This window comes from Epinephelus fuscoguttatus, linkage group LG14, assembly GCF_011397635.1.
Source record: "Epinephelus fuscoguttatus linkage group LG14, E.fuscoguttatus.final_Chr_v1".
Lineage (NCBI taxonomy): Eukaryota > Metazoa > Chordata > Actinopteri > Perciformes > Serranidae > Epinephelus > Epinephelus fuscoguttatus.
Window position 1 is genome coordinate 6,508,603 of NC_064765.1, and position 71,829 is coordinate 6,580,431.

General features: G+C 40.8%; 4 protein-coding genes across 11 annotated transcripts; all 4 read left to right on the top strand.

Moving 5' to 3' along the window:
* Nucleotides 1-6,651: 6,651 nt before the first annotated feature.
* LOC125901191 (E3 ubiquitin-protein ligase TRIM21-like) lies at nt 6,652-54,571 on the top strand. 5 transcript variants are annotated; one of them, XM_049596728.1, is made up of 3 exons: nt 6,652-6,786; nt 7,058-8,022; nt 53,715-54,571. In XM_049596728.1, exons 2-3 carry the CDS (start codon nt 7,060-7,062, stop codon nt 54,387-54,389), a joined length of 1,638 nt encoding a protein of 545 aa, XP_049452685.1. In that variant the 5' UTR covers nt 6,652-6,786; nt 7,058-7,059; the 3' UTR covers nt 54,390-54,571. The 5 variants fall into 5 exon arrangements, with proteins under 5 accessions (XP_049452685.1, XP_049452681.1, XP_049452684.1 ...); XM_049596724.1 differs by lacking the exon at nt 53,715-54,571 and adding an exon at nt 26,594-26,894 and having other exon boundaries at nt 7,058-8,511; XM_049596727.1 differs by lacking the exons at nt 6,652-6,786; nt 7,058-8,022; nt 53,715-54,571 and adding exons at nt 17,243-17,256; nt 25,140-26,894.
* LOC125901190 (E3 ubiquitin-protein ligase TRIM39-like) lies at nt 11,535-16,295 on the top strand. Of its 2 annotated transcripts, none has more exons than XM_049596722.1 (2): nt 11,535-11,798; nt 12,044-16,295. In XM_049596722.1, the coding sequence occupies exon 2, from the start codon at nt 12,046-12,048 to the stop codon at nt 13,681-13,683; it is 1,638 nt and encodes a 545-aa protein (XP_049452679.1). In that variant the 5' UTR covers nt 11,535-11,798; nt 12,044-12,045; the 3' UTR covers nt 13,684-16,295. The 2 variants fall into 2 exon arrangements, with proteins under 2 accessions (XP_049452679.1, XP_049452680.1); XM_049596723.1 differs by having other exon boundaries at nt 11,535-11,697.
* LOC125901188 (E3 ubiquitin-protein ligase TRIM11-like) lies at nt 29,597-41,980 on the top strand. 3 transcript variants are annotated; one of them, XR_007450948.1, is made up of 3 exons: nt 35,947-36,708; nt 36,972-38,717; nt 41,775-41,980. XR_007450948.1 is itself a non-coding variant. In XM_049596720.1 (2 exons), exon 2 carries the CDS (start codon nt 36,974-36,976, stop codon nt 38,609-38,611), a length of 1,638 nt encoding a protein of 545 aa, XP_049452677.1. In that variant the 5' UTR covers nt 29,597-29,828; nt 36,972-36,973; the 3' UTR covers nt 38,612-39,525. The 3 variants fall into 3 exon arrangements, 2 of the variants coding, with proteins under 2 accessions (XP_049452677.1, XP_049452675.1); XM_049596720.1 differs by lacking the exons at nt 35,947-36,708; nt 41,775-41,980 and adding an exon at nt 29,597-29,828 and having other exon boundaries at nt 36,972-39,525; XM_049596718.1 differs by lacking the exon at nt 41,775-41,980 and having other exon boundaries at nt 36,972-39,525.
* Nucleotides 46,255-49,562, top strand: LOC125901189 (E3 ubiquitin-protein ligase TRIM39-like). The gene is made up of 2 exons (XM_049596721.1): nt 46,255-46,604; nt 46,865-49,562. Exon 2 carries the CDS (start codon nt 46,867-46,869, stop codon nt 48,502-48,504), a length of 1,638 nt encoding a protein of 545 aa, XP_049452678.1. The 5' UTR covers nt 46,255-46,604; nt 46,865-46,866; the 3' UTR covers nt 48,505-49,562.
* Nucleotides 54,572-71,829: the final 17,258 nt, after the last annotated feature.

Below are 71,829 nucleotides of genomic sequence, written 5' to 3' on the forward strand. Positions count from 1 at the left end.
AGTCAGTCAATCCCCACAGACTCCCATAAATATGTTTACGGCCTGGTATAAAACAATTTTTTGGTCTCTATATCTAATTTCCCCATTAACGACATAACTATAACTTAGCTGTTTGCATTTTATGAGGCTTACAGTTACGCATAATTAAGGGCGGGCTGCTTGGCTGACAGGGTGTCTGCAAAGTGTTGCTACCATCTATGAGTCAGATCCATCCTTTGCTCCATCACAGCACTCTCATGTCCAAATGTGGTCACTGACTGTTATTTACTGTAAGATTAGGATTTTTTCTTTCAATGATCACATATTTCACATGGAGAACAGCTGCCTGCTGTGACTGGGAACTATGTTGGTGAGAGTGGTGGGACAGAACCAAAAAAAAGTTTTATAGAATTAAACCAAAACTATGAACCACAAGATGTTAAATCCCTCCATAGAGCCGATGGGAACCTTAAAGTCTGTGACATTAAAAACAATAAAACAGCTATTGTCTGATACAGAGCCATTAGACTGAAATTATTCATCAGATGTGACAGTATCTTTACATTGCAGCCTATTTTTAGAAACTCTGCTTGTTCTTTTGTTAGCACTGGTCACTGTAATACTCCCCCTGTCCTGTCAAGACTTGGATTCAAACACCTCCTCGGCGTGTCCTCGCTTTCCACTCCACTGCTCCTGCTGACACAAACCGAGAGAAATCTGCACTGTGGGAGACGATTAATGGGGTTCAGGTGCTGTTCTCTGTCTCTCTTTGTCTCCCCTTTGACTCGTGACCAGAACTCCACCCTGCGTGTTCGCCACAAGGGTACAATATGGACACGAGCCGCTTTATCAGAATCACTCTGTATTTCAAGGTCAGGAAATGTAAAACAATTCACCTTTGAAAATTTCTCTGCTGAAGAGGGAAACTGCAGAGTGAATGTGTGCTGTCTTGAGTTCAGCACTGACACAAGGATGAGCAGGTTATCTTCTGTGAATCTAAAGGTGAGGTTTAAATCTCTAGCACATATGTTTTTAAAGGTTTTTGGTATTTTGGCATGACTTAATTAATTCAGTAGTTGCTACAGAAAATCATCCAACAGCCGCCTTAGGATATAAATCATAGACATTTTTTGACAGCTAACGTTATATCAGCCCATTGCATCTTTATATCCGTCGCAGTTCTTGACAAAGCTTTGACTGTATCAATATTTTCTCCCTTTTCTGGTCCCCTTGTGACGGACACTACCAAGTTTTTGTTTACTGGTTTTTGATAATGGGATGTAAATATCTGTGTTATGGAAACCTACAAAAGTTTTGCTAACCTCTCTAACTCCGCCAGGACGCCAACGTTATCAGTTTCTTTTATTTATTATATATTTCGCACCAGAGCAGCCTAAACACACAAAGTCCAAAATCGCGATGAGTGGTGACAAGCCTTGTCTTTTTTTGTGTGTGTTTTTTATTGTCTCTCCTGGATGACATTCACTTATAGTAATGAGTGGATCTTCAAACGTTTAAAAATATATATATTCATTTCCACCAGATTATGTGAACTACATATATTCTAATCCTCACTCTGAGAAAGAAAAGCTCTGGCGATTTGCACTTGGCTGAGAAGGAGTAAAAGCACAAACCCACTATTTTTAAACATAATGGTGAGGGTCTCAGTCCAGTCTTGCCTTTTTTGTTATGAAAATGTTGACACGCACCCTCGCTCTGCGGACAATAAATGAGGTGCAGAAGTGTCTATACTCCTACCATATAGCTCTGATCCAAAAATTATAGTTAATTTGTACTGAAAAATCTCCAACTAATTGTACTGGCACATTTTGTGACATGTTTTATGAAAAGGAGATACGATTTTGGCAGCTAAGAACAGTAAGGAGACAAAGGAGAACAGTGCCCTCCTTTCCTTGTGCTCCCCCTCTTTCTTCAACTCTTCCTCCTTCACCTCTACCTCTCTCCTGATGTCTTGGTTTAATATCTCAATTCACCAGCCAATTTCTCTTCCTCTCTCTCTCGCTCTCGCTCCCCCCACCCACTGTCCTCCATCATAAATTCCAGAAGATTAATATTTCATCTGCCACTTCACAGTGGAAGCTTTGGAGGAAGAGGAGGAAGTGGGGGTACCTTGTTGGTAACATGGTCTTTAGCAGATCCAGTCATCACATCTCAACATAAGAGACATTCTGCTCTCTTGATATGCTCATGGTGATTGTAGAGAGTACACAATGTGTGGAGATGATTAAGATGATTAAATGGAGGCAAAAAGGGAGAGCAAATGTAGGTGAAGAGCTTAGGCATCTGGAGGGAGCTCGGAGTAGAGCCGCTGCTCCTTCGCTCTTTGATTTTGACTTTTGATGTCTGTGTATACACTATGGTATTACAAGTTTAATTCAAGTAAAACACCTGAATACTTATTCAGTTACTGGGCTTAACTCTAAGGGTGCTTTCACACCTGTCCTGTTTGGTTCGGTTCAATCAAACTCAAGTTCGTTTGTCCCCTAAATGCAGTTCGTTTGGGCAGGTGTGAACACAGCAATCGCACTCAGGTGAGCACCAAAACAACCAAACCGAGACCTTCTTGAAGAGGTGGTCTCAGTCCGGTTACAAACAAACTCTGGTGCGGTTCGTTTGTGGTGAGAAGGTATTCCAACCTGGATGTGAAGCAACTGCAGTCACATGACACATTGTTTGGGTTAAACATGAGCATGTTACAGTCCTGGAGGATTATTAATGTGCACCTCCTCCTGGAAGTGTACTCTTCTTCAACGTTTGCTTTACTTCCTGGATTTTTCCCACATGGAAATTCTGACCAATCAAGAGCAGCTTTCTCACACAAGGCATTTGATCTGGTCCTCTTGTAAATGCTGCCGTGAGAACACGAACCAACTCTAGGCAATTATACAACTTTGTAATAAAATGAGTCCCTGATTCAGACCAAAGCAAGACAACTCTAGGTCTGAAAGCACTGTAACAGACTTAAAAGCTCCGTAGAGCTGCAGAGTTGCCTATGATTCTTTGTGCTGCTGTGGTGATTTGATTCAAAATAATGATTAGTGGAGCGTTAGGGACCACTACAACCTTCAGCTCATGTAAAAACACAACCAGTTACAGAGTGGACTTCCAGTATCAGGTTATTTTTCTAATGGCAGTGATTCCAGAAATGGCCTCGGCTGCTCACACGTGAGGAGCCAGAGAGGAGCGGATTATTCTGTGTAATTGAGTTAACCTGGAACATGAGAGTGAGGTGTTGTGTTGAAGATGGAGAGAAGAGGAGGAAGAGGGAGGGAGAGTGAAAGGCTACATTAGTTTTTTTGTATCCCAGCGAATGAATCAGAGAATCAATCTCTTTTCTTTGAGACGACAATAAAGGAGGAAAGAGTCACTCATTACATCATTATGAAGCCGGCGTGTTTCTGACTGAGTGCCCTCGAGGGGCCAAGAGTTAACTCCACACTGATATTATTTCATAATAATGTTGGCCTGTAATTAAATTTTCCCAATACTAACACACATTATGTTTTGTTACCATGGAAACGTAGATTCCAGGAGGCACATTAACCGTTAAATCACTGTATTCGTATTTTTATTTTTCAAATGATAGCACATAATTAGCAAGCAATAACCAACAGCTCACTTCACAGAGTTATGTTTTATTATTTCAGAGGGAAAAAATATTTTTTTTAATAAAAAGAATCTAATAATAATAATAACCTTTATTTATACAGCAACTTTCAAACAAGATGTGCAGCATAAACTGGTTTGCAGCAAGGGCTGTATAAGCACTGAATGCTTCACATGAAAATAAACATAATGAACGGAAACAGACAAACAGGGCAGTTAAATATAAAAGGACATTTAAAAACAGTTTAAAACTTAAAAGAAGTGGTGATTTGAGATCCTATTAATCAAAGTCTCATATAGTATTTCTTCTTGTGTCACCTTCTAGGCCTTCAGACATCATTAACAATCAGAGCCTATAATTCATTCTGTTCATAAAACATTCACGACGCCACAGTTTATTCCACACTTCTGAAGCTGCTCCTCTTTTTGGAACCACCGCAGAGTTAGTAATAATTTAGCTTTAAGCCATGTTTGTTCTTGCCGGGGATAACAGTATGACATCAATATGTCAACAGGTCAAAATATTGCGAGTATCATATTAAAAATTATACCGGTATTTCTGTGAACGAGATGATATGGCACAGCCCTAATGAGTAGGGCTGGCAGTGGTGGTTATGTTGCAGTAGAGAAAAGTACAAGGCTGCTCAGCCACCAGGGGTCCTCGCAAACAAAAATTGAACTTAAATTTGACCTCTTTTGGACTTTCTCTGTTAATTGTTTTATCATAAGTTTGAAGTATCTGCTCTTACTGGAATCAGCCTGTACAACACTCATGTTTTAACTAAATGGAAAGCGTCTAAATTAGTTTGTTTTAAATTGATGCATCATCAGTTTTGATGATTTCAATTTCCAGAAACTGAAGTTAGCTTGTTATTGGACACATTTGTACATTTAGGGGGCAGGTTGCAGTTGTCAGATCCTGCTAAGGGCCCTAAAGAGGCTTGGACAGGCTCTGCAGTAAACAACAGGAGTAGTAATTGTTGTGTAGTTTTGGCAGTAGCACCTATAGCAGATGTAGCAGTCTAAGCGCAGAGGTTTGTCCTTGTTAATTTCTGTCCATGATGCCCTGTTTCATATTCATGAGCCTTTCCAGAATCCAGTTTACGATTTAAAAAAAAAAAAAAAAAAAAACGCTGAAGATGTAGTTTGTCTTCAGGGTTCTATCCCGTCACAACATCACAGTCATCATGCTGAGCCACATGACGCAGCACAGGAACCTTTTTTTTAACCACTTTGTCCTTAAATACCTGAAAAACTGACAAACTTCACTGACAAACCACTGTGACATCAGCAAAGTTGAAATATGAGCAATAATTAATAAACGATAAGCCCTCTGTGCCTCTCTGCATGTGCATAAATGTGAGGAGAAGCAGGGAGACAGCCGACCTGGACGAACCTGCAGTGAAAGAAAAGTGATGGTCAGTCAGCGCCATCCAGTGGTGGAAAGACAACACTGCATTTTTGACTTTAGATCATCTTTTTCTTTGCTTCACTCCCACTTTATATTATTCAACTTAAAGTTAGGTTTATTTCACATGAATGAGTAACAGCCATTGTTACAAAGGAAAGACATGATGCTGTGTGAGAAAGATAATTACATGATGATGATGGATTTTAATCTGTCTCGTGTCCCCCATTCTCCCTCCACCTTTTTTAAACACCCCCTTGTTTCCCTCTCTTAATGTGAAATCAACAACTGATCAGTCATCATGTGTCTCATATATGTTTATCTATAAACACATGTTCTGTGTGTGTGTGTGTGTGTGTGTGTGTGTGTGTGTGTGTTCTGCTGTACAAGCATATTTTGTTCAGCATATTAATTCCTTCCTTCCTCCCTTTTCTCCTTCCCATTGCTGTTGTTATATTTCTGAGTTTTGAAATGGTTGTTTTATGCTTATTTGTGTCTGATTTTGATTGACGCACACCCGACTCTCTCTTCTCTTCTCTTCTCTTTTCTTCTCAACCTTCCCAGCCCCCTCCTCCTCCTCCTCATCCTCATCTCTCTCTGCGTGTGTATATATATATATATATATATATATCAGGAGCAGTGGAGCACCTCCTCAGGCTGCAGAAAGACCAATTAATTAAAAACACTAATAACCCTTTTTCAGAGCATTTTCCTCCTCATACATTATTAATGTGGCTCTGTATGATCATTTGCAGGTAGTGTGTGTGTGTGTGTGTGTGTGTGTGTGTGTGTGTGTGTGTGCAGTTTCTTGTTTAACCAGTGCCACTTTGAACAGATGTGTGTGTGATGGTGATTTTCACTTGGCGGTGCTCATTAAGAGCCAACCAGCTGAGAGTGAGTGAGTGAGACGACCTGGGTGTATATGGTAGTTCATGTCATTTGCATGGTAAGCACTGGCCAGTGAGTGTGTTTGTGTGTGCGTGTGTTATCTCATTTGCAACCCTTGTTACAGTAAGTGGCAGCTGAGAGGACCCCGGGGCCACTCAGATGCGAAGAGGAGGAAATATCAAGTTAAGAGGTTAATGAAAAGGTTTTGCGATCTTGATCTGCTCCCTGTAGTGTTTCTCTGTCGTTTGATGCATAGTCTGGAAAAACAGGTGACACCAAAACCAAAATGCAAAAATCTGAAATACACCCATCAAATCACATACTTGTGTCCTAAAAAGTTCAAGTATCTTTGGGGCCTTGTTGATGAGTGAGGGCAGAATGGAGCGTGAGATGGATTGGTGGTTTGGTGCGGCTTCTGCACTGATGCGGGTACTGCACCGGACCGGAGCTGAGCCAGAAGACAAAGCTTTCGATTTACTGGTCCATCTATGTTCCAACCCTCACCTATGGTCATGAGCTCTGGGTCGTGACTGAAAGAAAGAGGTTGCAGGAGATGTGACCGGGAACTCATTTTTCAGATTGGCACGAACTATAACAGTGTCACAGAGTAAGTGACATCATATTCTGCAAATGTATCAGCTCAAAGGAACTGATACTGTGAAAAGTATCGGTCTGCCCACTACTATGACGGAGCTGAAACGAGGCGGAGCAACAACTGGACAGGTGACACTCAACATCAGACTCCTGGAGTGAGACTGAAAGTTAGTGAACTCGACAGGAGCGCTGCAGTCAAGACACATCTTGCCGTGTCTCATTAAAGAAAGAATAGGTAAACTAAGCTACCAGCGTCTTTCTAAGCTACACGACAGAGTTTCTGCACACTGGTGAGTACAGCTGATCATATCTACTGTGTTTAAACAACCAGCATTACCACATACCTGCACTGTGCTCACACAGGGTGTGTCACCTTTTCATTTAAGAACAAGACTTGTTAAATAAAACTTTTACTTATGTGCACTGTAGCTAGATGTTATACAGAAGACTCTGTAGTAATCATTGTAGTAATCCTACTTTGATATTTTCAAACAGATGATCAAGATTTCTGTCATTCTAGTTTTGCTTTTTCACACTTTCATTGTTGTTGTTATTGTTTAGATATGGCTGCTGCCGGCAGTTCACTGTCTGAAGATCAGTTTCTGTGCTCCATCTGTCTGGATGTGTTCACTGATCCAGTCAGCACACCATGTGGACACAACTTCTGCAAGAACTGCATCACTGAACACTGGAATATTAATGCCCACTATCAGTGTCCCAACTGTAATAAGGTTTTCTACACAAGACCTGAGCTGCAGGTCAATACTTTTGTCTCTGAGATGGTTTCTCACTTCAGACGGTCAGTTCAACAGAGATCCAGCAGCTCAGAGCAACAAGCTGCTGAACCAGGAGACGTTCCCTGTGACATCTGCACTGGACCCAAAGTGAAGGCCCTGAAGTCCTGCCTGGTGTGTCTGGTCTCTTACTGTGAGACTCACCTGGAGCCTCATCTGACAGCATCAGGTCTGAAAAGACATCAGCTGATCGACCCTGTGGAGAACCTGGAAGGCAGGATGTGTAGGAAGCACGATAAACTGCTGGAGCTGTTCTGTAAGACCGACCAGAGGTGCGTCTGCATGCTCTGCTCTGTTTTGGATGACAAGTCACATGATGTTGTGCCTCTAAAAGAAGAATATGAAAGAAAAAAGTTCAAGCTTGGAAAGACAGAGGCTGAAATTCAGCAGATGATCAAGGAGAGACGACTCAAGATTCAAGAGTTCAAAGATTCAGTCAGCATCAGCAGACAAACTGCAGACAGAGAGATAGCAAACAGCAATCATGTCTTCACCGAGCTGAAGGAGGCTATTGAGAGAAACCAGGCCAAAGTTATTGAGTCAACTGAAGAAAAGCACAGAATGACAGAGAAACAGGCTGAAGGCTTCATCAAAGAGCTGGAACAGGAAATCTCTGAGCTGAAGAAGAGAAACTCTGAGCTGGAGCAGCTCTCACGCTCAGAAGACCACCTTAACCTCGTCCAGAAGTTTCCATCTCTGGATGCTGCTCCACCCACCAAGAACTGGACACAGGTCAAAGTCTGTCCACCTTCATATGAGGGGACTGTGAGGACAGCTGTTGATCAGTTGGTGGAGATGTTCAAAAATGAGATGAAGAAGCTTCTCACAAACATTGAGTTAAAGATGGTCCAGCAGTATGCAGTGGATGTCACACTTGATCCTGATACAGCACATTCCCGACTCATCCTGTCTGAAGATGGGAAACAAGTACATGATGGTACTGTGTGGAAGAATCTCTCAGAAAACCCAAAGAGATTTTCTCTTGGTCTCTGTGTCTTGGGGAAGCAGTTTGTTTCTTCAGGAAAATTTTACTTTGAGGTTCAGGTGAAAGGGAAAACTAAATGGGCTTTAGGAGTTGCCAGAGAGTCAGTCAACAGAAAGGGGCCAATCACTGCAAGCCCAAACAATGGTTACTGGACAATAGGTTTGATGAATGGAATTATCTACCATACTGTTACTGAGTCCTTGGTCCGTCTCTCTCAGAAGTCGAAGCCAGAGAAGGTGGGGGTGTTTGTAGATTATGACGAGGGTCTGGTCTCCTTTTATGATGTTGATGCTGCAGCTCTCATCTACACCTATAGTGGCTGCTCCTTCACTGGAAAACTCCACCCATTCTTCTCTCCCTGTGCAAATCAGGATGGTGAAAACTCTGCCCCTCTGATCATCTGTCCTGTCAACTATACTTAGTGGAATGATGTCGTTTTGTGCAGACAGACTCACTTTGAGATGAGATGAGATGAGATGAGATGAGATAAGATGAACTTTCTTAATGGGAAAGGTCATTTTTGGAGTTCATATTCACTGAAAAAAAAAAAATATATATATAGGCCTTTATGTTAAAAAATATAAAAATGATAATGTGATTTTTTTGGGTGTCTGTACCAAACAAGCATGTTTCCTTATGTCTTGAATATGATTTGTAGGCTCGGGGATCTCTGTAAACATGACTTCGTTATTAGTGGTACGTTGTGACACATTTTACCTTTATCCAAACATTGCAGCTCCTGTGGTTTGAATATTGCACTTGGCAATAATGAGATTTTGGTAATATTTTGATGAATAGTGGAGACCTTTATTACACATCCCATTGCTGCTTTCTACTGCAGCACTATGATTTTATAACAAGTGGTTTTATTGATCTTGTATCATGTCGTGTAATCTAAGTGTTAAAGTGGTTCTGAAATTTCAGATTATCACATCAGGCCCAGCTTGGGTGTGTTTTGCTGTGATTTTTAAGAACTGATTAAAATTGAAATCAAACAGCAGGTGACCTTCATGCCTTTAGCCTACGTGTTTTATCAGTTGTCCAGTTTTAATCAGTTTTTATTTAAAAAAAGAACATAGATAATTTTTCAAATACAACTTTTTTTGGGTGACATGTATTAAATGGTGGATGTCTGTGGATGAAAAAAGAACTTCTCATGTCATTATTTTAAAAAGTTTGTAAAATTTCAAACATGACCTCCTTGTGTCAGAGCAGCAGCCATATTATCTGTCTGTCCGTATGTCTGCATATGCTGTATAATGAATCATTAGCAATAATAAATAACAAGTGTATTGTAGGCCTCGTAGGTTTTTATTAAGCCAAGCATCTAGATAGGACTTTGTTAGTCATGATTTTAATACATCCAATGATCCTTTTTGATGTAAACATAAAGGTCAAGGACATGGGTCAAAATGTGTATTTTAAAAGGATTCAAATTAACTTGCACTTCTAAAACCTTAATATGATATAGTTAAGACTCATAAATAAAAACAACATCCTTATGAAGAACAGAGACAAAGATATTTATACATTCATATCAGTTATCTCCCTCCCTGCCACTGCATGGCACACTGAGTGCTGGGCGGCCCTGTGAGCACCTTTATATCCAGGTGGGTGGCCACGCCTCCACCTCTCTCTTTCCTCTCCATCTGATCTCCCTGTGGTGGTGGCTGCAGCCTGGCACGGTGGAGCCTTTGTTTGGCGTGGGCGACAGCGTGACTGATATGGTGGCACACTTTTGACACCCTCCTCATCCATACAGGTAGTTGTGTTGTCTGCCTTTTCTCCATCTTGTCTGTCACACGGCTCCCAGCTGATTATCGCAGCTGATTATTGTTATGCTTTATTGCTGCAGTGTGATGGAGCCACAGACCTTTGCTGCTCACACCCTCCTGTCTTCTGTGAGGCTGTGCCTTGGCTCATTGGTATCTATGTGTTAAATCAACCAACGAAATAGACCAACCCTAAAAAAAAAAAAAAAATGATTACGGAAACTATTGATGGCATCATTTGGTTGTATTTTTAGGCTGCAGTTCAGTGTGTGGCGTGTCACCGGACCACCACACCCTAATATCTGCAGCTGTTGTGGCATTCAGTGTTTCTGGCTCTTTTGGCTCACAGCTTTATCTCCTGTGTCATGGCTGCTTTGGTGTTTTGGCTGTTCAGGTCTTTGACAGGCTCCTCAGCCACAAGTGTCGGCTCTCCGTCCCCCGAAGGCTGGGCTTGCTGCCCTATCCCTTTTATTGTAATGAATCTATACTGCTTTACTGTATATGTATAATGTTAATTTTCCATTACGCTGCTTTTGGCCTTAGTTGGAATTAAATGTAAAATTCATTGTAATTTTGTATATTTATGTTAAGGTTTGGGGTTTTGTAGCACTGGTCAATTGAGTGTGAGTGAATGTGTGAATAAATGTGGGTGAGTTTTATACATATTGACCTTTGTGTTTTTCTTGTGTTTGTTCACCAGGATGATCCATAGCACCTCATGGCAGGGTTTCAGTCACCCTCCTTTGCTGTGGGCGTAGGGTGGCAGTCCAGTCACCTGGTGGTGGTGGTGTTTCTCATGATTTGTTTTTTGCATTGGTGTGCAGAGTCACAGGTGGTTAGTTCGCGGACCCCTTCCCCCTTTTTTGGATTCCCAGCCGCCTGTGGTCAGCCCCAGCTCTGACCTCACTTCCATAAATTCTCCTGCCTAAGTGCTTGTTATTATCAGTTATTATCAGTTATTAGTTTATTGCTAAATCTTAGTGTTCATGACATTTTAGCTTTAAGTTTGCATATTGTTGGGTAATTTTTGTCAAAAAAATCCTTCTTTTTCATGGTAGCACATCTCTGACCCTGTGGATTCATTCAAACCTGTGTGACCTCATTATTTTAAAGCAGTGGTTCCCAACTGGTCCAGCCACTGGTCCAGGTTTCTCCTTCGTGATTAGTTCAAGGTCCACACAGTTTAATATATTCAGCATCATACTTGCTTTAGGCCATGTCGTCAGGCTAGTTTGCTGTCTCTGTCAAGTAGCTCTCTGTTAGTCACTCACCCTACAACAGGAAACAGCACTTCCTGCACATGGCTTACTGAGACACGTGAATAAACTGAGCTGTCTTTGTTGTTAATGATGACATCAGTGCTTTGCTTTTCGTGCTATAACAAGTCAAAATGTGTAAAAAAGAATACAATATGCTCCTGTATTTCATAGACTGACCTCATTTGTTGTCTGTTTGTCAAAGTATGCTCTATTAGCTGCTACAGCATCGTGTTTCAAAACAAAGATGACTCAAAAAAAGTCTGCAATAATTACAGGGTGGCTGTATACAGCTTCCTGCACTTGGCTCCAGTAGAGCTGAAACGAGGTGGAGCTACAACAAGACAGGAAAACAACAAGACTTCAACATCCGACTCCTGAAAGAAAACTAAAAGTTAGTAAAATCGACAGGAGAACTGTAGTTGAGACACGTCTTGCTGTTTGTCTTTGAAGATAGAATATAGGGAACTAAGCTCCCAGAGTCTCTGCACACTGGTGAGTACAGCTGATCATATCTACTGTGTTTAAACAACCAGCATTACCACATAACTGCACTGTGCTCACACAGGGTGTGTCACCTTTTTCATTTAAGAACAAGACTTGTTAAATGAAACTTTTACGTATGTGCACTGTAGCTATATGTATAGTCATTATACTTTCATATTTTCAAACAGATAATCAAGAATTCTGACATTCTAGTTTTGCTTTTTCACACTTTCATTGTTGCTCTCATTGTTTAGATATGGCTGCTGCCAGCAGTTCACTGTCTAAAAATCGGTTTCTGTGCTCCATCTGTCTGGATGTGTTCACTGATCCAGTCAGCACACCATGTGGACACAACTTCTGCAAGAACTGCATCACTGAACACTGGAATATTAATGTCCCCTATCAGTGTCCCAACTGTAATAAGGTTTTCGACACAAGACCTGAGCTGCAGGTCAATACTTTTGTCTCTGAGATGGTTTCTCACTTCAGACAGTCAGCTCAACAGAGATCCAGCAGCTCAGAGCAACAAGCTGCTAAACCAGGAGACGTTCCATGTGAAATCTGCACTGGACCCAGACTGAAGGCCCTGAAGTCCTGCCTGGTGTGTCTGGTCTCCTACTGTGAGACTCACCTGGAGCCTCATCTGACAGCATCAGGCCTGAAAAGACATCAGCTGATCGACCCTGTGGAGAACCTGGAAGGCAGGATGTGTATGAAGCACGATAAACCTCTGGAGCTGTTCTGTAAGACCGACCAGAGGTGTGTCTGCATGCTCTGCACAGTTTTGGATCACAAGTCACATGATGTTGTTCCTCTGAAAGAAGAATATGAAATAAAAAAGTGCAAGCTTGGAAAGACAGAGGCTGAAATTCAGCAGATGATCAAGGAGAGACAACTCAAGATTCAAGGGTTCCAACAGTTAGTCAGCATCAGCAGGAAAAATGCAGATAGAGAGATAGCAAACAGCAATCATGTCTTCACCGAGCTGAAGGAGGCTATTGAGAGACACCAGGCCAAACTTATTAAGATGGCTGAAGAAAAGCACAGAATGACAGAGAAACAGGCTGAAGGCTTCATCAAAGAGCTGGAACAGGAAATCTCTGAGCTGAAGAAGAGAAGTGATGAGCTGGAGCAGCTCTCACACTCAGAAGACCACCTTAACCTCGTCCAGAAGTTTCCATCCCTGGATGCTGCTCCACCCACCAAGAACTGGACACAGGTCAAAGTCTGTCCCCCTTCATATGAGGGGACTGTGGGGACAGCTGTTGATCAGTTGGTGGAGTTGCTGAAAAATGAGATGAAGAAGCTTCTCACAAAGTTTGAGTTAAAGACGGTCCAGCAGTCTGCAGTGGACGTCACACTTGATCCTGATACAGCACATCCCCAACTCATCCTGTCTGAAGATGGGAAACAAGTACATGATGGTACTGTGTGGAAAGATCTCCCAGAAAACCCAAAGAGATTTTCTCATGGGCTCTGTGTCTTAGGGAAGCAGTTTGTTTCTTCAGGAAACTTTTACTTTGAGGTTCAGGTGAAAGGGAAAACTAAATGGGCTTTAGGAGTTGCCAGAGAGTCAGTCAACAGAAAGGGGTTATTTAGTGTTAGCCTGAAGAATGGTTACTGGACCATACGTTTGAATAATGAAAATATCTACTATGCTCCCACTGAGTCTTTGGTCCTTCTGTCTCAGAAGTCGAAGCCTGAGAAGGTGGGGGTGTTTGTAGATTATGACGAGGGTCTGGTCTCCTTTTATGATGTTGATGCTGCAGCTCTCATCTACACCTATACTAGCTGCTCCTTCACTGAAAAACTCCACCCAGTCTTCTCTCCCTTTGCAAATCAGGATGGTAAAAACTCTGCCCCTCTGATCATCTGTCCTGTCAACCCTACTTAGTGGAATGACATGTCATTTTCAGCAAAAAGACTCACTTTAACATATCTTTGAGATGAGGTGAGGTAAAGTAAGGTAGAGTAAGGTAAGATAGAATTTTATTATTACTGAAGAAAATTTTTGCAATGTCTGCTTCTCAACGTAACAAATCCCATAATTGAGTAGTAATGTACAGTAGAGTTGGGCGGTATCCAAATGTTGTTACCGTTAAACCTTCCCCGCATTCTCCCGGGGTATACCGTATTACCATGACTAATTAAAAATCACTTTGAAGGACTCAGAGGGAGTCGCTAAAATGTCGGCTTGCACCAGTACCGTTCAGAAACACTAAAGCAAACATTACATAGGCCTAAGAATACTGACAAATAACAACAAAGCATGTACAACATTAACAACTTTTATTAAGAAATATTTAAAAACAGTGCAAATGCAGCAGTCAACCAAACAGAATGAAATAACAACAAATTGTCTGTGGGCTACAGTCCACTTTCAGTACAGTAATCGACACAAATCATTAAATTAAAACACAGCCCTATAGCATTCAATACTTACAGGCTTATCAAATAATAAAAAAGTAACAATAAATAACAAAGGCAGTAATGAAAATGTGTGCTATACAGTGTACCCTGGTCCTGGTAAATCCTTGGTTTATTTTTAGAGCCTACCTTTAGTTTGAAAAGTTCACCCTCTCCAAGCCCAAACGTTGCTGTCCGTCAGAACATGAGGCTACTCCTCATTGAAAATGACATAAAAACAAAGTATAATGATGACTGTGGCAGCATCATATGCTTCAAAACTAAACCAGCATGTTTACTTTTTCCGGGTTTCGCTTCTCCCTCCTCCACTCTGATGGACACTTGACCTGCTGCTGCTGCTGCTGCTGCTGCTTGCAGAAGTTGTTTGTTTGGTTGGTTTTTTTTGGGAACCAACTCGCTTGATGTGCGTGCGGCTTGCCATCTTTTCTTCTCTTTCTCACGTCTGAGCTGTCACATGACGATGTCACATCCAAAAACTTCAAATGTCATCTCCCGACAACAGTTAAGGGCGGTTGTAAGAGAAACATTATAGACTAATATTAGTTTTAAATTGTAAGAGTATTAAATTGAAAACTCAACCACACAGACATAGGTGCTGGACAAGCCCTCATTATCAGATTTTTTTTTAATGATGGTAATTAAACTGATACGGTGGGATAGCTTATTACCGTATTATCGCCCAACCCTAATGTACAGTGTTTGTTGACAACCCCACATAGTAGAATAACCATTTGATTCTCTTGAAAAGTAAAATTCATGTAGCAAATCTCCATAGTTGATGGTGATGTACAGTATGTGCTTGTTTTCTTCAGATCGTAATTATTTGCAATGATTTTTGCCTTTTTTTTTTTTTTTTAAATTACACATCCCATTGTTGCTTTCTACTGCAACACAGTGATTTAATAAATAATTTAACTTCTGTGGTATAATAATGAATCTAAGTGGTATACATGTCTTTAGAGTCACAGGCCCAGCTTGGGGATTTTTTATTTAGCCCAGTTACCTTGTGTTATTTTCCATAAATTTTATGTAGATTGATGTCTATTTTTGTGTAACTGCCTGCTGGCTCAAACATCATTTCTTGTGATTTTATAAAAATGATTAAAATTCAAATTAAATAGCAGGTGAATTTGATGCCTGTATGTGTTCCTGAAGTTAATTTTAACATTATTTTTCATTTAGAAAAGACAGATAATGAGATGATGAACTTTTTTGAAGTTTTCCTGGTACAGGGAGAAAAAGGGTAACACCCACATACTAATTTGTATGTATTTTTGATTTTAAAAAACATTTTCAGAGCGGTGTTTTAGAGCCAGTTTAACAAGTATTTAGGATTTCTCCTGTTTTTCCTTTAAATTAGTCCAATATGTTATTGAACACAGGTGGTGTAGACTCATATATGGGATAATTGCTTTGGTATAATGTTTTATATATTAAGATATGTGTGTTTGATATTTTCTGGTACGTCTTTGTACTGTTATTTTTTCTATGTACTTTATTGAATTGTTGCTTGTGCTGATGGTTAACCACGCCTGTCATCATAGAGCTCAAAGATTTTGAAGAATGAAAAATGAAGATCTAAGTAGAATTGAAATGTTGTCTTGATTAAATTTTTTTTAGCATGGAGTAGATGTGCTGGCATTACCTTTTTCTTTATGTGTGCTGTTTTTTGACAAGATAATACTTTATTAATCCCACACAGGGGAAATTCACATTACAACAGCTTAAGAGTCAGAAGCACAAGAAAAGAAAAAGTTTTTAAAAACGTGATTGAGTGCTAAAAAAAGATACAAATATTACAACAGTACAAATAAAATAAAACAATATAAAATATACACTATATACACCTTTCACTTATACAGATACTGTATGTGTATGATTGATAGTTGCACAGGATAACTGAAATACAATCATGGTGTGTAGTTTATTTACTGTAAATATATAGAAATACAGCCTGTAAATATTAATGGCCAGAAAGTAGTAAAACATTATCACAGTAGGAAACTGCACAGGTATGTTATACAGTATAGCTATAAGGATATGGTTACATACATGTAGATGTGAATATGTATGATTATGAATAAACCATCCTGCACCTACGTGATGAGCATATAATTATCTCCTTTAAACTTTTTGTAGTTGACATTTATTAAATGGTCTGATTGGGATAGAACTTCCCATTTCCACATTCTAAAAAGTTTATAAAATTTCAAACATCACATACATGTGTCAGAGCAACAAGCATGTTGCTGACATTGGCTGTGCGCATTTATTCTGTTGTGCTTTGCCTCTAGACATCTGTTATACACTCTGGATCTCTCATTACTAGGATGTTTGAATAATAGAAACTATTTATAAGTGAGAAAAGTGGGATTATTGTGCCTCTGTGTGGCGGATCAAACCAGTGGGAAGAACCAGAGTTGATGCTGTGTGAAATAAAGTATGAATAAAGAAGGAGAGCGCTGATTCTGTTAGACATTTTTCTGCATTTATTATTTTTACAGCCTTCTTTTAATAAAAAACAAAACAAAAAATGGATGACAATATGCAACTTCAAGCCACAACAAAAACAGACACAAACAGCAGGTTAAGGTGAAGAAAAAGTAAGTAACTATGTCATAAATAGAGAAAATTCAATAAAGTAATAGGATAGATGACAGCAAAAGAACGTGGATATTGGGCTTTCTTTCAGACTTTTTGCATTTATGGATAAAAAACTTTCCATATAAAATGAGAAGATTCAAAATAAAACATGTCCAGATAAGTTTTTACATAATAAAAAGATAATATCTGTCTCATGCCAAAGGTTGCTCCACTGAAGACAGAAAAAAAGTCACCAACAAAGCTAAAACAAGGGGCAGAGCAAAAGCAAAAAGTGAGTTTAAACGCCAGACTACTGAAAGTGAACAGAGGTAGCAGGAGCAGACTAACAGGAGTACTACGGTTGAGACCTGTCTTGCTGTTTGCTGTTAAAGATAAATTATGGTAAACTAGGTTTGCAGGGTCTTTCCAACATACACAGCAGAGTCTCTGCACACTGGTGAGTACAGCTGATCATGTCTACTGTGTTTAAACAACCAGCATTACCACATACCTGCACTGTGCTCACACAGAGTGTGTCACCTTTTCATTTAAGAACAAGATTTGTTAAACAAAACTTTTACTTATGTGCACTGTAGCTATATGTTACAAAATTGTCTCATAACATTGTAGTCATTATCTGATTACTTTTGACTTCTTTTTACTCGATTACACGCCACTCAGCAACAGTTACTATACTAGATGTTTATCAGATAGTGCTGTCGCAAAATTTAAGGAAAAGATTACTCCGTCGTTAAATTCAATACCAAGTCCCTCAGTAACAGAGGTTTCCCGTACCGACTTTAACCTCTCCCGAATTGATCATTTTGTCGATAGCGCCGTAGGCTCGCTGCGAACAACACTCGACTCTGTAGCTCCTCTTAAAAAAGAAGTTAACAAAGCAAAGAAAGTTTGCTCTTTGGTATAACTCTCAAACCCGTAAGTTAAAACAAATATCGCGAAAATTTGAAAGGAATTGGCGATTAACCAAACTGGAAGAATCTCGTTTAATCTGGACAGACAGTCTCAAAACTTATAAGAGGGGCCTCCGCAATGCCAGAGCAAACTATTACTCAGCATTAATAGAAGACAATAAGAACAACCCCAGGTTGTGTCCAATTTGGAGATCGGTGATTGTGTGTTTTCTGACGATGCACCAGTTTTATTTAATGTTGATCTCTCTTGTGCGGCAGTTGAATACCGCGCTCCAGTCAGGCTCTGTCGGGCTTTTAACCCCTTCACTGCCGGCAATTTCTCTGCTGCCTTCTCTGCTGCCTTCTCTGCTGTCTGTGTCCGCCCTGATTCAGCCTCTGCTGATACGGAGGAGCTCTGCTCCTGGTTTAACTCCTCCTGCCTTTCTATAATGGAGTCTGTGGCTCCTCTAAAACCCAGGCAGTCTAAGGCTAGACGTGAACCCTGGTTCAATGAGAGAACCCGTGCAGCCAGACGGGAATGTGGCAGAGCCGAACGCAGGTGGAAGAAGGACAAGCTGCAGGTTTCATTTCAAATTTTAAAGGACCGCTGGTGCTCTTATCAAAATATTGTCAAAGAGTCCAAAAGAGAGTATCTGTCAAACATTATCACAGAAAACTGTAAGAACCCTTATGTACTGTTCAGAACAATTGACTCTGTTTTGAATGTCCCACAGCCTGTATGTTTGGAAACATCCATTGATGTGTGTAATAGTTTTCTGCACTTTTTCATTGATAAGGTTGTGTCCACAAGAGCTCTCATTTCTCCACCCACCTTTGACCCCTCTGTCTCTGTTTCTTGCCCAGCTGTGTTCAACAGATTTGAACTTGTGACTCTGTCACTGTTAGAGGATGTGGTGGCCCATATTAAACTATCAGGTTCCCCTCGAGATGTGGTCCCTCCACACTTCGTTAAAGAAGTTTTCTCTACCATAGGGCAGTCGGTTCTCACCATCTTAAATAGCAGCCTGTCCTCTGGTGTTGTCCCACTAAGCTTCAAACATGCAGTGGTACAACCTCTGCTGAAGAAGCCTGGCCTAGATAGCACTGTTTTAGCAAATTTCAGGCCCATCTCCAAGTTGCCTTTTGTTTCTAAAATCCTGGAGAAAATTGTCTCTGCACAACTAAAAACTTTCCTTGATGATCACAATATTATGGAGGTTTTTCAGTCTGGTTTTAAAACTTTGCATAGCACAGAAACTGCCCTTTAAAAGTTGTTTTGTCATTTTAATGGCAAATGATAGTGGCAACTATGTTGTTCTTGTGCTGCTCGACTTGACCGCTGCCTTTGACACTGTAGACCACAACATTTTGTTAAAACGTCTGCAGCAGCTAGTGGGCATTGGTGGTAGCACCCTGGACTGGTTCAGGTCCTACTTAGCTGACAGGACTATGTGTGTTGGTCTTGGTGCGTGTGAATCCTCCTCCGCTCCGCTTTTATATGGGGTCCCACAGGGTTCAATTTTAGGACCCCTACTTTTCTCCCTGTATATGCTTCCCCTAGGGTCTATCCTCAGAAAGCATGGTGTCGCTTTTCATTGCTATGCTGATGACAGCCAGATATATGTCCCTCTGAGTAAGAGCGATGCCTTTTCCCTCAAACCCCTGCTGTCATGTCTTGAAGATATCAAAGCCTGGATGGCCCTAAACTTTTAAATTTTAATGAGAAAAACAGAGGTGATGGTGTTTATCTCAGCGGCTCCTGTGTTTCCTCCTGTTGATCTGGGTCCTTTGGCAGTTTATGAAGTCTACTGTTACGAACTTGGGTTTTAAGATGGACAGTGATTTTAAATTGGACCGCCAAATTAGTGCAGTTGTAAAGTCCAGTTTCTTTCACCTCAGGCAGCTTGCGAAGGTGAAGCCTTTTCTTGCACATCAGCACTTTGAAGCAGTAATCCATGCCTTCATCACATCTCGGCTGGATTACTGCAATGCACTTTATTTTGGAGTTAGCCAGTCCTCCCTTGCACGTCTCCAGTTAGTCCAGAATGCTGTCGCTCGTCTGCTAACTAGAGTACGAATGAGAGAGCACATTACACCCATCCTGGCCTCCCTCCACTGGCTGCATGTGCACTTTAGAGTTCATTTTAAGATCCTTTTATTTGTTTTTAAATCTTTAAATGGCCTCGCCCCGCCCTACCTCTCTGGGCTTCTTCACCCCTACGCCCCTGCCCGGTGCCTCAGGTCAGCTGATCAGCTGCTCCTTGAGGTACCGAGGTCAAAGCGAATGCTTAGAGGAGACCGTGCATTCTCTGTTGCTGCTCCAAAAATGTGGAATAATCTACCACTGCACATCAGACAGGCCTCCTCACTGTCTGTTTTTAAAACCCACCTTAAAACCCACTTTTACTCACTGGCTTTTAACCCAGCATGAGACCTTGCTCTGTTTTTTATTTGTTTGTTGTTGTTTTTATTGTTTTTTGTTTTAACTGCTTTTTATTATCTCACTGTTTTGTTGTTTTATGACCTCCTATGTACAGCACTTTGTTTCAGCTGTGGTTGTTTTAAAGCGCTTTATAAATAAAGTTGAGTTGAGTTGAGTTTCTTTTCAGCACTGTAGCCAGGCTGACTGAGAGTCAAAGCTCTATTGAGCCTTGTATTCCTTTAGCCCTTAGCAGTAATGATTTTATGAGCTTTTTTAATGACAAAATTCTAACTATTAGAGGCAAAATTCATGACCTCCTGTCCTCAGATAGTACCTATCTAACCTCTAACACAGCTGTAAGACCTAATATATATTTAGATTGCTTCTCCCCAATTTCTCTTCAAGAATTGACCGCAGTGATTTCTTCATCTAAATCATCAACATGTCTCTTCGACCCCATCCCAACTAGGCTACTTAAGGAGGTCTTACCTTTAGTTAACACTCATATATTAGATATGATCAATATATCCTTATTAACAGGCTATGTACCACAGTCTTTTAAGGTGGCTGTAATTAAACCTCTCCTAAAAAAGCCCACCCTGGATCCAGAGGTGTTAGCCAACTATAGACCAATATCTAATCTTCCCTTTATGTCAAAGATCCTTGAGAAAGTAGTCACAGACCAGCTGTGTGATTTTCATCATGATGATAATTTATTTGAGGAATTTCAGTCAGGATTTAGAGTGCATCATAGCACTGAGACAGCACTAGTTAAAATTACAAATGACCTTCTGACTGCTTCAGACAAAGGACTCGTCTCTGTACTTGTTTTATTAGATCTTAGTGCGGCGTTTGACACTATTGACCATCAAATTCTACTGCAGAGACTGGATCACTTAATTGGCCTAAAAGGTTATGCACTAAGCTGGTTTAAATCTTATTTATCTGATCGTTTTCAGTTTGTTAACGTTCATAATGAATCATCCTTACGTACTAAAGTTCTGTGCTCGGACCAATCCTATTTACTCTATATATGCTTCCTTTAGGTAACATCATTAGAAATCACTCTATAAATTTCCATTGTTATGCGGATGATACTCAGTTGTATTTATCGATGAAGCCAGAAGAAAGTAATCAATTACCTAAACTCCATAACTGCCTTAAAGACATAAAAACCTGGATGAGCACCAATTTCCTGATGTTAAAGTTATGTTCTTGGCCCCAAACAACTCAGAGACTCTTTATCCGATGACATAGTTTCTCTAGATGGCATTGCTCTGGCCTCTAGCACTACCGTAACAAACCTCGGAGTAACATTTGATCAAGATTTGTCATTTAATTCTCATTTAATACAAACCTCACGGACTGCAATTTTTCATCTGCATAATATTGCGAAAATTAGGCCTATCCTGACCCGAAAAGATGCAGAAAAATTGGTCCACGCTTTTGTTACCTCTAGGCTGGATTACTGTAACTCTCTATTATCAGGTAGCTCTAGTAAGTCCTTAAAAACTCTCCAGCTAATTCAGAATGCAGCAGCACGTGTACTAACAGGAACTAAGAAACGAGATCATATTTCTCCTGTTTTAGCTTCTCTGCACTGGCTCCCTGTAAAATCTAGAATTGAATTTAAAATCCTACTGTTAACTTATAAAGCTCTAAATGGTCAAGCTCCATCATATCTTAGAGAGCTCATAGTGCCTTATTATCCCACCAGAACACTGCGCTCTGAGAACGCAGGGTTACTTGTGGTCCCTAAAGTCTCCAAAAGTAGATCAGGAGCCAGAGCCTTTAGCTATCAGGCTCCTCTCCTGTGGAATCATCTTCCTGTTACGGTCCGGGAGGCAGACACCGTCTCCACATTTAAGACTAGACTTAAGACATGTACACACATGTATACTGCCAGATATTAATGTATACTTTCAACATGTTGTACCACAGTAGCCAGAACCATAACTATAATATTACTTTCAATAATGTTGTTGTAAGCTACTGTCATTACCGTCTGTCCTGTATCTCTTTCTCTCTCTCTCTCTCTCTCTGTGTCTCATTGTGTCATATGGATTACTGTTAATTTATTATGCTGATCTGTTCTGTACGACATCTATTGCACGTCTGTCCGTCCTGGAAGAGGGATCCCTCCTCAGTTGCTCTTCCTGAGGTTTCTACCATTTTTTTCCCCTGTTAAAGGGTTTTTTTGGGGAGTTTTTCCTTATCCGCTGTGAAGGTCCTAAGGACAGAGGGATGTTGTATGCTGTAAAGCCCTGTGAGGCAAATTGTGATTTGTGATATTGGGCTTTATAAATAAAATTGATTGATGATTGATTGATATTGTTGGTTAACTGGTCCAGCCACGGGTCCAGGTTTCTCCTTTGTGATTAGTTCAAGGTCCACACAGTTTAATATATTCAGCATCATACTTTCTTTATGCCGTGACGTCAAGCTACCTGGCTGTCTCTGTCAAGTAGCTGTCTGTTAGTCACTCACTCTACAACAGGAAACAGCACTTCCTACACATGGTTTACTGAGACACATGAATAATCTGAGCTGTCTGTAATGTTATTAGTGACACCAGTGCTTTGTTTTTCCTGCTATAACAAGTCAGAATTTGTAAAAACAAAACAAAAACGAATACAGTATGCTCCTGTATTTCATAGACTGACCTCATTTGTTGTCTGTCTGTCAATGTATGCTCTATTAGCTGCTGCAGAATCGTGTTTCAAAACAAAGATGACTTTAAAAAAAAGTGCAATAATTACAGGGTGGCTGTATACAGCTTCCTGTACTTGGCTCCAATAGAGCTGAAACAAGGCGGAGCTACAACAAGACAGGAAAACAACAAGACTTCAAAGTCCGACTCCTGAAAGGAAACTAAAAGTTAGTAAAATCGACGGGAGAACTGTAGTTGAGACACGTCTTGCTGTATGTCTTTGAAGATATAATATAGGGAACTAAGCTCCCAGGGTCTTTCCAACATACACAGCAGAGTCTCTGCACACTGGTGAGTACAGCTGATCATATCTACTGTGTTTAAACAACCAGCATAACATTGTAGTAATAAAAATAATAATAATACATTTTATTTATAAGCATCTTTCAGAACACTCAAGGACACTGTACAGCAATAAAACAAAACAATAAAAACTACACAGAATGAAACTGAACAATGCTATTACAGATATCTTGAACAGGTGGGTTTTGTGTCTAGATTTGAACAGTAGAAAAGAGTCGATGTTACGGATGTCCGGTGGGAGTGAGTTCCAGAGTTGGGGAGCAGAGCGACTGAAGGCTCTGCTCCCCATGGTATTGAAGCGGGCAGAGGGCACAGAGAGGTAGATGGAGGAGGAGCATCTGAGGGAGCGGGAGGAGGTGGCAATGTGGAGGAGATCGGACAAATAAGGAGGGGCGAGGTTATGGATGGCCTTGAAGGTATTAGGGGTGGGACAAAAAAATCGTTTTTGCAATATATTGTTGTGCTCTCTCTCGCAATAAATAATCGATACACTGAAGGCAACTATAGATATTTTATTACAACACACACAATGGATTTCCCCCATTGTCACCGTCAGTGCTTAATATCTCCTGCCCTGTTTGTGGGGGCGCAAATCCCGTAAATGAGGTAATGTTCATGCACTTTAATGTGTCTAGCTGTCCAGTGTTTATAAGCCTAGGAGGCAGTGAGGCACTATGCAAAAGTATTCATGCACATGTTTCTTTGTACATTGTTTCACGTACAAAGCCAGCAGTTTTGAACAAAAAATGTGTGAAGTTTTGGAATAAATGCATAATTACAGACGTTTTCCTTTTTATGGGTATTTTTTTCTTTTTTAGTCACATATATTGTGATATATTGCTGATGAGTTTGAGGTGAACCAGGATTTTATTTCAGATAAACAGGTAGTGAGGGAGGAGGGTGGGAGGGGGGAAGTTGGTTTGCTGGATAGGTAGAGCTGGGTGTCATCTGCAAAGCAGTGGAAATGGATATTGAATTTGCGGAAAATATTGCCAAGGGGAAGGAGGTAAGTGATGAAGAGGAGGGGCCCCAAGACAGAGTAGGGCTGCTTGATTAATCGAATTTTAATCCAGATTGTGTGTGTGTGCGCATGCGCGCGTATCTATGTGTGTGTGTGTTTGTGTATGTGTGTGCGCATCTGGGCCGAGCTCCGCCGTGCGCGATACAGTGAACAGAGGAGAATTTTAGACATGCATGTAGAGACAGAAATAACATGCCGTTGTGTAAACAAGATAAGTCATCACGTGCGCCGCATAATTGTTTGCATAATCGTGATTTCAATTTTGACCAAAATAATCGTGATTATTATTTTTTCCACAATCGAGCAGCCCTAGGACAGAGCCCTGGGGCACACCTGAACTAATGGGGGAGGGCTGGGATCTGAAGGACTTGAGTTGGATGAACTGAGTGCGACCTGAGAGATATGAATGGAACCAGTCTAGGGGAGTGTGAATGATGCCAATGGAAGATAATGAGGAGAATGGTGTGAGAAATTGTATCAAAGGCTGCACTCAGATCAAGGAGGATGAGAATAGTGAGGAAACCGGAATCAGCTGCCATGAGGAGGTCGTTTATAGAGCCAGTTGTGAGATAAATGGGAGTGAAGTTTAGTGGCAGCCGTTTTTTTCAACTCATGCTCGTACTAGTCGTCTCGTACTTGTCCCATCACAGCAGGTGATTTTGGAAATGAAAGGTAGGTTAGAAATGGGGTGAAGGGGGAGCAGAGAGGAGAGGCAGTATTTGACCAGAGTTATGGGGAGGGGATCTAGCTGACATGTGGAGGGCTTGGATTTGCGGATGAGGTCTGAGATTTCGGAAGCAGCCGGGAGCTGGAAACTGAAGAACGGCTGGCAGTGGGGGAGAAGTTCAGAGGAGGAGAGAAACGAGGAATTAGAGCTTAAATGCTGATGGTAATCATACACTGATATTTCAGAGACAAATAATTAAGATTTCTGTCATTCTAGTTTTGAGTCATTGTTGCTCTCATTGTTTAGATATGGCTGCTGCCGGTACTTCACTGTCTGAAGATCAGTTTCTGTGCTCCATCTGTCTGGATGTGTTCACTGATCCAGTCACCACACCATGTGGACACAACTTCTGCAAGAACTGCATCACTGAACACTGGAATATTAGTGTCCCCTATCAGTGTCCCAACTGTAATAAGGTTTTTGACACAAGACCTGAGCTGCAGGTCAATACTTTTGTCTCTGAGATGGTTTCACACTTCAGACAGTCAGCTCAACAGAGAGCCAGCAGCTCAGAGCAACAAGCTGCTGAACCAGGAGACGTTCCCTGTGACGTCTGCACTGGAACCAAATTGAAGGCCCTGAAGTCCTGCCTGGTGTGTCTGGTCTCCTACTGTGAGACTCACCTGGAGCCTCATCTGACAGCATCAGGCCTGAAAAGACATCAGCTGATCGACCCTGTGGAGAACCTGGAAGGCAGGATGTGTACGAAGCACGGTAAACCGCTGGAGCTGTTCTGTAAGACCGACCAGAGGTGCGTCTGCATGCTCTGCTCTGTTTTGGATCATAAGTCACATGATGTTGTGCCTCTTAAAGAACAATATGAAAGAAACATGGTCAAGCTGGGTAAGACAGAGGCTGAAATTCAGCAGATGATCGAGGAGAGACGACTCAAGATTCAAGAGTTCAAACGTTCAGTCAGTGTCAGCAGGGAAATTGCAGACAAAGAGATAGCAATCAAAAATCATGTCTTCACCGAGCTGAAGGAGGCTATTGAGAGAAACCAGGCCAAAGTTATTGAGTCCACTGAAGAAAAGCACAGAATGACAGCGAAACAGGCTGAAGGCTTCATCAAAGAGCTGGAACAGGAAATCTCTGAGCTGGAGAAGAGAAGTGCTGAGCTGGAGCAGCTCTTACTCTTAGAAGACCACCTCAACCTCGTCCAGAAGTTTTCATCCCTGGATGCTGCTCCACCCACCAAGAACTGGACACAGGTCAAAGTCTGTCCCCCTTCATATGAGGGGACTGTGGGGACAGCTGTTGATCAGTTGGTGGAGATGCTCAAAAATGAGATGAAGAAGCTTCTCACAGAGTTTGAGTTAAAGACGGTCCAGCAGTATGCAGTGGACGTCACACTTGATCCTGATACAGCACATCCCCGACTCATCCTGTCTGAAGATGGGAAACAAGTACATGATGGTACTGTGAGGAAGAATCTCCCAGAAAACCCAAAGAGATTTTCTCGTGGTCTCTGTGTCTTGGGGAAGCAGTTTGTTTCTTCAGGAAAATTTTACTTCGAGGTTCAGGTGAAAGGGAAACCTTATTGGGGTTTAGGAGTTGTCAGAGAGTCAGCCAACAGAAAGGGGCCAATCACTGTAAGCCCAAACAATGGTTACTGGACAATATGGTTGATCAATGAAAATATCTACCATTCTGTTACTGAGTCCTTGGTCCCTCTCTCTCAGAAGTTGAAGCCTGAGAAGTTGGGGGTGTTTGTAGATTATGACGAGGGTCTGGTCTCCTTTTATGATGTTGATGCTGCAGCTCTCATCTACACCTATACTGGCTGCTCCTTCACTGGAAAACTCCACCCATTCTTCTCTCCCTGTGCAAATCAGGGTGGTAAAAACTCTGCCCCTCTGATCATCTGTCCTGTCATCCCTACTTAGTGGAATGATGTCGTTTTCTGCAGACAGACTCACTTTGAGATGAGAAGAGATGAACTTTCTTAATGGGAAAGGTCATTTTTGGAGTTCATATTCACTGAAGAAAAAAAAAAATAAATATATATATATATATATATATATATATATATATATATATATATAACAAATATAAAAATGATAATGTGATTTTTTTTTGGGGTGTCTGTTCCAAACAAGCATGTTTCTCAATGTCTGGAATATGATTTGTAGGCTCAGGGATCTCTGTAAACGTGACTTCGTTATTAATGGTACGCTGTGACACATTTTACCTTGATCCAAATACTGCAACTCCTGTGGTTTGAATATTGCACTTGGCAATAATGAGACTTTGATAATATTTTTGATTAATAGTGGAGACCTTTATTACACATCCCATTGCTCCTTTCTACTGCAACACTATGACCTGATAACAAGGGTTTAATTGATCTTTTACAATGTCATGTAATGTAAGTGTTAAACCTGTTCTGAAATTTCAGATTATCACATTAGGCCCAACTTGGGTGTGTTTTGCTGTGATTTTTAACAACTGATTAAAATTGAAATCAAACAGCAGGTGACCTTCATGCCTTTAGCCTACGTGTTCTATCAGTTGTCCAGTTTTAACATCAGTTTTTATTTAAAAAAGAATATAGATAATTTTTCAAATACACCTTTTTTGGGTGACATGTATTAAATGGTGGATGTCTATGGTTATTGCTATTAGCAATAATAAATAACAAGTGTATTGTAGGCCTTGTAGGTTTTTATTAAGCCAAGCATCTAGATAGGACTTGGTTACTCATGATTTTAATACATCCAACGATACTTTTGATGTTAACATAAAGGTTAAGAGTCCAGCATGTAACGCTGTGCTCTGTTTCCATTAGTAAGGTTGAGAATGATAAGAAGCAAGTGGCACTGTCCCCAACAAAGGACATGGGTCAAAATGTGTATTTTAAAAGGCTTCAAATTAACTTGCACTTTTAAAACCTTAATATGATATAGTTAAGACTCTCATAAATGAAAACAACGTCCTTATGAAGAACAGAGACAAAGATATTTATACATTCATATCAGTTATCTCCCTCCCTGCCACTGCATGGCACACTGAGTGCTGGGCGGCCCTGTGAGCACCTTTATATCCAGGTGGGTGGCCACGCCTCCACCTCTCTCTTTCCTCTCCATCTGATCTCCCTGTGGTGGTGGCTGCAGCCTGGCACGGTGGAGCCTTTGTTTGGCGTGGGCGACAGCGTGACTGATATGGTGGCACACTTTTGACACCCTCCTCATCCATACAGGTAGTTGTGTTGTCTGCCTTTTCTCCATCTTGTCTGTCACACGGCTCCCAGCTGATTATCACAGCTGATTATTGTTATGCTTTATTGCTGCAGTGTGATGGAGCCGCAGACCTTTGCTGCTCACACCCTCCTGTCTTCTGTGAGGCTGTGCCTTGGCTCATTGGTATCTATGTGTTAAATCAACCAACGAAATAGACCAACCCTAAAAAAAAAAAAAAATGATTACGGAAACTATTGATGGCATTCATTTGGTCCTCTTTTTAGGCTGCAGTTTAGTGTATGGCGTGTCACCGGACCACCACACCCTAATATCTGCAGCTGTTGTGGCATTCAGTGTTTCTGGCTCTTTTGGCTCACAGCTCTATCTCCTGTGTCGTGGCTGCTTTGGTGTTTTGGCTGTTCAGATCTTTGACAGGCTCCTCAGCCACAAGTGTCGGCTCTCCGTCCCCCGAAGGCTGGGCTTGCTGCTCTATCTCTTTTATTGTAATCAATGTATCCTGCTTTACTGTATATGTATAATGTTAATTTTCCATTACACTGCTTTTGGCCTTAGTTGGAATTAAATGTAAAATTCATTGTAATTTTGTATATTTATGTTAAGGTTTGGGGTTTTGTAGCACTGGTCAATTGAGTGTGAGTGAATGTGTGAATAAATGTGGGTGAGTTTTATACATATTGACCTTTGTGTTTTTCTTGTGTTTGTTCACCAGGATGATCCATAGCACCTCATGGCAGGGTTTCAGTCACCCTCCTTTGCTGTGGGCGTAGGGTGGCAGTCCAGTCACCTGGTGGTGGTGGTGTTTCTCATGATTTGTTTTTTTTGCATTGGTGTGCAGAGTCACAGGTGGTTAGTTCGCGGACCGCTTCCCCCTTTTTTGATTCCCAGCCGCCTGTGGTCAGCCCCAGCTCTGATCTCACTTCCCTAAATTCTCCTGCCTAAGTGCTTGTTATTATCAGTTATTAGTTTATTGCTAAATCTTAGTGTTCATGACATTTTAGCTTTAAGTTTGCATATTTTTGTCAAAAAATATCCTTTTTTATGGTCACTCATCTCTGATCCTGTGGATTCATTCAAACCTGTGTGACCTCATTATTTTAAAGCAGTGGTTCCCAACTGGTCCAGCCACGAGTCCAGGTTTCTCTTTCCTGATTAGTTCAAGGTCCACACAGTTTAATATATTCAGCATCATACTTGCTTTTGGCCGTGTCGTCAAGCTAGTTTGCTGTCTCTGTCAAGTACCTGTCTGTTTGTCACTCACTCTACAACAGGAAACAGCACTTCCTGCACATGGCTTACTGAGACACGTGAATAAACTGAGCTGTCTTTGTTGTTAATGATGACATCAGCACTTTGCTTTTCCTGCTATAACAAGTCAAAATGTGTAAAAAAGAATACAATATGCTCCTGTATTTCATAGACTGACCTCATTTGTTGTCTGTCTGTCAATGTATGCTCTATTAGCTGCTACAGAATCATGTTTCAAAACAAAGATGACTCAAAAAAAGTCTGCAATAATCACAGGGTGGCTGTATACAGCTTCCTGTACTTGGCTCCAATAGAGCTGAAACAAGGCGGAGCTATAAGACAGGAAAACAACAAGACTTCAAAGTCCGACTCCTTCAAGGAAACTGAAAGTTGGTAGAATCGACAGGAGAACTGTAGTTGAGACACGTCTTGCTGTTTGTCTTTGAAGATAGAATATAGGGAACTAAGCTCCCAGAGTCTCTGCACACTGGTGAGTACAGCTGATCATATCTACTGTGTTTAAACAACCAGTATTACCACATACGTGCACTGTGCTCACACAGGGTGTGTCACCTTTTTCATTTAAGAACAAGACTTGTTAAATGAAACTTTTACTTATGTGCACTGTAGCTATATGTTATAAAGAAACCTCATAACATTGTAGTATTCATACTCTGATATTTTCAAACAGATAATCAAGAATTCTGTCATTCTAGATCTCCTTTTTCACACTTTCATTGTTGTCATTGTTTAGATATGGCTGCTGCCAGCAGTTCACTGTCTGAAGATCAGTTTCTGTGCTCCATCTGTCTGGATGTGTTCACTGATCCAGTCAGCACACCATGTGGACACAACTTCTGCAAGAACTGCATCACTACACACTGGAATTTTAATGCCCACTATCAGTGTCCCAACTGTAATAAGGGTTTCGACACAAGACCTGAGCTGCAGGTCAATACTTTTGTCTCTGAGATGGTTTCTCACTTCAAACAGTCAGCTCAACAGAGAGCCAGCAGCTCAGAGCAACAAGCTGCTGAGGAGACGTTCCCTGTGACGTGTGCACTGGACCCAAAGTGAAGGCCCTGAAGTCCTGCCTGGTGTGTCTGGTCTCCTACTGTGAGACTCACCTGGAGCCTCATCTGACGGCGTCAGGCCTGAAAAGACATCAGCTGATCGACCCTGTGGAGAACCTGGAAGGCAGGATGTGTCCGAAGCACGATAAACTGCTTGAGCTGTTCTGTAAGACCGACCAGATGTGTCTCTGCATGCTCTGCTCTGTTTTGGATCACAAGTCACATGATGTTGCACCTGTGAAAGAACAATATGAAAGAAACCTGGCCAAGCTGGGTAAGACGAGGGCTACAATTCAGCAAATGATCAAGACAAGACAATTTAAGATCCAAGAGTTCAAAGATTCAGTCAGCATCAGCAGGGCAATTGCAGACAGAGAGATAGCAAACACAAATCATGTCTTTGCCAAGCTGAAGGAGGCTATTGAGAGACACCAGGCCAAACTTATTGAGTCAACTGAAGAAAAGCACAGAATGACAGAGAAACAGGCTGAAGGTGTCATCAAAGAGATGGAACAGGAAATCTCTGAGCTGAAGAAGAGAAGCTCTGAGCTGGAGCAGCTCTTACTCTTAGAAGACCACCTTGACTTCCTCCAGAGCTTTTCATCCCTGGATGCTGCTCCACCCACCAAGAACTGGACAAAGGTCAAAGTCTTTCCACCTTCATATGAGGGGACTGTGGGGACAACTGTTGATCAGTTGGTGGAGATGCTCAAAAAACAGGTCAATAAGTTTCTCAAGGAGTCTGAGCTGAAGACAGTCCAGCAGTATGCAGTGGATGTCACACTTGATCCTGATACAGCAAATCCTAGACTCATCCTGTCTAAAGATGGGAAACAAGTACGTGATGGTACTGTGTGGAAGGATCTCCTACATAACCCAAAGAGATTTTCTCACGGTGTCTGTGTCTTGGGGAAGCAGTTTGTTTCTTCAGGAAGATTTTACTTTGAGGTTCAGGTGAAAGGAAAGCCTGATTGGGGTTTAGGAGTTGCTGCAGAGTCAGTCAACAGAAAGGGGCCAATCACTGCAAGCCCAAACAATGGTTACTGGACGATACATTCGAGGAAAGGAAATTTCTATCATTCTTTTACTGAGACCTTCGTCCCTCTCTTTCTGACATCAAAGCCTGAGAAGGTGGGGGTGTTTGTAGATTATGACGAGGGTCTGGTCTCCTTTTATGACGTTGATGCTGCAGCTCTTATAGATGCCCATATTGACTGCTCCTTCACTGAAAAACTCCACCCAGTCTTTCTTCCCTGTGCAAATCAGGGTGGTAAAAACTCTGCCCCTCTGATCATCTGTCCTGTCAACCCTACTCAGTGGAATGACATGTCATGTTCCGCAAAAAGACTGACTTTGAGATGAGGTGACAGGAACGTTCTTAATATGGACGGAAATTCATGCAGTTGCAGATCTGATGTTTGATATAAGTGTTCCCTTAATTAATTTTCTTGAGCAGTGTATTTTGGTTAATTGTAGAGACCTTCAATAAACATCCCATTCCTACTTTCTACTGTAACACTATGATTTGATAACAAGTGGTTTAAGTGCTATACCTTCTTGAAACGTCAAAACATTACATCAGACCTAGCTTGGGAGTTACCTTATTTGTGTAGCATACTTTTTTTGTAAGTTCATCTCTATGTTTGTGTAACTGCTTGTTTGCCCAAACTACATCTGCTGTGATTTTAAAGAACTGATTAAAATTGAAATTAAACAGCAGGTGACCTTCATGCCTTTAGCCTATGTGTTCTATCAGGTGTCCAGTTTTAACACCAGTTTTTATTTTAAAAAAGAACATATATAATGACATTTTTTTCAAATGCAACTTTTTTGATGACAGAGCATCAACAGTGTTATCTGTCTGTGCATATGTCTGCCATGGTGAATACATGTGTGTTTTCTCTATCTGTTTACATGCTGAATCTCTCATTCCTAGGGTGTTTGATTAATAGAAAATATTTATGAGTTAGAAAAGTGGGATTATTGTGCCTCTGTGTGGCGGATCAAACCAATGGGAAGAACCAGAGTTGAATCTGTGTGAAATGAAGTATGAATGAAAAAGGAGAGCACTGATTCTGTTAGATTTTTTTCTATACTTTTATATCTATTTTTTTTTTACTGCTTTCTTTAAATGAAAAAATAATGTGTGTATGGATGTTTGTTTTTTGTAAGAAACCAAGGCAAGCAAGACTTCCCTGCTTTTCAAATAACTTTCATTTTCATTTAAATAAGATTTAACAATTGTATTTGTCATATTATCATACGTTAAATATTTTGTGGTCATCTCAGTTCACTGGCGGACCTGGAGAGCCGAGTGTCAGAGCTGGAGCAGTACTCCAGGATCAATGACGTGATTGTCACCGGGCTCCGCATCAAACCAAGGTCATACGCCCGGGCGGTGACCACTGACAGCAGGGGGAGCCCGGTGAGCATGATGACAGGTCGGCAGAGCAACAGGTGGCTGCCTTCCTCCACTCGAAGGGGATTGAAGTGGATTTGAACAACGTAGAGGCGTGCCACCCTCTGCCCCGGAGAAATGACAACACTGCACCAGCCGTAATAATGAGATTTGCAAACAGAAAACACAAGACTGCACTACTGAAAAAGGGAAGGAAATTGAAAGGATCAAACGTCTTCATAAGCGAGCACTTAACAAAGCATAACGCCGACATTGCCAGAAAAGCACGCTACCTGAAAAAACAGAGAAAAATCCAAAATACCTGGACAGCAAACTGCAAGATTTTCATTAAGCTAAATGGAATACCAGAGCAGGCCAAAGTTTTGGTCATCAGGAAGATGGAGGACCTGGAGGCTTTTCAATGACATCATGAACTGTTCGGCAAAGAGGTAATAGCAACCATACACAATCATGGCACACACTGAGAGCAACCATCCAACAACAACTGGAAACAAGAACTGCATGCTAACTCAGACCATCAAGGAATATGACCAACTGGATCTCAAAACTCAGTCAGTGAATACACTGACTATAACACACAAGACTTGGAGCATGAAATAGACCCAGACAATAACTTTTTCTCCTTATCAACAATAACTGCAACTACTACACTGATGAACAGTACAACCAGAGTATTCAGGCAGACGGCAAACTATCCATCATTCATTTCAGTAGCAGAAGTCTGTATGCAAACTTCAACTACATCAAGGAATACTTAATTGAGTTTTCACAGCCGTTCAACATCATTGCTATAACTGAAACCTGGATAACAGAAGATAAAGACAATAACTTTGAGTTGCACGGTTATGAAATGAGGTACATGAATAGAAAAAATAAAGGTGGAGGTGGTGTGGCCATGTATGTGGACAAAAATTTGAAATACAAGGTGTTGGACAGCATGACGACTGTGGTTGATAACATACTTGAATGCATTACAGTTGAAATCTGTAAGGAAAAAAATAATAATGTGATAATAAGTTGCATATATAGATCACCAGGTTCCAGCATTGATGTGTTTCATGAATGGATGAGTGAGACATTTTCTAAAAAGACCCATAAAATGATTTTCATTTGCGGAGATCTTAATATTGACCTGTTAAATCCGAATGGACACAGAATGACAGATGAATTTATTAACACAATGTACAGCTTGTGCCTATATCCAAAAATGACAAGACCCAGCAGGATCACATCACATTGTGCCACTCTTATTGATAATATATTCACCAATGTCCTAGACAACAATACAGTAAGCAGACTACTAATAAATGATATAAGTGACCACCTACCAGTCTTTACAGTATACGACAAGAACTATAAGAACAATACAAAGACAAACAAGAAACAACAGTACAGTAGGATAAGATCAGAAGAAACAATATATGCTTTTAAAAATGACTTACTGGCACAGAATTGGGACTCAGTATGTCAAAATAATGACACCGACAGTGCATATGAGGAATTCCTCCGAATATTCACATCTTTATACAACAAAAACTGTCCAATAAAACAATACAGCAGAAAACAGAAATATACAGAATGCCCATGGATAACAAAGGGTCTACAAAATGCCTGCAAGAAGAAAAATGTACTTTACAAGGAGTTTATTAGGGTAAGAACCAAAGAAGCTGAAAATAGAAATAAAAAATACAAAAGTTGACTAATATCATAAGGACTAATAAAAAAGAGTATTATAAGACATTATTAGAAAATAGTAAAACCAATATTAAAGAAATATGGAAAATACTGAACAGCGTTATAAAAAATGGGTCTCGACAAAATAACTATCCAATGTACTTTGTTGACAATGGAAAAGAAGAATATAACATGGAGGCTGTGGCTAACAGTTTTAATAATTTCTTTGTAAATGTCGGACCTGAACTTGCAAAGACAATCCCTGATCATGGGCCGTCTGATATTGATGTTGAAAAATGGATAAAAAGAAATCCTTCCTCAATGTTCCTCACTGCTGTGGATGAAAGAGAAATTGAAGATACTGTGAAAAAATGTAAGAATAAAAGGTCTGCAGACTATAATGATATTGATATGACGGTGATCAAGAAGGTCATTGGGGGGATTTCAAAACCATTCACACATATCTGTAACTTATCATTTCAAACCGGTACATTTCCAAACAAAATGAAAATAGCCAAAGTCATACCTCTGTACAAATCTGGCAGCAGTCACCACTTCACAAACTACAGACCTGTTTCGCTACTCCCTCAACTTTCCAAAATACTCGAAAAACTCTTCAATAATCGTCTGGAAAAATTCATAGACAAGCATAACTTACTCAGTGACAGTCAGTATGGATTCAGGGCAAATAGATCTACATCACTAGCATTAACTGATTCAATAGAGGACATCACAAACTCCATAGACAATAAACAGTATGCAGTTGGGTTATTCATAGATTTAAAAAAAGCATTTGACACCATACACCATGGCATATTAATCAAAAAGTTGGAAAGGTACGGCATCAGGGGGGTTGTGCTAAACTGGCTGAAAAGTTATTTGTCTAGCAGGCAGCAGTTTGTGAAGGTGTCAGTTTAAGTGTTTCAGACATATATATATATATATATATATATATTTCCATTACACTGCTTTTGGCCTTATTCGGAATTAAATGTAAAATTCATTGTAATTTTGTATATTTAGATTAAGGTTTGGGGTTTGTAGCACTGGTCAATTGAGTGTGAGTGAATGTGTGAATGAATGTGGGTGAGTTTTATACATATTGACCTTTGTGTTTTTCTTGTGTTTGTTCACCAGGATGATCCATAGCACCTCATGGCAGGGTTTCAATCACCCTCCTTTGCTTTGAGCGTAGGGTGGCAGTCCAATCACCTGGTGGTGTTTCTCATGATTTGTTTTTTTTGCATTGGTGTGCAGAGTCACAGGTGGTTAGTTCGCGGACCCCTTCCCCCTTTTTTGATTCCCAGCCGCCTGTGGTCAGCCCCAGCTCTGATCTCACTTCCCTAAATTCTCCTGCCTAAGTGCTTGTTATTATCAGTCATTATAAGTTGTTAGTTTATTGCTAAATCTTAGTGTTCATGACATTTTAGCTTTAAGTTTGCATATTGTTGGTTAATTTTTGTCAAAAAAAATCCTTCTTTTTATGGTAACTCATCTCTGACCCTGTGGATTCATTCAAACCTGTGTGACCTCATTATTTTAAAGCAGTGGTTCCCAACTGGTCCAGCCACGGGTCCAGCTTTCTCTTTCCTGATTAGTTCAAGGTCCACACAGTTTGATATATATTCAGCATCATACTTGCTTTATGCCGTGTCGTCATGCTACTTTGCTGTCTCTGTCAAGTAGCTCTCTGTTAGTCACTCACTCTACAACAGGAAACAGCACTTCCTGCACATGGCTTACTGAGACACGTGAATAAACTGAGCTGTCTTTGTTGTTAATGATGACACCAGTGCTTTGTTTTTCCTGCTATAACAAGTCAAAATGTGTAAAAAAGAATACAGTATGCTCCTGTATTTCATAGACTGACCTCATTTGTTGTCTGTTTGTCAATGTATGCTCTATTAGCTGCTACAGAATCGTGTTTCAAAACAAAGATGACTCAAAAAAAGTCTGCAATAATTACAGGGTGGCTCTATACAGCTTCCTGTACTTTGCTCCAATAGAGCTGAAACAAGGCGGAGCTATAAGACAGGAAAACAACAAGACTTCAAAGTCCGACTCCTTCAAGGAAACTGAAAGTTGGTAGAATCGACAGGAGCGCTGCAGTCAAGACACATCTTGCCGTGTCTCATTAAAGAAAGAATAAGTAAACTAAGCTCCCAGCATCTTTCTAAGCTACACGACAGAGTTTCTGCACACTGGTGAGTACAGCTGATCATATCTACTGTGTTTAAACAACCAGCATTACCACATACGTGCACTGTGCTCACACAGCGTGTGTCACCTTTTCATTTAAGAACAAGACTTGTTAAATGAGACTTTTATCTATGTGCACTGTAGCTATATCTTATAAAGAAGACTCATAACATTGTAGTAATCCTACTTTGATATTTTCAAACAGATAATCAAGGATTCTGTCATTCTAGTTTTGCTTTTTCACACTTTCATTGCTCTCATTGTTTAGATATGGCTGCTGCCAGCAGTTCACTGTCTGAAGATCAGTTTCTGTGCTCCATCTGTCTGGATGTGTTCACTGATCCAGTCAGCACACCATGTGGACACAACTTCTGCAAGAACTGCATCACTGAACACTGGAATATTAATGTCCCCTATCAGTGTCCCAACTGTAATAAGGTTTTCGACACAAGACCTGAGCTGCAGGTCAATACTTTTGTCTCTGAGATGGTTTCTCACTTCAGACAGTCAGTTCAACAGAGAGCCAGCAGCTCAGAGCAACAAGCTGCTGAACCAGGAGACGTTCCCTGTGACGTCTGCACTGGACCCAGAGTGAAGGCCCTGAAGTCCTGCCTGGTGTGTCTGGTCTCCTATTGTGAGACTCACCTGGAGCCTCATCTGACAGCGTCAGGCCTGAAAAGACATCAGCTGATCGACCCTGTGGAGAACCTGGAAGGCAGGATGTGTACGAAGCACAACAAACCTCTGGAGCTGTTCTGTAAGACCGACCAGAGGTGTGTCTGCATGCTCTGCTCTGTTTTGGATCACAAGTCACATGATGTTGTGCCTCTTAAAGAACAATATGAAAGAAACATGGCCAAGCTTGGAAAGACAAGGACTACAATTCAGCAGATGATCAAGATGCGACAGTTTAAGATCCAAGAGTTCAAAGATTCAGTCAACATCAGCAGGGAAATTGCAGACAGAGAGATAGCAATCAGAAATCATGTCTTCACCAAGCTGAAGGAGGCTATTGAGAGACACCAGGCCAAACTTATTAAGACAGCTGAAGAAAAGCACAGAATGACAGAGAAACAGGCTGAAGGTGCCATCAAAGAGATGGAACAGGAAATCTCTGAGCTGGAGAAGAGAAGCTCTGAGCTGGAGCAGCTCTTACTCTTAGAAGACCACCTTGACTTCCTCCAGAGCTTTTCATCCCTGGATGCTGCTCCACCCACCAAGAACTGGACAGAGGTCAGAGTCTATTCCCCTTCATATGAGGGGACTGTGGGGACAACTGTTGCTCAGTTGGTTAAGATGGTCAAAAAACAGGTCAAGAAGTTTCTCAAGGAGTCTGAGCTGAAGACAGTCCAGCAGTATGCAGTGGATGTCACACTTGATCCTGATACAGCAAATCCCCGACTCATCCTGTCTAAAGATGGGAAACAAGTACGTGATGGTACTGTGTGGAAGAATCTCCGACATCACCCAGAGAGATTTTCTCACGGTCTCTGTGTCTTGGGGAAGCAGTTTGTTTCTTCAGGAAGATTTTACTTCGAGGTTCAGGTGAAAGGAAAGCCTGATTGGGGTTTAGGAGTTGTTGCAGAGTCAGTCAACAGAAAGGGGCTACTCAGTGTAAGCCCTAAGAATGGTTACTGGACAATACATTCGAGGAAAGGAAATTTCTATCATTCTTTTACTGAGACCTTCGTCCCTCTCTTTCTGACATCGAAGCCTGAGAAGGTGGGGGTGTTTGTAGATTATGACGAGGGTCTGGTCTCCTTTTATGACGTTGATGCTGCAGCTCTTATAGATGCCCATATTGACTGCTCCTTCACTGAAAAACTCCACCCAGTCTTTCTTCCCTGTGCAAATCAGGGTGGTAAAAACTCTGCCCCTCTGATCATCTGTCCTGTGAACCCTACTTAGTGGAATGACATGTCATGTTCCGCAAAAAGACTGACTTTGAGATGAGGTGAAATGAGCTTTCTTCATATGGATGGAAATTCATGCAGTTGCAGATCTGGTGTTTGATGTAAGTGTTCCCTTAATTAATTTTCTTGAGCAGTGTATTTTGGTTAATTGTGGAGTCCTTTAATAAACATCCCATTCCTACTTTCTACTGTAACACTATGATTTGATAACAAGCGGTTTAAGTTTTAAACCTGTCTTGAAACGTCAAAACATTACATCAGACCTAGCTTGGGAGTTACCTTATTTTGTGTAGCATACTTTTTATGTAAGTTCATCTCTATGTTTGTGTAACTGCCTGTTTGCCCAAACTACATCTGCTGTGATTTTAAAGAACTGATTAAATTGAAATTAAACAGCAGGTGACCTTCATGCCTTTAGCCCACGTGTTCTATCAGTTGTCCAGTTTTAACATCAGTTTTTATTTAAAAAGAACATAGATAATGACATTTTTTCAAATGCAACTTTTTTTGGTGACAGAGCATCAACAGTGTTATCTCTCTGTGCATATGTCTGCCATGGTGAATACATGTGTGTCTCTAGATATCTGTTATACATGCTGCATCTCTCATTCCTAGGGTGTTTGATTAATAGAAAATATTTATGAGTTAGAAAAGTGGGATTATTGTGCCTCTGTGTGGCGGATCAAACCAATGGGAAGAACCAGAGTTGAATCTGTGTGAAATAAAGTATGAATAAAGAAGGAGAGCAATGATTCTATTAGATTTTTTTCAATACTTATTATTTGCTACTGTTTCCTTTTTTGTAAGAAACCAAGGCAAGCAAGACTTCCCCGCTTTTCAAATAGTTTTCATTGTCATTTAAATAAGATTTAAGAATTTTATCTGTCATATTATCATACATTAAATATGTGGTCGTCTTAGTTCATAGTATGTTTTTTTCCTGAACTTCCTTTATTAAGTCGTCTTAAAAAGGATAATACCAAGAATAACTCAGAACAAAAGGGGTACATATACTCTTTGAAATTAGGAAAAAGGGTTTTAAGGTGTTGTAAATATCCATAAGTGATGTAGCTTTTTGATTTGTAAGTTATTTTAGTGTTTCAAAGTGCAGTTTCAGTTTATGTTTAACATGGTGGATATTGGGCTTTCTTTCAGACTATTTGCATTTATGGATCAAAAACCTTCAAAAAGATTCAAAATTTTGACAGATCATGTTTTACACAACAAAAATAGCATGTCTTTTATGTTTTACTGACCTTAGTTCCACACAGCATTTCAAAAATATGTTAAACATCAATCCACCTTATTTTCAAACACGGAAGTAAATAGTGATCAAATTACGTGCTTTTGTGCGTGACTTCCGGTCAGCCGCTTTCTCTTACCGGAGCTAATGGTGCAAGCTAATTTTTTTCAGTTTTCAATCAGTTAGTTAGTTAGTTAGTCTGTGTATTTTATATAGATAACTGTGCCCACGTTTCCGTTATCCGGTAATTGCCGGTAAAAATAATTCCCTCTAAACGTGAATAAATCGCACGTCAATCAAAAACTATGAACCAAAAAAGCACAGTCTATCCCGAGTGAGACAAACTTCTTGATCCCCGTCTCCAGTGTACCAGCAGAGAACCTGCAGAACCGAATCAGCGCAAAAACACGCCGGGCTACACAGCCTCTCTACCTGAGCAGCTGAAGCTGCGGCTCGCACCCTCGACACACAGACACACAGACACACAGACGGTGCTTCTGCATGCCAGCCAAACGTGTGCTCAACTGTGAGAAATAAATATGTGAGGTGTACGCTGCTTTTCTATCTTTCTTTCTTTCTTTCTTTCTTTCTTTCTGTCAGCGACATACACTCCTAACACAGGACGGGTTGTTTTTATTGACTGAGTTGATCATTAAGCCATAGTGATGCGCGGATCGGCTCTGATAGCACCCGAATCAGCATGTACGCATCAACCATCCAGCCGCTACAACATGATTGAGCTAGCAAAGCAGTTTTGTGTTGCTGTGTGTGGTATTTATTCAGTTTTGGGAAATCACGATATCTAGAAAGCCTCAGTGGCTGCAGCTGACAGGGACAGCTAACACTAGCAGCAAAGCTAACATCAGGACGTCATCTGTTAAAAGCCTCCCGTTGTCAGATACGACATGAAACTACTCCAGTTAGCGCAATCATGTAACTAAGACATCCACTGGAAAAAATATTTTTTCACGGACCATTTATTGAGTTATTACAGACACCGCTAACGGCTAACAGCTAACGGTTAGCCCAGCTAATCTACAATAACTATGTTAATTACTAAACTTGCACACAGAAATAGTAATGTTTGTTCAATCATTGTGTTTATAGACTTTACAAACATCAGATTAGTCTAAATGATGATACAGTGACGTGAAAAATGTGATATATACATATATATATATATATATATATATATACACATATATATACATATATATATATATATATATATATATACATATATATAGCTAAACTAAACAAAGTAAACAACAAGGCGATTCCCATTTGCACAGTGGTCAAGAGTGCTGGACCGAAAGTGTCGCACAGAAAAACGGAAGCTGGCTGCGTTTCCGTGAAAAATAAGGTGAATAGACACAGTCTCTTCTTCACATTTCCTGACTTTCCTCAAATGAGCAAAACAGCGCCCCCCTGGTAACTTTGGGTCAAACGTGGGTAAGTGGTATTGCACCCTGCGAGGTCCACCGGATAAACACAGGTGAAGTTAATATGCGATAAATAAATAAATAAATAAATAAATAGCACATAAATGTGGTCAGTGTCAAACTGCTGCAAAACAGAGAATGGACAAGTGTCTTGAAAAGAAACCCTGAAGTTAACTGTGAAGACAGTCATATTGTGACCTCACAACAAACAAGGAAAAGTTAACAACGGTTTTTAAGAGGAACCTAAAAGGAGAGTTACAGTAGCTTGTTTCCGGTGATGCTAATGATGCTAGCTAACGTGTCTCCATAGTTGTCTGTTTCCATCGCAGTATTTTACAATACTTTGGCACTGTTCTCACAACAGAGTTTAAATTGGGGAAGGTAAGAAGCCAAACTGGAACATTTAATTTAATATGACTGAAATGCCTTCATGAACTGTGAACCGCTTCCTGTACTTTGCTCCCTGTTACTAGGACCAGAGCGATAGATAGAGTGGCGACACTCCCATAGGACTCCGTTGTAAAACATGGCGGACAGAACTTCAGGGTTATGGAGCCCTCTATAGTTCCAAACATTCCTCCCGTGGAGTCAGACCCCATTTATTTCAATGGCCGCACAACGAGAAACTCCTGAGGTAAGGTGATGAAATATTGACCAATTTTAAGTCATTACGTGTGTTTATTATATCGGAGGTCTTTTATTATGTAGATAACGATTTTTTTGTATGTTCACAATGTAATTGTTTTTTTTGTTTTTTTTTGAGTCAGGAATTACGATCGTTTTTCAGCCATTGCCTGCTAGTTCGTTAGCTTGACGTCGCCAGCTGTGGAGGTTTACCACCGTTTAGCACCTAACATTTGTGGTGTTCCTGTTTGATTAATGAATCACAGACAAATCACATATAGTTGGGATGATTACTAACGGGTTTTATTTAGATTTTATCATCCGAACCTGACGGTGTTAGCTAAGGGTAACGTTAATAGGATGTGTTAGCTTTTATTAGTTTTCTCAACTGTTCCATAAGAAGATAATGTAGGACAGGCACACATACTTCTGCCTGAGCCTTTATCAAATACCTAACGTTATGTACGGTGTATTGTTTTTATGTTTACATAAGAGTGTTATTATCTTATAATTTAATTGCTGTTTATATGTATGCCATGTGATGACAGACTAAAATAGGACTATTACTTCTGTCAGCATTTAAGGCATAAATTATGTTTAACTTGGAACTATGTCACAGTCACACTATAGAGGCTAGACAGCTTAAAAATGCTATTTCAGCTTGTCTTTGAATGTTACATTCATAAACTTAATCGTACAAGACCAAAACACTGCACAGTGGTTGAAACACTACGGGAGTATATCACAACACCTGTTACCACTGAATTAATGATATTATTTACCTATGATTTAAAAATATTACATGTTTATATGGAACGTTGAGTTTAATTATTTCAAATTGTGTCTGTTAGGTGATCCCGAAAGAGCCCTGTGAAGTTTCTGCTGTCAAAAGACTCCACAAGTGAGGTAGCTAGAAATTACATGAGCAGCAAATTATTTTGTGGCTGTTCCTTTTTGTGTATGTGTGTCATGTTTTCTTCTTGCAGGGTTTGCTGTTCCTAAAGCTAAGCCTTTTCCAGCTCCAGGGATGGGAACAAAGTGACCACCCTTTGCTGAGTCACTTTTTTTAAATTGTACTTATTTCTTAATCCCAAATTTATTTTCTTTTGTTGTGCAAGAGCCCTCTCTGCTCTCTTTCTTACAAGTGTCTCCATCCTAAATTGCTTCCTTAGGTCCTCCACACTCGCCCTGTCATGACTGGTCCCTAGCACACTGGTCCCTGGATCACCTTCCCCTGTCAAAGTGGCTTCTTCAGTGGCAGCCCCCGACTGACTGGCCTCTGGAAGTCCGCTGACCACTCCTTCATCCTCTGTCTGCATACTGCCTCCTGGTACTTCCCTATCATTTTCAGATTCTGCCTCAATTTCTCCCTCATTCTCTGTAATAATAACAAGGTGTTGTTGCAGTTAATATGCATTTATGCTGCCTTTACATTAGCACCTACATTCATCTCCTGTTTAAGGGTACACTACACTCCAATTAAACAAAACTCTATCTTTATGTGAAACAAATCATCTGCCACACTCCTGGACTAACAACATGTACATAAAGTTTATTTTTTTAGCAATAGATGAAGATGCCTGTAGATTATCCATGACATTGCCCGGTTCACTCTGCAATGGATTATTCCACAAGACATCAGATTTTTAAATATGGACAGGAAATTGGATCCAGCCAATCTGGCCATAACATTATGTGCAAATGGAGATACTGTATGGAGTGTTCATGTTTATGTTGTTTTATGACGTGTTTTTTCCCCCCACTGCAAATCAGTTTCCTTGTAATAAAGCCAACTTACTTTTACACCAGATATGCCTCTTTTTTAAATTGTTCCTGTTCGGGGAAGTCAGAGGGTCAAACACTACACTGATCAAATATTAAAGGTTTAAGGGTCTCTCTTGCCCCTTAGCAGGAGGTTGCATTGTCAGGCACTTTGAAGAGTAATCTTATTACCAGGTACTACAGTAGTGTCACTGTTTTTACAGAATATGTGCTCATATTCTCTGTAAGCGTGTAAAAGGAGCTTGTGTTCCACTAGCGTGAGATAAGTTGCTCTTTGTTTATCTGGTGTTGCTATGGTGAATCGGGGCATACAAAGGTTAACATATTCAGAGTTTATTCAACCAATTCAGATCAGCTGTTCTAGAACTGAATACTCAGTTTCCCATATTCAGAGTTCAATGTTAGACTGAGAGTTTGTTGAACCTCTGGAATACCTCTCAGGGCTGTTATAATGCTGACTGTTGCTATTCCTCAACCAGGCATCTCAGACCATCATTGGGTCCTTCACTAAAGATGTGAATGGCAGATAAGATAAGAATAATAACAGTAAGAACAACTTTATTCAATTGTCTGTCAGCTCATTTATTATTTGCAAAAGAATTAAGCGTGATGGCTGTAGGTATGTAGGATCTTCTGTATCTCTCTGTCCTGCATCGAAGAGAGAGGAGCTGTCCACCACTATTTTTTTGTTCCATCAAGGTGTTAGGGAGTGGATGAACTGGGTTATTCATGATGGCCTTGAGCATCTTCAGTGTGCATCTCTCCACCAGCTCCTCCAGTGTGTCCAACCCCAACTTGAAGAGTTGTGTACATAGTTGTGCCTGCAGTAAATCTCATATGGCTTTTTTTTAACCATTTCATAGCCCCACCTTTGTTCTGCTGTCCTAATGCTGGAATATGATCTCTGTTAAATAAAACTGTTCTTCCTTAATGTCAAATTTATCATTTTCTGTGATGTAAGAGCCTTCATACATTGTCTTTTAATTTTTTCTTGCTCTCACAGACACACAATCTCTCTTATTGTCACATTCATCGTTTAAATACATAAAATGTTTAACTGAAAACCATCATTTATCATCATTGTCCAATGTCTGGGAGTATTCACAAATAGCCTACATTAATCTCTCGTGGCTACATAAGATGCATTGCACCAGATTACAGTTTAGTTGCTAATTTATCTGCAGTCCATGAAGCTAACACAAAGCTTTTCCTCCAAAAAAACACACACAGAAAAACTTGTCTAATTACGCTTTTAGTTGTCATCCAGCCACTCAATACTCGTAACTGACATTGATGTATACACAGTAATTCAATAAGAGTTGTAAATCTACCTGTGTACGGTTTATTTAAATATTTACCATTCAAAAGCGAGCTCACTGCTGTCTGTCCCATAGAAGAACATGACAGCGGAGACTGTGTTTGGAACTATTGAGGCTTACATGAACCACGTGACCGCTCTGGCAGCGACATCAAAGGCTGCCGCCACTCTGTTCTTATCTGTCGCTCTGACTAGGACCCTACAATACCAGAGTGATGACACTTCCATTGACTCCTGTGGAATGCTGAAGTTAAGTCTCACGCGCCCTCTACTGGGGCATGAGCGCATTACCTTACAGTATGTCTGATGTGCACTTGCTTGTAAGTTGCCTTGTTTTTACTTGTTTTTTCTTGGTCATATTAAGTCATGCTTATAATTTGTTCATTTCATAATGTAGAGAGTAACATTATGGTAGACGACTGTTTTAAGAATCTACTAAGTGATAAACATGCATTAACATCAAGCTATTGGCCAAACTGCATGGATAGACATGATATACTGATGTGCTATGATACTGTTGCATGCATCACATACAAGTGCCTGTGTAGCTTAGTCAGCATATAGCATTCACATCAAATTGAAAGGTTCAAGGTTCGATAGGCTCCACCAACTCAATGTATGAACAGCTTGAGAAACTGTTTCCGTATTCCTTTTTGAACAGTACAGTACTCTTTTTAAAAGCCATATTCACTTGGTTTATTACAATATATCTGCATTTATATAAATGAAATGAACATGAAAATCTGTTTGTTCCAAGTGTCCTGAAGTATTACTATAGTTTATGAGACAGAATAACATCTGCAGTTATATGCCACTGACCTTACAGGTAATAATCTCAGTGGCCTTCTCCAGTGAAAAAAATAACTTACTACACAAACAATGAAGCTGCAATAACTGAAACATTCAGTAACTAAGATATTTGCTTTGTTACATTGATGGGGTTGTTGGTGTTGTAATGTAGTAGGCTTGACTGTAATTTCTTGCAGATAAACACATTTGAAACTTTTTTTTTTTTTAATTTAGCATGCAAACTTGCTTAGCATGTTAGCCATCCAGAGAGTTGTGGAGCCACTTGAAAGTATATCATTATTAAAACAGCAGGCATTCATCACACAGCAATTAATGACCATTTGTTAAAATTTACCTGTAAACAGGTCACCGATGCTCCTATTACGGTAGATTATGACAGATTATGCTTTTAGGTTTGCTTGACTTTGGACTTGGTTGGATATGCAACGTGCTATCCCGCCACTAGAGGGCACGTGACCAACTTACCGCTTTACCAATGTGTGTCACTATTCTGGTATTGTAGGATCCTACCTGTTACAGGTGTGTCATGCCAAAGGTTGCTCAGCTGGAGACAGAAAAATGTCAACAACAAAGCTGAAACAAGGGGCGGGGCAAAAGCAAGACATGAGTTTAAACGTCAGACTCCTGAAAGGAAACAGAGAGTAGCAGGAGCAAACTAACCGGAGTACTACGGTTGAGACACGTCTCACTGTTTGCTGTTAAAGTTATATTACAGTAAACTAAGTTTGCAGGGGACTTCCAAACTACGTAACAGAGTTTCTGCACACTGGTGAGTACAGCTGATCATATTTACTGTGTTTAAACAACCAGCATTACCACATACCTGCACTGTGCTCACACAGGGTGTGTCACCTTTGTCATTTAAGAACAAGACTTGTTAAATGAAACTTTTACTTATGTGCACTGTAGCTATATGTCATAAAGAAACCTCATAACATTGAGGTTATTATACTTTCATATTTTGTAAACAAATAATCAAGAATTCTAGTTTTGCTTTTTCACACTTTCATTATTGCTCTCATTGTTTAGATATGGCTGCTGCCAGCAGTTCACTGTCTGAAGATCAGTTTCTGTGCTCCATCTGTCTGGATGTGTTCACTGATCCAGTCAGCACACCATGTGGACACAACTTCTGCAAGAATTGCATCACTACACACTGGAATATTAATGTTCCCTATCAGTGTCCCAACTGTAAAAATATTTTCGACACAAGACCTGAGCTGAAGGTCAATACTTTTGTCTCTGAGATGGTTTCTCACTTCAGAGAGTCAGTTCAACAGAGAGCCAGCAGCTCAGAGCAACAAACTGCTGAACCAGGAGACGTTCCCTGTGACGTCTGCACTGGACCCAAAGTGAAGGCCCTGAAGTCCTGCCTGGTGTGTCTGGTCTCCTACTGTGAGACTCACCTGGAGCCTCATCTGACAGCATCAGGCCTGAAAAGACATCAGCTGATCGACCCTGTGAAGAACCTGGAAGGCAGGATGTGTAGGAAGCACGATAAACCTCTGGAGCTGTTCTGTAAGACCGACCAGATGTGTGTCTGCATGCTCTGCACAGTTTTGGATCACAAGTCACATGATGTTGTGCCTCTAAAACAAGAATATGAAAGAAACTTGGCCAAGCTTGGAAAGACAGAGGCTGGAGTTCAACAGATGATCGAGGAGAGACAACTCAAGATTCAGGAGTTCAAACGTTCAATCAATATCAGCAGAGAAAATGCAGACAGAGAGATAGCAATCAAAAATCACGTCTTCACCGAGCTGAAGGAGGCTATTGAGAGAAACCAGGCCAAAGTTATTGAGTCCACTGAAGAAAAGCACAGAATGGCAGAGAAACAGGCTGAAGGCTTCATCAAAGAGCTGGAACAGGAAATCTCTGAGCTGGAGAAGAGAAGCTCTGAGCTGGAGCAGCTCTCACGCTCAGAAGACCACCTCAACCTCGTCCAGAAGTTTCCATCCCTGGATGCTGCTCCACCCACCAAGAACTGGACACAGGTCAAAGTCTGTCCACCTTCATATGAGGGGACTGTGGGGACAGCTGTTGATCAGTTGGTGGAGATGTTCAAAAATGAGATGAAGAAGCTTCTCACAAACATTGAGTTGAAGACGGTCCAGCAGTATGCAGTGGACGTCACACTTGATCCTGATACAGCACATCCCCGACTCATCCTGTCTGAAGATGGGAAACAAGTACATGATGGTGCTGTGTGGAAGGATCTCCCAGAAAACCCAAAGAGATTTTCTCTTGGTCTCTGTGTATTGGGGAAGCAGTTTGTTTCTTCAGGAAGATTTTACTTTGAGGTTCAGGTGAAAGGGAAAACTAAATGGGATTTAGGAGTTGTCAGAGAGTCAGTCAACAGAAAGGGGCCAATCACTGCAAGCCCAAACAATGGTTACTGGACAGTAGGTTTGATGAATGAAATTATCTACCATACTGTTACTGAGTCCTTGGTCCCTCTCTCTTTGAAGTCAAAGCCTGAGAAGGTGGGGGTGTTTGTAGATTATGATGAGGGTCTGGTCTCCTTTTATGATGTTGATGCTGCAGCTCTCATCTACACCTATAGTGACTGCTCCTTCACTGAAAATCTCCACCCATTCTTTTTTCCCTGTGCAAATCAGGATGGTGAAAACTCTGCCCCTCTGATCATCTGTCCTGTCAACCCTACTTAGTGGAATGACATGTCATGTTCCGCAAAAAGACTGACTGAGATGAGATGAGATGAACTTTCTTAATACCAAAGGAAAGTTTTGCAGTTTCCACTTCTTAATGTAACAGATCCCATAATTTAGCAGTAATATACAGTGTTTTTTTGTTTTCCTCTGGTTATAATTAACAGTGATTTTGCCATCTTTATTATCACAATATGCAAAAAGAAAAAACATTATTTTCACAGGTATTGTGATTGTAATATGAGTCAAAATTTTAATGGGAATGGTCATTTTTGCAGTTCATATTCACTGAAAATATATATTAAAAGATATAAAAATGATAATGTGATTTTTTGGGTGTCTGTACCAAACAAGCATGTTTCCTTATGTCTGGAATATGATTTGTAGGCTCAGGGATCTCTGTAAACATGACTTCATTATTAATGGCATGTTATGACACATTTTACATTGATCCAAAAATTGCAGCTCCTGTGGTTTGAATATTGCACTTGGCAATAATGAGATTTTGGTAATATTTTGATTAATAGTGGAGACCTTTATTACACATCCCATTGCTCCTTTCTACTGCAACACTATGACTTGATAACAAGTGGTTTTATTGATCTTGTATAATGTCGTGTAATCTAAGTGTTAAAGTGGTTCTTTGTTTATTTAGCTGAGTTACCTTATGTTGTTTTGGATTCTTTATATGTAAGTTCATCTCTATTTTTGTGTAACTGCCTGTTTGCCCAAACTACATCTGCTGTGATTTTAAAGAACTGACTAAAATTGAAATTAAACAGCAGGCAATTTTAACATCCGTTTTTATTTAACAAAAAAGGACAAATATAATGACATAATGACGTCTTTTCAAATGGAACTTTTTCTAGGTGACATTTATTAAATGGTGGATGTCTATGGTTAAAAAAGAACTTCTCACTTCAACATATTAAGAAGTTTGTAAAATTTCAAACATGACATCCTTGTGTCAGAGCAACAGCCATATTATCTGTCTATCCGTATGTCTGCGTATGCTGTATAATGAATCATTAGCAATAATAAATAACAAGTGTATTGTAGGCCTCGTTGATTTTTATTAAGCCAAGCATCTAGATAGGACTTTGTTAGTCATGATTTTAATACATCCAATGATACTTTTTGATGTAAACATAAAGGTTAAAAGTCCAGCATGTAACGCTGTGCTCTGTTTCCATTAGTAAGGTTGAAAATGATAAGAAGCAAGTGGCACTGTCCCCAACAAAGGACATGGGTCAAAATGTGTATTTTAAAAGGCTTCAAATTAACTTGCACTTCTAAAACCTTAATATGATATAGTTAAGACTCTCATAAATGAAACCAACATCCTTATGAAGAACAGAGACAAAGATATTTATACATTCATATCAGTTATCTCCCTCCCTGCCACTGCATGGCACACTGAGTGCTGGGCGGCCCTGTGAGCACCTTTATATCCAGGTGGGTGGCCACGCCTCCACCTCTCTCTTTCCTCTCCATCTGATCTCCCTGTGGTGGTGGCTGCAGCCTGGCACGGTGGAGCCTTTGTTTGGCGTGGGCGACAGCGTGACTGATATGGTGGCACACTTTTGACACCCTCCTCATCCATACAGGTAGTTGTGTTGTCTGCCTTTTCTCCATCTTGTCTGTCACACGGCTCCCAGCTGATTATCACAGCTGATTATTGTTATGCTTTATTGCTGCAGTGTGATGGAGCCGCAGACCTTTGCTGCTCACACCCTCCTGTCTTTTGTGAGGCTGTGCCTTGGCTTATTGGTATCTATGTGTTAAATCACCCAAAGAAATAGACCAACCCTAAAAAAAAATGATTACCGAAACTATTAATGGCATCATTTGGTCCTATTTTTAGGCCACAGTTTAGTGTGTGGCGTGTCACCGGACCAACACACTAGAGCCCTGCGCGGGACTGTTTTCTTCAACCCGCTCCTGTCCGCTCCCGCTGAATTTCTGACCATTACCGCTCGCAACCGCAATGTGTGTATTACACTCCTGCCTGCTCCCGCAAAACTCTGAGAATTTATGCCCACACAATAATAGAGATCGATGATTCTGTGTCTTCTCCCATCCTGAAGGAGAAAACACGTCATTTTATAGGATATTAATAAAGAGATTCATGGAGTTGTTTGTTTCGTTTCCCTGGTCTGCATGTCTTTTGATGCACTGGTCAGGAATAGCGCTCCTATTTTGTTGTTTTCATTTAGTTTTTAATGAAATAAAGGCTGTTTCATATTCTGTTCTCCTCCTCTGTATTTATTTATTTTTCTACCTTTATATAATCACACAGTGATTGAGGTTAAGTCGGGTGTGGCACCAGGATGAAGTTACTGAGGGGACGGTTATAAATTACGAGGGGTCAAATCTTTATTATGCAGCATAGGTTCACACAGTGAGTTATAAAGAGCGCGCAGATGTGTGTAATTGTCGCGCGTAATGACAGCTCGTCCTCGGTGAAACACAATAAACTGCACGTCTTCTTTCATGTTTGTCTCATGACAGATGAAGCTTACAGACAGACAGACAGGTGGAGCAAGCGGCAAATTGGTATGAAAGCTGGTTCAGGGCATATTTGTCCATTTATGAATAAAGAGTGGAAACGCTTATGCATGTGCACCAAGATCCCGCAGTGGGTTTTTTTTAGCCGCCTGTTCCCGCCCGCAGCAAAGTCCAAACCGCCCGCTCCCGCAATATTTGCGTTGGACCCCGCGGGACCTGGCGGGACCCAGTCCCAGTGCAGCCCTCTACACCACACCCTAATATCTGCAGCTGTTGTGGCATTCAGTGTTTCTGGCTCTTTTGGCTCACAGCTCTGTCTCCTGTGTCGTGGCTGCTTTGGTGTTTTGGCTGTTCAGGTCTTTGACAGGCTCCTCAGTCACAAGTATTGGCTGTTATGTATATATATATATTGTTAATTTTCCATTACACTGCTTTTGTCCTTAGTTGGAATTAAATGTTAAATTCATTGTGGTACTTTATAGATCTGTGTTGTTAGTATTAATTTTGTAATTTTGCATTCTTAGGTTTAGGTTTGGGGTTTTGTAGCACTGGTCAATTGAATGTGGGTGAATGTGTGAATGAATGTGGGTGAGTTTTATACATATTGACCTTTGTGTTTTTCTTGTGTTTGTTCACCAGGATGATCCATAGCACCTCATGGCAGGTGGTGTTTCTCATGATTTGTTTTTTTGCATTGGTGTGCGGAGTCACACGTGATTAGTTTGCAGACCGCTTTCCCCTTTTTCGATTCCCAGCCGCCTGTGGTCAGCCCCAGCCCTGACCTCACTTCCCTAAATTCTCCTGCCTAAGTGCTTGTTATTATCAGTTATTATCAGTTATTAGTTTATTGCTAAATCTTAGTGTTCATGACATTTTAGCTTTAAGTTTGCATATTGTTGGTTAATTTTTGTCAGAAAAATCCTTCTTTTTTATGGTCACACATCTCTGACCCTGTGGATTCATTCAAACCTGTGTGACCTCATTATTTTAAAGCAGTGGTTCCCAACTGGTCCAGCCACGGGTCCAGCTTTCTCCTTAGTCATTAGTTCAAGGTTTAGTTAGTTCATTGCTTTTCCTGCTATAACAAGTCAAAATGTGTAAAAAAAAAAAGAATACAGTATGCTCCTGTATTTCATAGACTGACCTCATTTGTTGTCTGTTTGTCAATGTATGCTCTATTAGCTGCTACAGAATCGTGTTTCAAAACAAAGATGACTCAAAAAAAAGTCTGCAATTATTACAGGGTGGCTGTATACAGCTTCCTGTACTTGGCTCCAATAGAGCTGAAACAAGGCGGAGCTATAAGACAGGAAAACAACAAGACTTCAACGTCCAACTCCTGAAAGAAAACTGAAAGTTGGTAGAATCGACACGTTGAGACACGTCTTGCTGTTTGTCTTTGAAGATATAATATAGGGAACTAAGCTCCCAGGGTCTTTCCAACATACACAGCAGAGTCTCTGCACACTGGTGAGTACAGCTGATCATATCTACTGTGTTTAAACAACCAGCATTACCACATACCTGCACTGTGCTCACACAGGGTGTGTCACCTTTTCATTTAAGAACAAGATTTGTTAAATGAAACTTTTACTTATGTGCACTGTAGCTATATGTTATGCAGAAACCTCATAACATTGTAGTCATTATACTTTCATATTTCATAAACAAATAATCAAGAATTCTGTCATTCTAGTTTTGCTTTTTCACACTTTCATTGTTGCTCTCATTGTTTAGATATGGCTGCTGCCAGCAGTTCACTGTCTAAAAATCAGTTTCTGTGCTCCATCTGTCTGGATGTGTTCACTGATCCAGTCAGCACATCATGTGGACACAACTTCTGCAAGAACTGCATCACTGAACACTGGAATTTTAATGTCCACTATCAGTGTCCCAACTGTAATAAGATTTTCTACACAAGACCTGAGCTGCAGGTCAATACTTTTGTCTCTGAGATGGTTTCTCACTTCAGAGAGTCAGCTCAACAGAGAGCCAGCAGCTCAGAGCAACAAGCTGCTGAACCAGGAGACGTTCCCTGTGACGTCTGCACTGGACCCAAAGTGAAGGCCCTGAAGTCCTGCCTGGTGTGTCTGGTCTCCTACTGTGAGACTCACCTGGAGCCTCATCTGACAGCGTCAGGCCTGAAAAGACATCAGCTGATCCACCCTGTGGAGAACCTGGAAGGCAGGATGTGTACGAAGCACGATAAACTGCTAGAGCTGTTCTGTAAGACCGACCAGATGTGTCTGTGCATGCTCTGCTCTGTTTTGGATCACAAGACACATGATTTTGTTCCTCTAAAAGAAGAATATGAAAGAAACCTGGCCAAGCTTGGAAAGACAGAGGCTGAAATTCAGGAGATGATCGAGGAGAGACGACTCAAGATCCAAGAGTTCCAACAGTCAGTCAGTGTCAGCAGGAAAAATGCAGACAGAGAGATAGCAAACAGCAATCATGTCTTCACCAAGCTGAAGGAGGCTATTGAGAGACACCAGGCCAAAGTTATTGAGTCCACTGAAGAAAAGCACAGAATGACAGAGAAACAGGCTGAAGGCTTCATCAAAGAGCTGGAACAGGAAATCTCTGAGCTGGAGAAGAGAAGCTCTGAGCTGGAGCAGCTCTTACTCTTAGAAGACCACCTTAACCTCGTCCAGAAGTTTCCATCCCTGGATGCTGCTCCACCCACCAAGAACTGGACACAGGTCAAAGTCTGTCCACCTTCATATGAGGGGACTGTGGGGACAGCTGTTGATCAGTTGGTGGAGATGTTAAAAAATGAGATGAAGAAGCTTCTCACAAACATTGAGTTGAAGACGGTCCAGCAGTATGCAGTGGACGTCACACTTGATCCTGATACAGCACATCCCCGACTCATCCTGTCTGAAGATGGGAAACAAGTACATGATGGTGCTGTGAGGAAGAATCTCCCAGAAAACCCAAAGAGATTTTCTCTTGGTCTCTGTGTCTTGGGGAAGCAGTTTGTTTCTTCAGGAAAATTTTACTTTGAGGTTCAGGTGAAAGGGAAAACTAAATGGGGTTTGGGAGTTGCCAGAGAGTCAGTCAACAGAAAGCAGTTACTCACTGCAAGCCCTCAGAATGGTTACTGGACAATAGGTTTGAGGGATGAAATTATCTCCCATTCTCTTACTGGGTCATTGGTCCCTCTCTCTTTGAAGTCGAAGCCAGAGAAGGTGGGGGTGTTTGTAGATTACGATGAGGGTCTGGTCTCCTTTTATGATATTGATGCTGCAGCTCTCATCTACACCTATACTGGCTGCTCCTTCACTGGAAAACTCCACCCATTCTTCTCTCCCTGTGCAAATCAGGATGGTAAAAACTCTGCCCCTCTGATCATCTGTCCTGTCAACTATACTTAGTGGAATGATGTCGTTTTCTGCAGACAGACTCACTTTGAGATGAGATGAGATAAGATAGAGCTCTCTTCATACCAAAGGAAGTGTTTGTAGTTTTCACTTCTTAATGTAACAGATCCCATAATTTAGTAGTAATATGCAATGCTTGTTTGTTTTCTCCTGGTTATAATTAACAGTGATTTTGCCGTCTGTAGTATCACAATATGCAAAAAGAAAAAAAACAGACAGATATTTAATGTATTATCATATATTAAATATTTTGTTGATGTCTCAGTTCATAGTCTATTTTTTTCTGAACTTCCTTCATCAAGATGTTCTAAAAAGGATAATACCAAGAATAACTCAGAACAAAAGGGATATAAATACTCTTTAAAATGATGAAAAAGGGGTTTAGGGTGTTGTAAATATCCGAAATTGACGCAGCTTTTTGATTTGTATGTCCATTCAGTGTTTCAAAGTGCAGTTTCAGTTCATGTTTAAAGTGGTGGATATTGGGCTTTCTTTCAGACTGTTTACATTTATGGATCAAAAACCTTCAAAAAGACTCAACATGTCAACAGATCATGTTTTACACAACAAAAATAACATGTCTTTTATGTTTTAATGACCTTAGTAAACCTTTAAGTTAATTTAGAATAAAACAGTTTTACATATATGTATATATATATATATATATATATATATATATACATATATATACATATATAAAAAATAGAGATGCAATTTGTGCTGAGTCAGTTTTTGAAATAACCTAAGCTAAAACTTACAACTGAGAATTTGTCTGATTTATGAACATTTGTCTGCACCGAAGGAGAGCTCCTTTATTTTCATCTTGTTATGCTGTATATTGAATCATTTGCATTATAAGTTACTAGTGTACTGTAGGCCACGTAGGTCATTTTTTGTACACCAAGTATATAGGACCGTGTAAGTCATGTTTTTAATACATTCAATGATACTTTTTAAAGTAAACATACGTTTTAAAGTGTGTTTCCGGCAGTGTATAACCACCTAAAAATAAGAACTGTGTGTTTGTTACTTTAGAATGAGCCGTTTATATCAATATATGGAGTGAGTCCTCATCTTTAAAGACCACCATGTTGCACTGCCATGGTTCAGTTGCCCAGGAGGGACAGATCAAACACTGGCTCTGCTCAAGGCCATTCACGTTTTTTCATTGGCCGCCGTAGTACACAGTCCCTCAGCGATGAGAGCGTCAATCAAGTATTTAACATGAAACTGCTGTATTCGGTGTTTTACCTGTATAACCTGGTTTTGGAAATGAGGAGACCTCTGCGGATAATTCAGCTCACGGTAAAAACCTTGTGAACGTCTGGATCTGAAATAACGTTAGCACACATTTGCAGGTGCTGGGCAAAGCGGCCGTCTGCGATGTACCAAACAACAATGATTTGTAATGTGACGCTGCTTTATTCAGTGGTTTTATTGGTTTTAACCATGTTGTCAGTTTGTTTTAGAGATGTAGATATCTCTGCTGATAATTCAGCTCCTGGTAAAATCCTCCTGAACAATGAACATTGAAGGAATTCTAACCTGGAGGAGTTTCAGCTAGTTGCAATCTGCAATCTTCACCGGTGGATGTCACTAAATCCCCCTCGCTCTTACGCACTGGACCTTTAAATTTGTGATTGTTTTTAATGGCCAGAGCTCGTGGTATTCAGACAAAAATGATCTGTCGACCCCATGAGTTAGTTTTGTGGGTACCTGGTCATAAACCAAAGGAGTGAGTGAATTTAAAAATTTGGCCAGATGATGGCATCATTAGATTTTATCCTCTGGTGATCTTGAATGTAGATACAAATGTCCATGGCGGTCCATCCAGTAGTTGTGATATTTCAGTCTGGAGCAAACATGGTGGATTGACAGATTGATTTACATCGTCATACTTGGAGCTACTCTGCTAGCATGGCTAAAAGTGTTTCTTAACATTTCAGTTTTTATTGAGCTTTTATGGTGCGTACGTATTACCAAGAAACAGTAGAAGTGATCAGGTGGCCACAAAGTAATTGCAACACAGATAATTTGAGGTCTTTTCGGCCCTTAGTTACTCAACATTCTCCGTTACTAATCCAGCCTTGGCCAGAAGCACCCCTGATTAGTGCAAATTCACACGTGATCTCTTTGTTTATAATTCCCCGCCAAGCAGATTTCTTTAGGTATGAGAGGTGAACGCACACATCTTCGCAATAATTCACAAGCTATATCAGAGATTAAATTAGAATAAGTATATCCCTACTGTTTCCTTTTCTCCCTTTTCACTCATCGCACGGCTCTTCAAAGAGAAAAGTGGTTGTTTAATCTTGAATATGTCCCAAAGACTCCAAACTGTGATTCAAGAGGATGTTAGGGGCCCTGAAGGGGTCTCGTCTCGTCTCCTCTCCCCTCCTGAGTCAGACTAATCCAATATGACTGCTGATTAGATCATTCAAGTGTCTGCCACCCTGTCTGCAGCTCGCTAATGCATTACCAATACCTGCCTATACTGGTAGGATGAAGGAGAGCTTCTGTGACGAGACAGGAAATAGGGCAGATGATGGCCTATGACCGATTAGTCGATTGAAAGAAAATAATAAGATAAGCTATTTTGATTAGCAGTTGTTTCATTTTTCTAACTCTTTGTCATTTAATGTTAGTAAATGAAGAGTCTTTGGCCTATTGGTTGGAAAAAAGGAGCAAATCACTTTGGGCTCTGGAAAACTGTGCTGATCTTTTTTTGCCATTTTATAGAGTAAACAATTAATTGATTCATTGTGAAAATAATTGGCACATTAATCAATAATGAAAATAATAGTTAGTTGCAACCCTAGTGTAAAGTCTGGAGCCGCCATAGACAATGAATGAGACTGATTTTTTGCACTTACATGAGTTTTGAAAATGGGCATGGTTGTAGTTCCCCTTGAAGGTGATCTGTAGTTTTAACCCTTAACGCACAGTTTTGCCACCAGGTGGCAGGAGCTATGTTTAAAATACTGCGTAAAAACCATGCCACTGAATTCTCCGCAACAAGTTCCTGCAAATATTTCACAATAAAATACTTTTTTATAACATGAAAGATTCCCTCCTCCAAAATAATAAGATGCTTTTAATTTTAAACAGATACAGGAAGTGTTGAGTTCAGGTGCCTCCCTAGTGTAGTGGTTAGAGCATTCATTCCAGGGTTCGAATTCTGCTGGGGTCAACGTCAGCAAAGGTGTGCAGTTGCACGAGGTTCCCACCAAGGAATCAAACGGGATCCGATAAATCGCGCCAACATTTTTCTTTTCAAACTCTGTCAAGGAGGAAATATCATACGCAGCTGATCGCTCTGTGCTCCTATTGGATCAAAGTGACGACTGTGATGCAGAGAGTCATGGAAGACAATAAGAAATCAAACACACAAGTCTTCTGTCGGTACAAAGCGATGCATCCTAGACACAGCATTGGTCAGTGTCTGCTATGACACACTAACGATTGATCATCGCGCACAGCACTCATTCTCATTCACGATCTCACCTGACACCGTAGGAACGGCGTGTCGGGTTGTATTTGGGCTGATACTGTGTAGTCTGAGCCCAGCGTAAACGAGAACACAGCCTGAATTATGTGTTATTTCCATGGCCCAGGAGAGTTCAATCAAAATTGAATGAAACAGAAAATGTACCCATAAACTTAGAACGTTCCTCTGGGTGCTCTCAGTGTCACCTGGAACATCTTTCACCATTCATCGTCTGTGAGGCAGCTCCACACTTTTCATCCTGTGACATCACAGACCATGGCATGTTGTTTATTATTATGCACAGAAGCTGTGTGATTGTTACACTGAGTAAAACATCCAAATCCAAAATTACATGTGTTTTTAAAGCTGCATCGTTCCATCAAATAGAAATATTTTACATTTCTTGTGCGTAATTTTACACACATTCTCCCACAGTCAGGCAGATTTGGTGTCTTCTTCTGACACTTTTGGTTCTCCAGTAGAATTTAAAATGAAGGCCTGTGGGTTTAACAGAGGTTTGGCTCTACAGCTGTCAAAGTGGTCACTGTGTTTTTTTTTCCAACAGTATTTTTATTGATTTTAACAACAATAAACAAAGACATACATGTGCATACTAATGAAAAGGACACCAGAACAAAATCTCGGTACAATCGATGAGTGTCAAACACTCATGTAATCCACCCCCAGCCTAAAAGTAGGAATTTAAAGATAATTAAATAGATAAAATAAAATAAATGTTGAATGAATAAATGAGAGAGGAAATAGATAGAGGTTATATTAATGTACAAATTTTGACAACAGATAACTGGTTGTTTTTATACTGACATCATTCAGAGGGATATATTTTAATGGTGTTAGTGATACAGCTTATTGATTGGTACTTGGCTAATTTACATGAGACATTTATATGAAAGTAAAGTACAGTTACTTTAAGATGATAGGTATCAGGTGTCAAATGTGCTGAGTTACATCTCATCACTGGTGTTATGTGCAGTACATACAGTTTCATTATTTGCCAGCAGATGGCACTGTTGTCTTAGCAAAGTTTCCCAGGTCACATGGAGCTGATTAGTGTTTTACTTTATTCAGCCTGTGTGAATCCATCCATTGCAAACACACACACACACGCTTGCTTGTTGTCAGGTATCAGGTGTCAAACTACCAACCACACACACTTGAGGGAGTGTCGCCACAACACCTGAGAAGCTGAGAAACCCCCTCAGAGCTCGGAGAGGACAGCAGGGAATGATAATGTTTATTTGTAAAGAGCTTTTTAAAACAGTCACAGTACTGATATGAGAAATGTTAAATACAAACAGAATCCGTCATTATATCAGTGAAGAAGAATTTATCATTTTTCTCCAGCACATTAAAAAACTCAATCAGTTTTACATTTATGAGGGTATTGTCCAAGACGTCACCATTGTCCCAAGATGTAAAACACATTTATTATAGTGTTCACCACATGATTTTTACCACAGAAAATACTTATTAGTGCAGATTTTATGATCTCTAAGCTACTGTGGGTTGAATCATAACCACTTGGATAATAAATCAGACATTCAAGGATTTTGTTAACCACTTAAAACTCAGATTCTCTCTTATTATTTAGTAGTAGTTTTGGAAAATAAAAAAACTGGAAAAATAAAAAGGCTCTTTCTTGAAGTAACAAGTTTGTCCTGACATGCCGGCGGGGTCAGATGGAGAGGTAAGCTGTGTTTGGGTTTGTTAGGCTGCTATTTTTCATCATCACCAATGAAAATTTATGTTAGAATTTCCCAGAACCCAAATTTTTGGGTCCGACTAACAATCCAAAACCCAGATCTATTCAGTTTACTAACAGCAAATATTCACATTTTAGAGGCTGGAATCTGTAATTTTGTAAATTTGTAAATTTTTGCTTTACAATTGGTTTAAATTTTTAACAGATTAAAAACATTGTTTACAAATAGTTTCCATTTGATAATTGTTTCAGCTCAAATGTTCAGTCTCTGTTGTTTTTTTATGTGTACTGTTGTTCTGTTTACTGAGAAGCAGGCAATATGTTGTTCAGTCTGATTAAACAAATAGATTTTTAAACATGGATGATGCACAGATGGAGTAGGTTTTTTTTTTTGTTTTTTTTTTTTTTACAATAACTCAGACAGTTACAGTGCCCTTTATTAGGCTTCTTTCCTCTGCTGTTTGGTGCTCAATTTATTTAAAATTTTATCTAAGACTATTTCACTTTATGATCATTTTTCTGGAAGATTTCTTGTTGTATTTGCGATGTAGGATGGGCCAAATGTTTGGCATGCCACTGAACTACCCAACCTCCTGAAACATGTTGGCATTGTATGTTCCTGCAAACCACGGATATGTTATAGTTGCACGTTATTATATAGCAGATACTTTGACGCATAACGTTTTAACACTGTTTAGGTTAATGTGTGGTAAGGTTAAGGGACAAAAAACACTTGGTAATGGTTAGGAAAAGGTCATGTTTTAGCCTAAAATACTCGGCTTTGGGGGCACAGTCCCTGCTGGAAATGTGGTGATATCGTGGTAATAAACAAATGCTTTACATGGCACTATGTCCACTGGAAGAGCAGCTGTGGGTCACTCCAAACACCCACGCTGGGTGCCTAAAACGCAGCAACGATTGGCTACATCACAACTGGTTTTGGTTCTCACAAACTGTTCATACATCTTCCTACAAAAGTAATCCACCCAAATTCATACATATCCCACGTATTTTGAAAGGCATGACCAATGCACTGTAAACATGGAAGCAGTCCTGAGCAGTGTTATAAGGAGGTCAGGCTGATGGATTGGTCACAAAAATTTGGACCCTCACCTGGGACTCTCCCCTGGAGTCGCAGGTTCAAGACCCTCTGAACTTTGAGTAGGGTTTGGATTTTTTAAGGTACGTCCTCACCATGTTCCTTTTCCCAAATCAAACCTCCATAACTTTACATTAATTATGTAACTGTACATAACATCATTCGTGGGGCGCTATTTTGTAGGATATCATATGAAATACTCTATAAGAATACGTTGCTCGCCTAGATGTCACACCATCCCCCACCCCCTCCACCTCCTGATGACACAGTCAGCTCAGTTTATATGCTGATATACCAGCACCTGCCCGCATCAGCAGCACTCAGCTTATGGGGAAATGGGTTTCCTCTTTTGTTCCAAGCCCAGAGTAGGGGGTTGGGCTTTGTTGTTACAAGGCTTTGAGGTTACTAGCAGTTCAGTTTTCGGGTTTTGTTTAGCTTAGCTTCAGTATCGATCTTTAGGGGGAGGAGCTGGGTCTGATGGCCCACGTCGTGGTTGGCCCAAGGACTCCCCATCTTTTGTTTCTTTCGGCCGGGATCTCCAGCCCTCTTTTGTTCCTTCCTTTGAGTTGTAAGGATGGTTCGTTTCTTCTGATAATAACTGAATTTTGGTTATTTCCCCTTTGCAAATTGTGTCCAGCATCCTTCATATGTTCCGGTCTCAGCTGAGCCTTTTGTCTGTTAAGTGAGGCCGTAGAAGATACGTATGAAACATGCATACATATATCGTATTCGTGGTTTGCAGTAACATACAATGCCAAGATTTTCTTCTAGCAACCAGGATGCTCTAAAATATAAACTACCAAACTGACTTCTGTGGATTATTTACTGATCGATCGATTGATAGTTGCAGTTTCTTCTAGTTTACTTTATCTTGAAATTCCATCCGTTATTGATCCGTGCATGTGTGCATGTGTGTGCAGAACACTCACAGGTACATGAGAGTATAATTTCTTGTTGGCAGCAAAGAGAGTGAGTGCACTCTGTATAATATTATTCACCTTACTACAGGTGACCCCCGCATGAAAAGCTGAATTTCCGTTACTCTGTGAAAAAGGACAACAGAGTTAATCTCACCCACTCAGGCCTACCTGCTGTCGCCGGGCAAACGCTACAGTAAACGTACTGATTGGCCATCGGCCTTCTGCTCCATTGTTGTGGCTGCGCTCCTGTTGTCTCATACCTCAACAGCTGTAATGAGAGAGGGGAGGCAGGGAGGTGGGGGAGGCCTTTTTCCCCTCCTGTAGGGAAGCTGTTGAGCTTAATGTTTAATAAGCCACTGGACACAGAAGGAAACCCGATCCTCTCCGGAGAGGCTGGCGTGTGTGTGTTTTTGTGTTTGTGTATTTGTGTGTGCGCCCTCTCCGTGCATTTGTTGTGTGAGTATCCAAGCGTGCTGCATTATTCTCTGGTCAATGTGTGAATCAGATGCACTGTGTTGATTGGGCTGTGTTGTAATCGACTCTTTATTCAACTCAAGGCCAGATAGTATTTCTCCTCAGGGCCCTGCAGCTCCTGACAACACACAAGACTCCTTTTTCTTTTTGTCTTTTCAAGCTCAATTGATCAGGACTTTTATAAACATTGAATCAAGTGACTGTATCATGTGAAAGCTGCAGTTTCTTGTTTTGATGAATCCACAGGAAATTATCATCAAATCCTCTTTTTACAGCACGAATACTGTAGATTGCATTTACACCAGGTATTAACATGAAGTCTATATCTGTAAAGAGAAATGCAGAATGGTATCGGATCGGACAGACCACTTCTGGAGGTGGTCTTGCCGGCACTGAATCCTAGCCAGGTGTTGATGACATCTTTACAGTCGGACCAGTTTTACACACAGCCACATAAACATCTCTGTTTGCCAGATCACAAATCAGATGAGAAAGGTGGACACGCTGCACCACCGATTGAGACACACAGGTGTCAATCATGATGTCACACCCCCTTTTATTGCATCAAATAACTAATTAAAACCAAACTTATCAGACAAATGACGACTTAACCCAGCAAGCAATAGTCGTGATTTAAACGTATTGGCTATATTTAGCTCTGATTTAGTCTAGCTACATGTAACCCAAATCTAGCCGATTTAATTTTGAAATTGATTAAATGTAATTTTCGCCATTGCAGATGGCGTGCGGCATGATATTCAATCACGTATGGAGAGTCAACAGTAATTAAAATATGTTTATCTCCATTTTTTGGACGTGGTCTTTACATAGCCGTATAATTGATGACGTCTACACTTTGGCTATGATTAGACGTCTACCAAATTTTCACTGACAGCCCAAATTCAGCCGTGATTTAGCCTAGACGTCAGGTCTTCATGTAGACGGCTATTAGACATTTTTTAAACCAAAAAATGCTTGCTGGGAAGCATGATAATCTTTTTTTTCTATGATTATCTAATGTGTGCTTTGATTTTTTTTTATTGTGGCCCATGTCTCATACGCAAACATGGAGGCGACCTGTTCTGCAGCCAGCCACCAGGGGGCAATGGAGAACTTTTGGCCTCACTTTTTTGGGGCTGTCATGTTGTCGATCTTTATTAGTAGTGTTAACCAGTAACTCTGTGACCATACAGTGTGTGGTTGTCATATAAGAACAGTGCTGTTGTGGCTACCTAACATTAGTGTAGATGCTAGTGGAGTCGAGGTTTTTTTTGTTGTTGTTGTTGTTTTTTTTTCCTTACAATGGAGAAGGTGTGACCCGCCCTACTTTGCCTTACGTTGCCTCTGATTGGCTCACCCTGACGTAGGGTTGCGATACTGGTTTATTCAATATTGATATTGAAACAAAAAAATGGACAGACAATCTCCTATTTATTTTAGTTATTTTCGAAGGGGAGACTTTTTACACATACTTCCATGAACAAAATGATTTCAAGTTTTAATTACAGTTATAAAACATTTGTTTAACTGACAATGACCCCTCCATTTCATTTTTTAAGGGTTTTTTTCTTTAAGGGTCACTCTGACTGATGATAATATCAATTCGGTAAGACTGTGACATCGTGAAACTATGATACTTTCTGAGACGGTTATTGTACCAACCCTACCCTGACAATCTTACCCTAACCAATGTTACTCCTATTAATTAAACTTACCCAATCCAACCAACGTAGGCAACGAGTACTAGCCAATCAGACGGAGAGTAGGGTGGGTAATGTGGCGAGCTAACGTTAGCTAAGGTGCTAGTGGAAATGGGATGTGGTCAACTAAAGTCCATAGTAGCTAACGTCAGCTGAGTGTGTTAAACTGAAGTCCACGGTGCTAATGTTAGCTGAGATGCTAGTGGAGATCTAAAATCTACGGTCCTTGCTAACATTAGCTAAGTGTGTTAAACTGAAGTCCACAGTGCTAATGTTAGCTGAGATGCTAGTGGAGATAAGTTGGTGGGAGGCCTGTGAGGGCAATGAGGTGCGATGGGACCACCACCAAATATCCTTGAATCAGTTTGCAGCCCATCTTAGTGCTCCACCTAGTGGCCAAAATTAATTATTGCAGCTTTAAAATGACATGCTTTTATATGCATTAATTGAAGTGTCTTGTGATGCTGGTGGCTTGTTTGTCGTGCCATCGTCAGTCTTGAAATACCAATGTGAGGGAAGGTTTTGATCAAACTAAGAGAACGTGAAAGTACAGTAAGTTCAGGAAACATTTTTAGTGAGTTCCCACTGTGTCCTAGAGTGTGCGGTAAAAACAAATTCAATGTGTAGTGACCCTTTCACTGCTGTTCCTCCTTGAAAGAACAAACAAAAAAATAACAGGAATACCGGGCACACATTCCTTTGCTTAACTTGATATTGTTATTAAGAGTTGACTTTTTTCCAGAGAGAAGGAAAGTTACCTTCCAGCAGCTGCAGGTTGACTCATCACATTGTTCCTCCCTATCACGGCACCGCTGCACCTTTTACTTAATACCTCATTGAGACCTTTTTTATTGTTTATCCACAACAGCGGAACAACCCTCTTATTCCGGTTGAAAGACGCTCACTTCCTCTCTTCCATCGTAGGATGAAAGTTTTTTGCCAGCATGCCATCCTTCTCATATCCCCTGAATCATATCCCCTGCATTGCATCCTTAGCATCTGTCTTCATCTCTTTTATCTGCTCTCATTAAAAATGGCTGCGTACAAGTCTTTATTCTGCTTCAGTTTTTTCAGCCTTAGCCTTGTTTTTTTTTAAGTTTTGGCACGTCACACACTGAGCGAGCCGCCTGTTAATGACGCTGTGGGCTAATGGGCATGTAGCTACTTCCATGTTTCAGATGATACGTCATGTTTGTAGTCGACCAATGAAGATGAGTTTACATATCACCTTGGGTTCGTCCTTCACCTTCTCAAAATGATCCCACACTTTGGATTTCCTACCCGACATGTTATTAACTAGCCTGTGGAATAACCGCAGGTACCAGCCCTGGAAATTAAAGACCATAAACATGCCGGGTCTTTAACCTCCTGGAAAACGTGACCGCTATTCAAAAGACGTTTTGATACTGGTATCAGCTTAAACTGAGTCATCTGTGTATCCATTGTAATAGCTGCTGGTTGGCTTTCAGTCCTCTAATTATGCTATTTTGGCATTCATGTGCGTATTTTGAGACCAAATATTTGTGTCTCTTATTACTAAACGCAAAGAATGTAAAGATCATTCTGGTCCTTGGGGCTTTCAACTGCACCTCATGGTCTTTATCAGCAGATTGAGTTTGCTTAGTTGTCATCACGTGACCTAAATATGGAAGTTAAAGGGCGGGTTAAAGGGTGATGTAGTCTAGAGTGGCGCTCACTGATACTGAAAGCACTAATTCAGATAATTCGGAGTTTGGTTGTATAAGGCATTTATCCACAGTCCATGTAATATTGTCACAGCTTTACTCTGCTGTCAGCCCTTACCGGCGGGGGACTAAAGACGTTATTGCTCTCTTCAAAGTCACCAGACTGCTTTGACAAAAACAGTAGTTTTATTTTGCAGAACAACGGAGCTGTTGGTCCATCTCTGCCTCGATTGGTTAGTCATTTGTGTTGCTGTGTGACTTTCAGATCTGTACTAACCTGCGGTCCACAGCAGAAACATTGCTTAGCTTTGAAGATTAGTCAAGAATGATAACATACAATTCTCAAAGAAGCCGTGGCTCAGTCACGAAGAGGCATATTAAGAAGGGGAATTATTCGTCACCATGTTTATATGTCAGGCCACAAGGAATTTTTTTTTTTAGAAAGGCTTGCAAAAACAAAATTTTGACACTAAAACATAAACGTACTTTGGCCAAAATTTGATTTCTTGGATTGAAATACATAAAGAACAATACTGGGAAGCTGCAGAGCGATATAAAACCTCAAAATAATGGACCCGCCTTGGAGGTCAGGTGCCGACGAGGGGTCAAACCCAGATGTAACCTTTTTGTTTCTGTTTATAGAGGGTATTTGGTGTCCAATCGTTGTAACACTCTGCTCCAGAAAGGATAGTAGATAGTAAGATGGCCTTGAATGTCAGTGTCAAAGAAATGAGTTGAAACACATGGTCAAACGACACCAGATGAGGTATCTGTTGTCATATTGTCCAAACTCCGAAGAGCCAGCAGATCACACACATTGCTCTCCCTCCACAGCTGTGTGCACCAGAGCAGCTGGACGCACACTGAGGCTACAGTTTAGGCACCAGCCAGCTAAGCATTCACATCAACCACATGGTGTTTGACTGGCGGTAATAATACAGCTTTTACTCATCAACGGTCACACTGAATGGCTATTCTGCTGCGGTCACGTGTCCCTTGTTGGCTGAAGCTGCTGGCCTGCCTCCTGTCCTGCGACTCGGGTAGAGTTACAGGGCAGCTAAAGCCTCTGATCTATTATTCATCTACTCATGTCAGATATTACAGGGGAACAGGGTGACGTGGGGAGGGGGGTGGCATGCACTGCTGCACCACAGGGTCAGGAAGTGGACACAAACACAGTGGCAAGTGAGCAGGCTGGCAACCAGATAGATGAACAGGCAGCCAGGCAGGGACTGAAGGGCTCTGTCCCTTACGATGCATCTGTCACAGTGTCCCCGAAAACACTGTGGTCCCTCTCTTACGAACGTCCCATCTGTTTCCCTGTTGTTGCTCTCAGTCCAAACTTCAAGAGTGACTGCAGCCTTCACTGTAAGTTCGTTAAATATAAAGCCTGTATAACCAGAACTTTAACATATCAAAGACAAGTGCCATTTCTCTGTGGTGGAAGGCTTTTCTATTGGCACATCTGGCCACGCCGACTCAAACCATGCAGCGTTGATTTGCGTTTCCATTACCACTTTAAACATGCTGACTCGAGCCAAGTTGTGCCCGAGATGGACCATCTCGAGAGTCTGGCCAAAGTGCGCCCAACTGCATCCGAACAGTTTGCGGTGACGTCAGATGCATGAGCTTCGTCATCATTATTCAGGAGCAACATTCAGTGACGATTCACCGACATGTTTAAAATGGCCTCTGTTTCCAGACATGGCAGATACTTTATCACTTTTTACCATAGAATGAAACGTATGAACGTATGTTCTGTAACGTCACATTGATTTGTGGACTCTTAATGAATTAACACCAACTGATGCACAGCAAACATGGAGCAGGGTTTTATTTTAGCATAGGAGCACAGCTTGGTTTCTGGGACCGTGGGCAGAACGTGGCTTACGCCTCCGACAGACTGTCAGATTTTAGTGATCTTTTAAATGTAGTGCAGCTACACTGTGTGACATATATCTGATAAACTTAGGTACGACATCAAGTTTGATGTATGCAGACTGTACGATGACAATGCCTGCTGAATTGCACACTACAATGGTACGTCCATCGTTGTCAGTATGCATGTACAAAACATCATTAGCATGTGTCTTCATCTATACCGCCGTAGTGGTAAGAGGAAAATAAAAACAGACATGAACCCCTGCTATGGTGGTATTTATGTGTCGAAAAAAGTCTGAAGAGCAGGAGAATGTTGACGGGGTCGTGGCTGGGGAAGAGAGGCCAACTTGGCATACCAATTCTGCAATGAGAGCTTGAAGTGTTTTTAGTAGCGTCTACTAGCTTTTAGCATTATTGCGCTGATCAGTGCGTCTTTCATGCTGCATTTCTGTTGGTTGGTTAGTAGAGTAAGGTGGTAACACCAGCTACACGGTGAGATGGTCATCCCAAATTTCTGACACTGTTAGAATTTTATCCCAGGCTGTCTTTGATCGCAAGACTGTGACAGCGGCCAGCCTCTCTCACTGTGTGACGTAGGACCGCTGTTTTAGAGCCACGACCAAAGATAGCACCACCTGTCTTTTACCTTGGTCATCTTTCGTCTGGCACAGCCCAAAATCACACAGTGTATACCGGGCTTAAACGTCAGTTTGGGTCTTCAGGTCAATTTTGACTACGGGAGTGTCAGCTGATTAAATCTGATCCTAGCTACACAATTATGTTTGTAGTCCACTTGGACTCAATGACGAACTGATTAGATTTTGGTGGTCAAAGGTCAAGGTCAGTGTGGCCTTGCATCCCTCTCATTCTCATTAACACAATATCTCAAGAACACCTTAAGGGAATATCTTCAGATTGACACAAACGTCCTCTTGCACCGAAGAACAGACTGATCAGAAGTTGGTGGTTGAAGGTCAAAGGCTTCACAAAGATCTGTTCTCACTCAATAATTCAAAAGCTAATTATGACAGAACTTCACACAAATGTCTTACAGGAAAAAAATGATCAAGTGCTGACATTTTACATCTAAAAGGTCAAAGGTCAGATTCACTGTGACGTCATAATGTTCTGCATAAAACACTTTTCTGGCTATTACTCAGCGTCATATCTCAGGAACAGAAGGAGAGACATTTGGTCAGATAGAGAATTGGTGACTCTTTGGTCCACCTTGAAACTGTGGCGACTTCCCTTTGATAATCGTTGACTTACTGTATCTCAAGTTTGTGGCCATGATTTGTGTTCATTCACTTATTTCATAAACTAATACAGATCCGGTCTGTAAAGGGCTGTTTTTGCTGGCTGGTTTGGTAATTAGTTGACTTTTTCCACAGTAGATCTTAGAAGAGAAAGGCATTATCATTATCATTGTATTGGCGTCACAGCATTTAGCAGTTGAATGGAGACCTCTGGACGTTGGTCCAATAACGGGCCGGGCTGCACACCAGTCAGACGTCCTCCTGTGTTCCCAGTGAGACCTGGAATTAGCAGAGCACCCGCTGCCAGTGTGATCCATTTCTCTGTACGCATAACATGTGGAGGAGGGGGAGAAAAGACGGTTCTGAACAGGGTGAAAAAAAAAAAAGTTAAAACCTGACCCTGTCCCTGCACACAAAGCCTGGGGGTATGTGAGGGGTATGGGAGCAATAATAGCCCTGCCTAAAAATAAAAGGGGCAAAATGACAGTGGAGGATACCGTTACAAAGAGCTCCAGTGGACAAATAGGAGGGCCAGCGCTTTGAAGAGTTTCTCACAAAAGACGGACCACACACTCCCCCCCTCCACCTCCGCCGCCCGCTCGGCTCTCCCTCCGATCAGGTTCCCATTATCGGCGAGGCCACACGGTGGAGAGGGCAGGAGGGGTTTGAAATGCCTGTCAGAAGCCGCTCGCCTGTGTCCGGCCTGCATGGCTCATGTGAGGCACGCACATACTCACACGTCCACACACACACACACACACACACACACACACACACACACACACACACACAAACAAACACATGCATGCCTGCCTAGTAATACTTCAAGGTAGTAGGACTTTCGTTGATAGTTTATTTCCAGATCTTTTCTAAACCTGATCCTGATTTAACTACAACCTTTTCCTAAACTGTATTACTTCAAGGTTGCATTCTTGTCAATTGCAAGTTAAAACCTGCACTGGTGAGTAAAAAGATTGAGGTCATTTGTCATCGATAGGTTGGTGAGTATGTGGCGGCACTTTGTGGGAGTAGATCGGCCTAAAAGGCAAAATGCAGAGCACAGCAGAAGCACTGTTATAATAAATAAAATCGAGAAGTATTACTTCGCAGATAAGGGGGAGGAGAGATCAGCTTTTTCGTGACAGCAACACCAAGATAAAGAGCTCTAGCATTTACTGCAGGTACTCGACAGATCTTTTGTTTGTGTTCATTTTTATCTTACGCAGTTTTATGGCCGATTGGAAAAAATTGTGGCCGATATTTTTTCAGTTTACTGGTCACTGGCACGTGCATTTATTATTTGATATTGATATGTGACTAACAATGCGAGCAGAGTGGCTCAAAGAATGCTAACGTTGTTCTGTCGGTCCACTGCTTAGTGGACCGACAGGATTTCTCTCTGAAATAAATGTTGGTTGGTGGCTTAGACACACTTTTTCTTTTCTTTTTCTCCGCCTTTTCCACAGAACAAGAGGACCAAGATTTGTTCACGTTGTTATACCTCCCCCAGAGTCCCCTCCATGACTTCTCCTGTAGCGACATAATCAGGTCAGAACTTTGATTTGTTCAGTACTTTGGTTGATGACAAAATACCTGCATTATAATCCAGTGAAAATGTTGCCCTGCTGATGACACTCGAGGTAAATACAGGGGGTGGCCAAAGACAGCAAAATGCAAAATGTCATGGCAATTCATGCAACAGTTATGCAGATATTTCAGTCTAGGGCGTAGACATCCTTATGGGCACATTTTGGTCCTCGTAAATCACCTCCAGTCTGTCACCTCGCAGGTTCTGAGCAGTTTTACACAAAGAATAAAACCGTCTTGTGCTCCATTAAGATTTCTGTCAGGCCAAATTAACTGCAAGTGACCCGACTCTGACAGCAGCCGCAGATTTACAGTTATATTAGGATTGTAGCCTAGAACCAGATGGGTGGGAGTTTTCAGTGTTTAAGGCCAGTTGTCACTCACAGGAAGGTAAACTGAACAAACTGAAACAGTATTTTCCTGTGATTGAATGCCACGCTGCTCATTGTATTCTCTAATGTGGTAAACCACACCCATTAAGCAATTCAAAAGGCTTAAATAAACCATAAAATGTTTTCATACTCTAAGACGGAGTGACTGACAGAGTAGCTGTAGTGAGGCCTGGTTACAGGTGTGTGTGTGTGTGTGTGTGTGAGGGGGCCCAAATGTTGGACTATGTTTACATGTCCAGGCATGTCTCTCGCTCTCTGTGTCCCACAGTTGGCCTCTGTAATTAGGATCTGAGAGGGTAATGGCCCTGTGCTCGACTCCCTAACACTTGCACCACCAACTCTTTCACTTCAGAAACAGCAAATCTTTGTTGTTTTTTTTAAGGCAACAAGTCAACAACTGTTTGCATTGTCTTGGCATTTCAGTTAAACCATTTTGATTAGATGCATATTAAAATTTCCATGTCAGATTCCATCCTCATGAGTCCTGTTTAAAGGCAGCAGTGTGACAAACGTAATTTGTAATCAAAACTAATTTATATATCCAGCACTGGCCGTGGTTGTTTGGTCACCTTGGGTATAAGACAGTGTGAATGTTTAAGATGATATAAAATCTCCTTGTTTGATTTCCTTGCAGACGCATCTGTATTATAGAAGCATGATATCCTTAGTTAGTATTACCCATTAGATGTTTACATGACTGGTATTCATGAGCCAGAAAATACTGCTTACAATGTCATTTCTGAAAACCGTGGTTACCCTACATACGTTTCATACTTCTCGATATTTTAGAGTGGCCTATTATATGAGCTGACTTTGTTATTTGGAGATGGAGGGGATGGTGGATGGTGTGTCATCTAGGCAAGATGGCTGCTAAGCTGTAGACCACTGTTCAAGACCAGCAAACAGAAAAAACACTGATTGTTTTCTAGTCATTAATATTTTTCCAGTGGCTGCTCAGCCACCAAACATGGGTGTTTTTTAGTGACTCGTTGCTGTGTTTCCAACGTGGACATTGCCACAAAAAATTGTGTGTTCTTTCTGGTGTTGAGTTCAAGCCGGGATTGTGTCTTCAAAAGCCGGTATTTCAGCCAAAACTTTTCTCTTTTCAATCTTTTCAACGTATCTGCCACACAATTACATACAAATAAAACAGATTCAAGCTTTGCAGAAACGCACAATACCAACATTTATTTTGGAAATTGGGTTAAGAAAATGATACAGATACCTTTA

Excerpts from the sequence above, each read along its gene's own strand:
- LOC125901191 (XM_049596728.1), top strand. The coding sequence starts at position 7,060 with ATGGCTGCTGCCGGCAGTTCACTGTCTGAAGATCAGTTTCTGTGCTCC. Across the intron at positions 8,023-53,714 it reads CCACCAAGAACTGGACACAG|GTCAAAGTCTGTCCACCTTC; the intron begins GTCAAAGTCTGT and ends AACTGGACACAG.
- LOC125901190 (XM_049596722.1), top strand. The coding sequence starts at position 12,046 with ATGGCTGCTGCCAGCAGTTCACTGTCTAAAAATCGGTTTCTGTGCTCC.
- LOC125901188 (XM_049596720.1), top strand. The coding sequence starts at position 36,974 with ATGGCTGCTGCCAGCAGTTCACTGTCTGAAGATCAGTTTCTGTGCTCC.
- LOC125901189 (XM_049596721.1), top strand. The coding sequence starts at position 46,867 with ATGGCTGCTGCCAGCAGTTCACTGTCTGAAGATCAGTTTCTGTGCTCC.